Below are 59,921 nucleotides of genomic sequence, written 5' to 3'. Positions count from 1 at the left end.
TCTCGTGAGTGAAAATTCCTTTGATTGTACGTATTTTTAAGCTTCAAGTGCATTTTTCTGTTTCAAGTCCAAAATAATTTTTTTGAGCGCACACATTGTTTTAAAGCTTTACACTCAAAACAGCGAGTGTGGCGCTTGGAATAATAATAATAATGCTCGTGCTCCACGGATTTTCCTCCTTCCTTTTCAAAACAAACCAAGCAAACAGAATCGGTTTGGATTCCATGAAGAGAGCGTGTAATTTTCTCCGCTCCTGTCGGCCCGTCTGCTCCGGCGGCGGCCACAGTGGGGTTTGCTCTCAAATGTGACAGATTTGGGCCGGCGGGTCGACGGCGCTCTCTGGCCAACAAGGGCGTTTGGTGTAAAGGGATGAGCTATGGAGGACTCAATGAAGCACAGAGCAGAGGCCTTAATGGGAACAGTGAAGGGAGTGTTCCCTGGTTCAGGGGTCACTGCCCACATCAAAGAGCTGCCAGAAATATGGATGGGTTGGAGCGCAGGCCTGGAAGCTCATCCAACATGAAAGAGGCGAAGAAAGAAGGAGCAGGAGGGGGGGGCTCTGGTTGACCCTTCCATATCTTCTTTTTATATTATTACAAAACTTTACACAGACAGTTGCTAATCTTCACGCTGTAGTGGAACACAGAGGGACAAAACTGCCAAAAATAAAAAGTATTTCTCATCCAAAAGGCATAAATATTATAAAAGACAAACTTTTTTTCTTTTAACAGATACATTCATATGAAATAATACTTTACTACTACAAAAAATAAATAGGTCATCTAAAACGTTTTGTGAGTCTTTCCTCCGATGGGATGCCGTTTTTTGTTTTTGTGTCTCTCTCACATCCCCGGTCTCTGTGGCCGTGGCCGTATCACACAGTGTCTCTGACGCCAAATCCTCTCGAGGGGTTCAGGCCTCCCGTGGGCCGGGCTGGATCAGCTCCCCCGCCGCCAGACCGCTGCCGGAGATCCAGACGGGCTTCACGTCACAGTCCAAGTCTGGCAGGCCCAGGCTCTCCCAGCACACCACCGGCCCCTCCACGTCCACGCACTCGGGCTCGTCCGCTGCTGAGGGGACAGGACCCAGTCAGGAACCCCCCAAAAAAACAAAATCAACATTTAATAAATGAACCTATACATGAAAAAAAAAAAAACTATTGGGAGCAACAACAATGGCAACTATTTGCTGCAGTTTAGACCGGTCCAGGCTATTCACTGGACCGTCACGGTGCATGTGGGGTGAAGCAAACAACAACAATGGAGGTCATCCAGTCCCTCATTTGTTTCACTTGACTTTTGGTTCTTCATATCAACAAGAGAGGAATACAGCTCATTTCTTCAGTCAAAGTGACCTTGAGCCAATCAAGAGGTATCAACAGTTGCTCCGCCCTAACCAGTTCTTTCCATTCTACTATGGACCTCCAACTAAAGGAGGGCCTAAGAATGGTATGGTACAGTCCAACTTAATGGGTCTATTTTATAATGGAAACAAGTCAAAATACTGGATCGGACCGTCTGTGGAAACACGGCTTTAGGGCGATTTAATGCCCTCTACAGTCATTTTATGTTTTGTTTGATATTGTTTTTATTTAAAAACCAGTTGTATTTTTTTAATGTTTGCCATTTTTTGTTTGTCATATTGATTTTATGCAAATGGTCCATTCATAAATCCAAATTTAATTATCTTTCCCCTCATTTCTCTATCTTGGTTTATGAGGTCAAACAACACATGACCACAATTAAAAATTGGGACAATAGGAAAGCGTAACATGTATGTATGTATGTAACAAGTATTAATAACTGTATTAATAACTGTTAATTTTTGTTTGTTTTTTTACTTAATGTTCTTTTCTTGTTATTGTATTGCACTGCATTGTATTGGATCGTTGTGATTAATAAAGTTCTTGAAAACAAATCTGATTTTCTTAGTAATGAAGTTTATCCTCATAAATAGGGAAGGTTATATTTATGAATAAAACTATTAAACCTTTTTCAACTTGCATGCTTGTTCCTCTACGCAGTCGAGCAGTCTTGTTCATAAATTTGAGGACAATCTATACGCTTCAGAGGTCATTTTACATGGAAGCTTTAAAAAAAGAGATAATAAATGGTGTGCACCACGTCGTTTCTCACCCGAGCCGTCGCTCGTCGTGTCCTCAGTGTTAGGACAGCAGGAATGCTGCGAGGGCGGGGACTCCCCGTGGTTACCGCCTCCTTCGTCGTGCTCGTGGTCAGGGCCGTGGCGCGGTGGCAAAGCCTGACCCAGAGGAACCATCTCCAGCCCGTCCTGCTGGCAGGGCGCGGCGCGGTGCATCAGAGGCAGAGTGCCGCTGGGGAAAGTGCCGTTGGTCTTGTTGTAGCATCTACTGGGAAAGCAAACAGAATTGGACTTTTTCTAAAGTCTCTCTATCTGCACACGACTAGATTGTGCCGGCGCCGCCTGTTTTTCCCAGCAGCCGGAGGTAAATAAACACAGGGCTCATTAGGTTTGCTGGCTGGGTGAACACTGAGTAAACTGTGATGCTTAAGTACATAAACAGTGGTAGCAGGACAGCAGATCTTTGAGAGCGTTTGGACCAAAACAAAAACGCTTCCAAGCTTTTCGTTTTTTCTGCGTCTTCTGAAATATTGATTAAAAAAACCCAGATCCTTCTCCTGCCTGTTTTCTTACCTGTTGTTGTTGCAGAGGTTCTGGCAGCTCATGCAGTCCGAAGACTCCGCCTGAGAAAGAGCGGTGTACACGCCCCCACCCTGAGGAGACAACACCAGCGTCAGGCGCGTGTAAAACCAACCCCGACCTGCAGGAGGAGCCGCCGCTCTCACGTTTAAGAGGTGGTGGGGGTGCGAATGCGCACAGTCTCGAGCGCCGTCGTGTCCGTGCGGAAGGCCTGGAGAGAACAAGCCGCCGGAGCCGTTGAGCAGTGCCAGGCCGTCGGGGAGCTTGTGGTGGAGGTGGTGGCACCCCTGGGGCAGCATCTGTCCGTAGCCGCCGTGGATGCCGCCGTTGATGTGGGCAGCATCTGGCGTCAGAGCGGTGTACTCCAGAACGTGGCCGTTCATGTCTGACGTCTGGTACATGCTGGGGGGGTAACTGGAGGGGTCGTACTCTGCATCACCAAAGACAGAAACCAGAAATCAGACTCAGTTTGTTTGAAAAGTTAAGTTTAGAGCAAAAAAAAAAACATCGCTATGAGCTAAAATGTGTCTACAATTTTTAGCACTCTTCTACGGAGACGTAGAAGACAACAGGAAATAACATGTTCTCCAAAATACTCTTTGAACATTTACGCAATAACGTAATTTCAAGTCATTCTGAAGCTGAGAAAAGCAACTTTCAACTTTCAACTGTTAAGTGTTATATAGCGGCGTCAAGCCGCTTTTCTCAATTTCAGAATCAGTTGGTATACGTAAATGTGGTAAGTAGTTTTAAACTATAAACATTCAATGTATGTGCTCTTTATGACTGTAAAGTGCATTGTGGTCTATATTTACCAATCTAGTGAGCATCAATGGACACTGGTTTTTCGCAGAGAATTCTGGGAAATTTATAGGTCATCGGATTTTGGAATTGTAGACTCGGACAGCGCTACAAAATGGCGAACGCACTATATCATTCACTGTGTAGTGAGTAGTGAAGGAATTCGGACGTAGCCTACAATTCCAAACAATCGAGTGCTCTAGAAATTTCCCAGAAGTCTGCGAAAAACCAGTGTGTATCAATGCTCACTAGATCAGCAAATGAGACCACAATGCATTGCATCTGAAACTATTTTTTACAAAGAAAATGCATTTAAATGTATTTTTACAATAAAATATCAACATTTTCATCCTCAGAACACAGTGGGCTTATAAATGATCGTCGCAAAAGGCTGTAAAAAGTAGTGAGCACTACACAGCTGTTTCATAGTTAGGGGTTCTACAGAGTGCACTATATAGCTTCTTAGTAGATAGGGATTCTACAGAGTGCATTGTATAGTGCGTTTGCCGTTTCGAAGTGATGTCTGAATCTACAATTCTTCAGGGAGCAGGTGTCATGAGGGACACTCACTGTGCATGCTGTTCTGCTGCCGGTTCCTCCACAGACACATGGCGATGAAAGCCAGCAGGATGAGCACCATCACTCCCAGGACGCAGCCCACGATCAAGTACAGCAGTCCTCCCGGGGGGCTCGGGGGCTCCGGCAGGTGTGGGTCTGGGGGGGTGACGGGGTGCTGGCTGGGTGACCCCGGCGTCTGACGCGCTGCAGAGCGGAGAAGCGATCAGGCACGGAGGGCGGACGCCTCACGGCGGCTGAGTTGCGGTGAACTCACTCACCTCTGGTCTCGCAGATCATGACGTTGCTGTACTCGCTCTGCCCGCCGTCGTTGAAGCACTGCATCTTGATGTCGTAGGAGGTCTCCGGTTGCAGGTGCCCGATCATGTGCCAGTTCTTTGCACCTGAAGGGGCAGAATAGGAGGAGATTGAGGTCACGCCCTGAGGCCCCTACCACGCCGCTATTGCCACTTCTACCCTCAACCCCCGCCCCCAGCCCTTTCTGTCAGCTCCACAAAGACCCAGACAGCTGCATTACTGCAGCGCCATATATGGCAGCTTCATGTTTGCTCTGGCTTCCTTCCAGGGTTCCCACTACACACACATAAACACACAACTTCCAACAATCTACATTTCCAACAAACACCACTGACATGTTGTTGTGTTTCTCGGCGGGAGGGGGAGGAGTGTTGCACAGAATGCACAGACGTTATCGGAGAGGCCGAAGCTCGAGTGTCGCGTTTTAACAAAAAAAAAAAAAAAAAGCGCCACACACTCCTTATGGAGAATGATTGCCAGAGTCCAGACCTTTGAATCCTCCTCCCACTCCTGCGAGCTGTCTGACTCATCGGGACATAAAACACAGCTTTCTCGTCTGAATTGAAAAAAAAAAGTCGTGGGAGTCTTGAAAAGAAGCGGCACAAACTATTGTGAAGCGGAATGACAGGTACATTAAAGCTATGACATCACCACAGGCGCAGCTGTGGAAAAAAACAGCCTTTTCGGAGAGGCAGGCGAAGGGGGGGTCGGTTGAGTTCAGATCAAACACCATTTCAAAGTTAAAGCCTCTGACTTCACCTACATTCATTTGGTCGTATCTCCTCTGACTGGAGTCAAGCAGGTTTTGGCAGAAAAAAGAAGAAGCTTCTTGTATGGAGCGCGCAAACTTAGCATATCACAGAGTGTGTTTGTGCATGTTTTAGCACAAAGTCTGACACTAAAAAACTTTTTTAACCTAAGTTTACGTTTGTCAAGTATAACAAAAAAAAACCAAAACCTTCAACAATAAAAGGCAAAGGTTGTGTCCAAATTCCTTCACCACTCTGCGTTCCAAAATTAAGTGCCCGAGAAATTTCTCACAAGTCTCTGCGACAAACCAGAGAGCACCGATACTCACTAGACTGGTGAATATAGACCACAATGCATTGCATTTAAACATTTTTTGTCAAAAAATGTATTTTCAATAATTTAATTATTCATAAACATCCACATTTTCATCATCAGAACACAGTGGATTAATAAATCATCTTTGTAAAATGCTCCTAGTTACGAGGTATTTACTTTGTGAAATCTGTGATGTCATATTTGCCGTTTAAAAAAAATTAGTGAGCAAATCCAGGACATAAGGTACTCCCACACAATGTAGCTTTTTTAGTAATTAGGGAATAGGAAGGAGAGTCGGACATTGCTAAAGTGTATTAGCAATGCTAATGCTAGCTATATTCCAGGAAGTTTTGCAAAACCATAGAAGAAGAAAAAGAATATGGCGGAACAGACACAAAGAACACGAAAAATTGAATTAATTTTTTAATGAAAGATTCTAGTAGATTTTAGTAAAAGCAACAGTGGAGTACAAGAAAATATATAAAATTTTAAAGCTTTTATATCTACTAAAATTAAAAAAAATTACTTTAAGGCTTCGAGGCATCGGTCTAAGAATGTACATGGACGTTTTAGTGACCAAACAAAGCCACACATATAAAATCTGCTGATGTTTGGGTTGTACTTTTATTTATTTAAAACAAATGTATACGCTTGACACTAAAAGCGTGAACATTTGTCAAAACAATAATAAAAAAAATAAATCTAAAAACGAAACTTTTAGATACATTATTCTACTTTTATCTTCGCGATTATTTCCTAAAATCCCATCCAACAGTTTGTCATTTATACATTTGTAACAACTTAAATTTGATAGTCTGAATTTGATTCCATGTTGTATATCTTTGTAAAAACTGCTTTGTGTTTGAAAACTTGTATTTTTGTTCATTCATTTGTCTTTTTTGATCAAAATTCGGGGGAAGAATCCATCTTTTTTGGTTTTGTTTACAAAATCTTGTTTTATTGTTCACTCTTTTCACAAATCTTCCAAAAATAAACCGGTTAATTGATATTTTAATCAGCTTTTTGCATTTAAATGTGTTTTCTTTTTACTAATTTTAGAAATAAATTTGGATTTGATTTCAGTTTGTGTTCAAAATGCTGTGTTTTTGTTAACTTATTTTTATATCTTTCAGAATACATTTAATTTTTGATATTTCAATCCTCTTTTTGTGTCTAAATGAGGCCATTTTAAAATCATATTTGAAAAAGAAAACCCCTTTTTGTTTTCAGTTTGTGTATGCTATATTGTATTTTTGTTCACTTAGTTCATATTTCATCCAGAATAAAGCTGCTAATTAATCTTTAAATCAGCTTTTTGCATTTAAATGAAGCCATTTTCAGGCAACAAAAGAATTTCTTTTTGGTTTGACGTTTTCAGCCGCCTCCAACCTTTGCATCTTTCTAAGTGTAACCGGGACGGCCTTTATCTTATTTTATAATTACATAAACTTCCAGTTTTTTCAAGTTTTTCTGGGGGTAGCATTTCACATTTGCCCCCCCCCCCCGGTGCTGAGGAGCCAAACGTTCCGATGCGGAAGAGTTATGCTGGTTGAACGGGTGCCCCTCTTTCCCTTCCTGCAACAAGCTCAACTGTTAGCATTCCACCAGGCTACCCGAGCCCCCCCCCCGCCTCTGCCTCGCCTCACGTTACATCTCCAAACCATTAGCTTATGAAAAACAGATTTAAGAAACCCCTCTGCCCGGGCAGAGCACCCTCCATAAATCAAAGGGCAGAAGTGCCCCCTCTTCACCACTCCCCTCTTAACCCCGGAGTATCCGTTACACTGCAGGCTCCCTGCCAATCTGCACGCCACAGGCGTGGAGTCACAGCGGGACCGGGCCGTCCGCACTCTGAACCCGCTCTGCAAGCACCAAACATGCCTCTGCGTTACCTTCCACCACGTCCCGCTTGTAGTCGCTGTCGTTGTCGCTGTCTGTGGGCCGGTAGTAGATGTAGAAGCCCTGGATGGGGGTGTTGTTGTTACTGGAGGGGCTATACTGGAATGCGGATGGAAAAAAACAGATTGTTAAACTCCAGCAGTCTGGAGAGCAATTACTGTATAAAGAGAGGAAATTATTCCAGCGGCTAATGGCGGGCCTTGTTATCAGCAGATGTACAAAAACTGCAGACCTGATCCTTGATTGCCGTGTCTGTCTGAAGCCGGCGAGTAATGAGGCTGTCTGAGGTTGAGCACAGTAAATGTGGGGAACTATCTGCAGCCATCTGCAGCTCCAACGGCTGTGGGGCAGAGAGACTCTTTCACCGCTTTTGGCTGGGCTGTGTCGGCCTTTTACTTTGGGGGTTTACTGTCAGACAGGCTGCAGGTGAAGCCGACAATTTACACGGAAATTAATCCACCAGCTGCTTTTGGCTAAAAACTAAGCTGTTTTCACTCTAAACTGGGTTGAAAAAGTCAATTCATTTAGGAAAATGCAGCAAAACTAAAGAAATTATTATATTTTGGGGCAACTTCTAGTCCTTTTTAGAGCAAAAACCACTACCTGTTAGTTTTGATGTAAAATAAATCACAACCTTACAGTTTAAATCACCAGTTAAAGACCCACACTGATGAAAATGGAGTTTTTGGTGTTTTTAACAGGAACCTGTGGCATTTTTCTGATGATGGAGGACATGTGTAAAAAAAATTAAGACTAAAATTGTATTATTGTGAATCAGGAACAGATGAAAAAAATGCAGTTTAACAAAGATCAATGTTTGTGACGTAGAAAATACGCTACAATCTCCCAGTACCTCTAGAAATAATCTTTAATAATTGATCTACTAGCTTTCTATTTTTCATTTTTCTTCATTCTTCTTCTTCTTCTTATTATTATTATAGTTAAAGTCAGTGTTCTTGCGAAGTTGTTCTTGAGAAGGTCCATATTCTGCCAATTATCCAAAGTTGGTTTTCCTTTTTCTGCTGTCTGATTGACAGCCATCCTTCTGGTTTGAACAGAGTTTAAAACGCTCTCTGGGCTGTAATGTCTGTAGACAGTGTTGGTCAGGGTCCTTTTCCTCCTGAAAGCTGTTATCACTGCTGAATAAGCCGAGGTCCAGTTGTCTCCAGGTCAGAACTCTCTGTTAAAATTCAGGGTTACAGACGACTTTTATAGAAACCCGCCGCCAGGATTTTCTTCAAATTTTGTTTTACTCTTCTATCTGTGATCAAACGGCCAACAAAGTCTTCCATATTGTTGACAACCAGAACCTTTGACCGGTCCGGTGGTCTGGTCTGTGTAGGTTCTCACCCAGGTGTTATTTTTTTTTCCTGATTCTTTAGAATCCGCACTGTATTGGCAAATTTGGCAATCCCTCTGGTCAGTCAGATCCTTTCATATGTTTTCTTTGCTTCATCAGAGGTAGTTTGTGTTTTCGATTCACTAACCAGAAGACGATTGCTGGTTTATCCGTCTCCTTTCTCCTGGGGAGCGGGTGGCAGGTCACCATGCTGTTTAAATCCAGGGAAATCCCTTGAAAAAAAGCTTCAACCTGTTGGTCCATAGAGCTGCCGTCCTGCTCAGAGTCTGAAACACTGTTAGCATTAGCCCTGTTAGCTTTGACTGGAGTTTGATCCGTGATCCAGAAATGATCACGTTGTTCGTTTTGGACTGATGTTCTAAGACGTCTACTCTTTTCTCCAGTACATGGATCCTGTTGTCTTGTTGTTCATTCTGGGCTCAGAGTTTCCGGATCTCTTTAGCTAGCTCCAGAAGCTGAGCTAGTTCAGATGTCGTGACTGTAACAGACAACGCGTCATTGTCCCCTGTTCCTTGGTGTTTCGTCAGGGCTACGGTCAGCTCTCTTTTTGCAGTAATTTTGGATTAGGTTGTGTTTTAAGATGTTTTGAGACGGCAGCAACTGCAGAGTGTGACCGCTGTGCGTCCATTGTTTTGACCCGGATCAATGTTCGACTTAGTTTTCCTCGTCTGAGCGGCATCCGGCTCAAAACCGTACGGCTGTAAAGCTCAGATTTGGCTCGCCATTTTGGTGTAAGGTTGGGGATGTGAGGGGCTGTAAGCAAGCAGCAGAGAGTGCGAACAGAGAGCTCTCAGCAAGGATTGCTCCACGGCAACAATCTCTCCCACAAGTCAGAGTTTCTAATGAACTACTGCTGTTCCACAGAAACTATGTCCTTGAAGATGTCACGTTTTTTTATATTTCGGCTAAAAATGGCATAAACAGAATGAAATGACAACTGGGAACGCTTTCACAATAGAGCAAAGGATGATCAAAGTGGGACTTTAAGGTACAAAGTTGTGTGTAGCCGTGTGTCTGCGAACTCACTTTCCAGCGCAGCATGATTTGCGTGTCGCTGATGGCGTCCGTGGACGAGATGTGAGGTCCGACTACGGGCCGCTCGGACAGGCGGGGACTGGAGTGCGGCACCTGGTACGGCTTGGAGAGGATGCTGTGGGGACTCTCGCCATACGTGTTGATGGCCACCACCCGAAACTTGTAGATGGAGCCTAAAGTAAGACGGCAGGAAAGAGAAAAGTTCTTCAGAAGTTAGAATAATCCTAAAAAAACGCTTTTAACTGCACTAAACCACAAAGACAGACTCCAAGTAAAATGGAAAATGGATTTTCTTTTTTTTTTTTCACTTAAAGTCTGGAAGTTAAAGTTTGAAGTCTTTGAGGACAAAGTCAGTTTAGAAATTTTTGTCTATTCCTGACTCACACGTCTTGTTACCTTTAGCAAAAATCTAACTTTTGAGAAGCTTTCCGATGGGCGAGAAAACTCACCCGGCTCCAGATTCCGGATTTCCACCGACAGCTTCAGAGGGGAGATATTATCTGCCGCCACCAGCCACTCCGCACTGCGGCCGCGCCTGTACTCCACGCGAAAAGCCGTGATCGGAGACCCGCCGTTTGCCCGCGGGATCCAGGTGACGTACGCGGAACTCTCTGTCGCCATGGAGATGGTGGGCCGGTCCGGAGCCTCCGGCACTGGAAACAGACACAAATCAGGGAGGTTCGTATCCGGTCCTGCGCTTTTACCAGTTTTCTTCAGGCTCAAACATGCGAAACGTGGTGCTTAATGGAGACTGAGGAATCAAACACGTGACCGTGAAGTGGATACTCACTGCTCAGGCTCTGAGGCACAAAGTCAGAGACAGCGGGAGACACAGACAGAGAGGAGAGGGTTAGTGGAAACACGAGTCTCAGAAAAGGCGGCTAGTAAAGTGAGTGAACCGCGCCGACACGTGACCCCCGATCTGTGCGCCGCCGTCTGCTTACAGCATTTTTCTTCCCATGAGTCATCACAGGGTGTCACCTACGCTCTGACTGTTTGTGCTCGGAAACAAAGCAGGCCTCAAAACACACCGAGCTGTCGGCTCACGGACCACACCGGGACGGTTTACGTCCCAGGGGGTTGCGCGACTTCGTCACAGAGTGGCGTCCAGCAGCAGCCGGGCTCTGCGGGGGGTCCATGCCCACCTCTGTTGTGTGGGTGGACCAGCACCACTCCGAAGTGCGTGTTGACGGTTCTGTCCTCCGGAGCTTTGGGTGGCATGGAGACGACAGGAGGCTTGGAGGGGTTCTTGCTGGAGGAGGTGCTTTTTTCTAAAACCAACACAGAGCAGAAAAGAAAACCAACAGAGCAGGTTCAGATTTGAGCAAAAATTAGTTCTTTCTTAATCCAGACATGAAACAGGAACAAGTTTGACTAGAAACTGCAGAAAAATATCTAAAACTTTGACTTTCAGTGTCTAAAAGTCCTTTCTTGTCTGATACTGGATAATCATCTCTTTGTTAAAATGTAATAACCATGTTAACAATTTTTGTGTGGATTTTTGTGAACCTAAAACCATTTTTTTATGTTAGAAATCTTTCTGAATTGATGACTGTAGGTAGAATGGATGGAATTTAATGTACTCCTGAACAGGAAAAGTTTCTTTTATGTCCCTAAAAATGTGGAAACCTCAGCCAGAGTCACTTGGAGTAACTGATATAGCATTGGCCTTCCATGAAGGTCAGAGGTCACACCCACCAGGGAACCTTTTCCCCTCCAAGTTTTAATGAGAGAAACATGTATGCAGATATTTTGTGACAAAAAGGCAAAAACCAACGTTCTTTACAGGAAGTGTGGTCTTAACCTTTTGTTGTAAAGTATTAGACTGTGGCTCATTTGAAGGGCGTTTAGTCGCACCAAACCGGGTTCCTCTGGAATCTCAGGTGAGTTTACCTGCATTTCAGAAGTCTCTAGAAAATCCAATGTGCTCTCCACATGGGAGCTTTTCTTTCTTGATTATCTGAATGTTTTCCCTGAATTCTGGATTTCCTCTAAATCAGAGGAACCGCCGACAAATCTTGGCATTTACTGTTGATGTTCCAACCAGCTGAGGATTTCTGCTGGAAACACTGATGCTTCCTGAACAGTTTAGAATCTTACAGAAAAACAGAAAAAACGAGAGGAGGCGAGTGGAATTCAAGCTGCTTGTTGCACTGACCCTTTCCGGTGCGGAACGTCAGCATGGCCGGCTGGCCTTCGCCTGCCGAGTTTCGGGAGACCATCAGGACCTCGTAGAGGCTGGAGGGCTCCAGCTCAGAGAGCCGCAGGGTTTTCTCGCTGCCCGGGACGCGAACCGTTTGCCAGTTCCCCACCACCGTCCCCATCTCGTCCACCTGACACACACAGACCCAAAGTGAGAGTGATAAGGAGAGTGTGAGAGTGGGATACCTTCCAGCGCCGTTCGGGGCTTCTCCAAGGCCGCGGAAGCTGCAGCTTCAGTTTTTTACATGGTCTCATTCCGAGGCAAACTTCCTCCCTGAAAGCCCGAGAAGCTCGTCTGCACTCACTTTTCTGTATTTCACAAAGTATGCGTTGATGGCGCTGCCTCCATCCCGCCCCGCCCTCCACTCCAGGTCGTACACATCAGGTTTGTGGGTCTGCGGCGGGCTGATAATAATAGGCGCCTCCGGAGTGGGGCGGTCGTCGTCTCTGTCATCCGGCGGGTCCTCGTCGAAGCGATCGAGGCCTTCGTCGCTCTGTATCGGGTGGAGTGACGGCAAAGCCTCGGGGAGGGCGGAGACTGTCGAGCCCAGCTTTGGATCTGTCAGAAAACAGATGCTCCTTCAGGTTCTACATTCTAGAGCTCCAGGTGGACAATCTCTGTGTGTGTTAAACTGTCTAGAGCTGTGGCTCCTCACACTAACACCCTGAGGCGCAGAGCTATACATTTAGCTGACAGGCTGCAATAATCCAATAAAATAGTTTCACATTTGACAAAATTCAGGAGCCTTCAAAGACCGAAACAATGGAATATTTGGATTTTGCACTTTTTTGAAGAAGAAAGGCAAACGTGGTTTTATTCAATAAAAATGTAAGGATGATGTCATTTTGGTGAGCTGCTGGGGGCGCATTTAAACCCAGTTTTTACCCCGATGTTATCAACACTTTTTAAAAAGGTGCAAAAAGGCAGGGCATACAAGCCTGACAGGTGTTGGTTTGTTGGAGAGCTGAATATTTTGATTGCTCTTTAATGCATACAAAGCACAACTTAAATAATAATTTTTTTTTAAAAAGAAATAAAAGTGTAGATAGGGAAAACCAAGAATTTAGTGTCACAGAACATCAGAATATCAATAAAAGTTTCAGGTAGAGGCCTTAATGAGCCTGAAGGACCCAAAATGCAGAGACAGGAGGCACACGGTTCCATGGCCGGGGGTTTATTAACAGAACAGAAAGCGCCGCCGAGAAGGGAAACCAAACAAAACTCACTGTGGGCTAACCAGGTAGACAGACAAAACGGGAAATGAGGGTTTGGACCAGCACAAGAGGAAGGCAAAGAGACTTAAATACAAACAGAACTGAAAAGACACTGGTGACAACAATCAGGAGAGACTGGGACCAGGGAAGTCAGACTCAAAACCATAACATGCACCAAAACTTTCAAAATAAAACAGAAAACAGAACTCAAAAATGATAGAAAAAAATGGAGGCCTAAAACTAAGGCAGAGAAACCCAAACCATGACAAAAGTGGCTGTTTTCAGCAGAAATGTATGTTAATTTCTATGTATTTTTTACTTGGTTGGACCATTTAATGCCTCAAAGCACTGTGGCATTAACCCTTGTGCTGTCCTATAACCCCACCCTTACATTGACGTGTTCTCCCTACCATGACAAAGGTGGATAAAGGTGGAAAGATTTCATGTAATCCATGGACACCAGTGAAGATCACAAATCATTGAAGAAAAAAGGTTCAGCGCACTGTCTAGTGGGTCTATATGACCCAACTCCCAATGTTAAAGTGCCTAGGATAGCACCAGGGTTATGGCGATCTGCACGTTGCATGGGTGTAAAGAAAGAACAGGTTGGTTTGATAGCTGCCTTCAGGTCATTGTTGGATTTGGTGTGTCTTATCTCTTAGCCCAAAGAGTTTCTATTGGGTTCAGGTCAGGTGAGGTTCTCCAATCCAACACAGTAACACCGTGTTTGTTGAAGCAGCTTTTGGTACGTTTGACAGTGTGAGCAGGAGCCGAGTCCTCCTCAGAAATAAATTCAGCATAATCGTCCGTCAAACAGCAGCAGGAATTTCTTGCTGGATGGCTGTCCTGACTGTGGACTCCAGAAAAACAAAGCGGTCCGACATCGGCAGATGACCACATGTCCCAAACCATCACTGACCATGGAAACGCCACATTATCTTGGCGCATCCTTACACTTTTCTATCTTGGTTATGGCCAGACATTACGGCAACTTGTAACCACCAGGAGCAGTGTGGGGTTTAGTACCTTGCACAAGAACACTTCCACACTTCCCAAAGTCTTTTGTCCCACGAGCCATCAGACTGCACAACACACTGTCTTAGCACAAGAGAGCTTTGATAACCGCTATATTTTTTTATTTGATCGGACTGAAATGTTCTGGGAAACTTGATTTTAGGTAATTGTTCTTATTTGCTTTTCATCCTTTTATCTTTTTTTTCTATTTACTGTGTTTTTATTTGTTTAAGAATGATTGTATTATTTAGGTGTGGGCAGCTGGACACTTGAAATTTCCTTCGGGTTTAATAAAGTCTATCTATCTTTCGGGATTGTTACTATCTCTCTCTTTCTCTCTCTGCTTTACCTCTACACCTTTTGTGCCTCTCTGTTCTTTTAGTCCAGTGTTTTTCAACCTTTTCTGAGCCGCGGCACACTTTAAGCTTAAAAAAAATCTTGCGGCACACCAGCATCCAGAAATGAAAAAAAAAGGAGAAACTCATAGTCTGTATTGATCTACAGCCCCTCCACAATCTCACATGCATTTGGGTGATAATTATTGCAGAAAAAGCTGGAAACTGCAGCTGTTTTTCTAAAAGATGTAATAAAAGTTAAGTTAGAAGATTTAAAAAAAGTTTGAAGTGTGTTCGTTGTTTTCAAGACGTTTAACAACAGAACTCCTTTTACGCTGTCACTCTCACAACCCAATGCATCATGGGAGATGTAGTGCATAAAAACGGCCGGCGGAGATCGCTTTTCGGAGCTTCATGGTTTTGTTCACTTGTTCCACGGTCTGATACCGGATTCTGTGGAAAGCTACACCGCTAAAGACGAGCTTTAGCTGGTATTTTTGTTAGAACTGAGCGACTTTACGAGCTAAATCGGGACAAGGAAGTGAAGACTTTAACCACTTCTGATTGGTCAGACTGATGACATGTGATTAAGCCTTCAAGAATGATTGGTGGAGACAGGTAAAGGGGCGGGACTTTTCCTAAATACAGCCGGAGCTGCAGCTGAATCGCGGTACGGTCATTCTTATCAAAAAGTCTTTAATAAAATAAAATAAACGCAAAGAAAAAGTATTTTACGATCTTTTATATTCCTAACTCCTCAGTGTTTTATCAGGGCCTGTTTGGATGAACACAGAGCTGAAATCCTGGAGATGGGAAATGTTTTTAGATCAGTTAATGAGGGCAATTTCACACGGCACACTTGACCATCTCCCACGGCGCACTAGTGTGCCGCGGCACACTGGTTGAAAAACACTGTTTTAGTCCACACAATTTTCTCCTAAAGTCGCACTCTGATCATCTTTGGATCTTCTTTCAAAGCTTTCCCAGTGGTATTTTAATTACAATTACGCTGTTTTTAGCCTAAATAAAAAAAATTGTACGTGCAGTAATTTATTTCATTGTCGCCCACTGAGTTGTGGGCAAGACAGGTTTTGGGGAGTTAGCCTGTGCTAATTTCCCATCATCCCTTATCTAGCTTACAGCCCCTCAAAACCACGATCTAACATCTGTGGTACAACAAAAATGGTGAGCAATATTGAAGCTATCCAGCCAAACAGTTTTCAGCCTGATGCCAGTTCAGACAAGGAAAACCAAGAAGTTTCTGGATTTAGTTGGGTTTGGAGAAGAAACCTGGAGGTCTGAAGTTGCAGTCCATAATGCGTAGCTTACTTTCAACATTTCAAATGTTTGCAAAATAATCTTAATTTGAAGATGAATAGTACAGAAATTTATGTCCATCCATCAATCCATCCATCCATCCATCCATCCATTACTTTCACTCACTCACTTGGTCATATATAAGGTTGCTGGAGCCTATCCCAGCTACTCTTCGGTGAAAATGGGTTTCACCCCAGACAGGTCCCCAAGCCAGTCCATCCACAAACAACAACATACTGGGATTCACACCTAAGGGACACATTTGGGGTCAAAATTGGACCCATGAAGCCTATTTTTAAGCTGTGTGAAGAAAAACTCCCCCATGCATGAGGAGAACATGCAAACTCTACACAGAAAGGAAATAGTCAGGATTTAAACTGGGTCCTTCTCACTTAAGAGTGCTAACCACTACACCACCATGCAGAATAAAACTGTGTTTTCCTAATTATTTATCCATTGCCAATAAGCAACAATGTCAGAAAATAACGACAAACTCCCCCCATCCTGTTGTCTAGGGGTTACAGGATGAACACTGGTTGCCTAAAAATGTGTTGCTGTAACGGCCCCATAGCCGTAATATGGTCTGCAGCTGCAGGTGAATGTGGAGTCGACCCAAAAATGGTGCAGCGTCCTGCTTCACTTGGTAAAACAAACAGGCTTGATGCTGGAAACCCTAGACCCGATCCGGGGACCGCAGCCAGCGGCCGCATTCCACACACCGGCCGTTAAAATACCAGCGAGAATCAGAGAGTGGCGCTATATCCACAGCTCCAACCACAGCTAGGGTAACTGCACCCATGCAGGAAGGTAGGGGTGGGGGCACGCCAGGCCACGGCTGCCTCACCGCTCTGATTAAGGCAGTGATATATCTCCAGTAAGTGCTACTACACCTGGATGGAGATGTCCTGCCAGATTCTTCCTAGAGAAAGGTCAGTCCATTAGAGGGAGGCACCTGGGAGTAATGGCGATGGTAAATCAAAGAGGATTACAGGCGGAGACAAGCCGTCCCCCGTTTGGACAGAGCTCGGCTGATTGGACAATCTGTCACAGTCCCGACCGGCTGCCAAGTCTGGCTTCGGCGACAGACTGATCTCTGGAGGTATTTTGGATGCTGCTTGATAAATCATTTAGTCTGGAAAAGCAGTTAAATCTACGCAGAGAAGTAAAGAAATCACAAAGCGATGAGATTATTTACATAGCCAGCATCAAAGCTTTTTTATCAAACTACCAAAATAAAAGCACGAAAACTCTCGTCCTGAGGATGGAGGGAACACACCAAGCAGAAAACATCAGAGATAAAGTCTCAGGATGAGTTACAATAGACCTCACAGATCATAGACGCTGTTTACTCTGAAGGACGTTTGGTAAGATCACGTACCAGGTACCAAAAACATCAACGTTTGGCGTTTATCTCAACTGGGATCATCTGGATTATCAGCAGTTGTGTGCAAAAGTACTCAGATTCTTCTTCTGCCGTGAATCGTCCTGATTCCTCCTCCCTAACCAAAGTTCGAGCATTAATTTTCCTGCAGATACAGCCGAGGCCTTGGCGTGGAGCGGCCGGGGGAAAGGGAGGAGATCCTGAGGGAGACTGGTAGAGGAGGAGGGTTGGGATGTGTTCATAAATAAAAGGGAGTTGTGTACGATGTTGACAGCAGGGTGGTCTGGTCCTCGTCATAACCCTCCACGACTACTCCTTACATTCCAGCGTCCGGGGGCCTATCCCCGGCGGTGCGCACAAAGCTCACTCTCACGCTCAAGGCTCAGTTCAAGGCTCCGGAGGTGCAGTGTGTGTGTTGGGGGGGGGGGGGGGGGGGGGGGGGGCTTGGCCAGGCCTCATCTGTCGGCATGCAGAGAAACACACAGAAAGCAGGACGCTCTGCAGAAACTATGCATGCAGATCCCATCTGCTGAGGAAACTCAGACGCAGTGACGTGTCTTCTGACCATTTAAAAAGCAAAAAACTTTAGCAAACTGTCCCACATCTGCAAAACCGGTAAACAGAACATCTTTAGCCGCCTGTTTATGATGTTAGAGAGCAAATACCAGCAACCGTATACCGTCACTTAATGGCTTACTCTAAATTGCACCTTGTTCTCTCTTGGTTTTTTGTCCATAAAAGTACAAATATTTGAAGTCTGAAGTAGTCAGACTCACCCAACTGTGTTGTGAGTATCCCATGTGACTGAGCTGAGCCAATCCCGTTGTCCAGCAAACACTGATACATTCCCTGATCCTGAGAAGTCACGTCTGTAACAACCAGCGAGGATCCGGATATTTGGAAACGGTGCGACGGTGGAATGGGATTGGCATTAAACAGCCAGGTGATGTTTGGGGAGGGGTTTCCTTTAGCCACGCAGGTGAAATGGGCAGACGAGGCTACGGGCAGGTGCTGGTCCACCAGGTTCTCCAAGATGTGGACGGGTTCTACAGAAGAAGAGGGAATAAAACGCTGACTTCCTTATCTTCTGCAGACAGGGTAATAGAACCTACATGTGTTTTCATTACCAAGAACATTTACTGTATAGTCGGCTCCCATCACAATCCCCATCTCGGTGTCAACCCCGCAGGCGTACGTCCCTTCGTCTGCGCTCCCCAGCGCCAGAAACTCCAGGTTGTTGTGGCGCCGCCTGTGAGTTGCCTCCAGTGTGAACTCCTTGCGATTCTTGAACCATTGGACTGTGGGTGTCGGACTTCCAGACACGAGACACTCCAGCATCAGCGGCTGCGACCGCTGCACGGAAAACGTCTTTGGGGCGGTGGGGTACTCGACGCGCACCTGGGAAGATGCCGGCGAAGCTGAAGGAGTGGAGAGGCCACATTAACTACAACAGCAGCAACAACAGCTCACACCAGAACGCTCCACACTTACACTTGACTGACAGCTTTATCCCATGAGACTGGACCGTTTCCTTGGTAACAGGGTTGATGGCACCACATTTGTAAACGCCCCGGTCCTGTGCTGTGACAGAAATGATCTGCAAGCTCCCCGATGGAAGGACTAAATATTTACCTGGAACAACAAAGACCAAACATTCAGACTGGACAAATTTGGTCTGCTTAAAGTGAACCAGAGTCAGTTTCCCCCAATAATCCGGAACAAATGTTCAATCTGAATACACCCAAGCAGACTCTGGTCCGGCACCAGGAACAGGTCTTGGACTTATCGTTTGAGGTGCGTTTCGGTTTGTTTCTAATCGGACTGAGTTTCGGTTCGCTCTGAGATTCCTCAGTCTGAACAGGCTCCGTTCAGGAGCCAGGAGTTACAAGGGCTTTGCCCCGCCCTTGTAACTCCTGGCCAATGACTGAAGAGAGTATTTTTGTTTACAAGCTTTGGTTCAAAACAGGAAAATGTTTTTGACAGCAGTCTGAATGCAGATCAAACGTAAGGTTCAGGACTCGGTCCGGACCAACAGACTTCCAGTCTGAATACAACACCTGTTTACCCTTAAATGCCGGAATTGTCGCCGATAATAGGAAATAGCCCTTTTTACAGAAGTACTTTACATTGTACATATGTATAGTGTAAAGTACTTAGATTAGATTAGATTAGATTAGATTTGTTTATTAATCCCACGAATGGGAAATTTCCTTGTCACAGTAGCATGGAGTTTGGCACAAGTATGTACAGACAGTAATGACAAGTTAGACAGACACACATTTGAAAGAATATATACAAAAGTAAGAGTGTTCTGATAAATAAACAGGGAAAGAGATGTGCAGGTATATAGAGGTCATCTGTATATACTTCTGTAAAGTGTTGCATATAAATGTACTTTTCTCAGCTTAAGAATCCGTTGGAATTGCATTAATCGCGTAAATGGTCAAAGGGTTACGTCAATTCTAAGAGTGTGTTTGAAAACGTTTCTCACTTTGTGAGTGTCTAAAAAAACAAAAGTTACAAAACAAGGACATCCTTTTTGTAAAGTCTTGATGGCAGGGCGAACAAATAAGGGTCTGTCAAACACCTTTTGAGGCTTCCATCCAGTTCCCTCGAACTTTCAGTCTGGGATGGGCTGGAGGGACGCTGTGCGGTAGAGGACAGTCTAATCGGACTGTGCTGCCTTCCTGTACGGACAGCAGCTTCTGTTGGCCATCATTATATTGCAATATTTCTGCAGAAACAAAAGAAACAAACAAACAAATATAGCTTGGTTTTGAATTGCTTTCTGAGCAGAGCAGCAGATATCAAACACGTTCTGAGCCAGGAGGGAGCGTGATGGGTTCTGCTCGAGCTGAGCTGTTTGTGTTGGATCGCTGCGTTTGTTTATTGTTGCAGAGATTGATTCTGTTCATGCCTGATACTGCTGCAGATCCGAGTCAGCCTCTTAAAACAACTGCCGAGCGAGCGAGCGAGCAGCAGGAACACAGCACTCTCACACACAGGAAAGCCCAAAGCTCATTAAGGACACCAGTCAAGAGGTGTCTGGACGGCTGCCCAAGTCAAAACTCCTACCACTTCCTTCCCCGCCGCCACTCAGCAGAGGGCGACTGGGAATATGCATTCTTCGTAAGCGCTCAACACTTCCATTTCTCAAGGCCGCTTCCTGTCTTTCTTTCTTCTACGCTCTTTGTAGTGAGCTGCATGCACATAGAGGGGTGATTATCTGCATCCGTACCTGCTACGGCCACACGAGCCAGGCGGCTGACGATGGCCGGCCCGTGGTCTAAGCGTGCCACGCACTGATAGACGCCGGCGTGGCTGGCTGTGAGCGAGGAGATGATGAGAGAGCCCCGTCTGAGCTCCACACCAGGCAGCAGGTTCTGATCCAGGGGGAGGCCTTGCAAGCGCCAGGAAACGGCCGCAGATGAAGGACTAACTAGACACTTTAGACGAACAGTAGAGCCCGGACCCTGAACCAGAGAGGACGGCTCCGTGAGGAAAGACAGATACTGAGCTGTTGATAAAAACAAAAGGACAGCTTCAGAACAAGAAATCAGGGGCTGGAACAAGAAATCAGGGGCTGGGTTGAAAAGAGTACTTTCTTATGGCTTTTTTCTCCAAGAAATTGTATTTCATTCATCTATTCATTTACTCAGTTATTTAAAATGGCCATTGAAAGTGTATTTCTGTGGTACTGGTGGCAAAAGCTCTGCGAGGAGTCACAAAACCCAACTCAGCCCTTAGGTTTATGTAAGACAGAAACATGAGGTCGACACTGTTGACTGTAAATAAGACCTGGACCGAGCAGGTGTGACGTGACTCAGAGAAAATGGTTGACTTACGACTCCAAAGTCAATTCAGTCGCCATTCTTTTAGGATACGGACGCCGCTGTGTCAGAGCCAGACGTCATCAGTAAGCAGGGATGAGCCCGAGTCAAACTGAGTCAGCGTTTCTATTGGAACCACTTTCACCAATCAGGGCTAAGCTTGTCGGAAGTTCACTTGAACGTGAGCTTCACACAATCTGTCAATCAAACGGTTTGAATGTTGGATGTGGCAGCCAGCAGGCTCCACCCACTTCGATTGAGGCATCTGATTGCCCAGTTTATAACTTGAATAACATTCATTACATAAATAATATGATGAAAAAAAAATTATAAGGAACACGTAAACAAAAGGTACTACCTTTTGGAACCAATGGGTTGTACCTTTTACAGTTGTTGACACATTTCCTATAAACCAAACAACTAATTTTTTTACCTTCAAAATGCTATTTAAAATATTATTATTGACATTTATTTGTGTTATTAACTAAGATTTTAAATATATATGACCTAGCAAAAACTTAATCATTTTAACAGCAGAAAACATTGGTGGTTTCTGCTGCTAGAAGTGAAAATTGTATTAAAATAGAAAAAGTTTCAAGTAATATTTTAAGGAAAAACGAACAAGAAAACAAAACAAAATGTTCGGTTTTTTTTTTGTAGAAATCCAAAAATCATTTGTAATAAAAAGCAACAATAATTGTTTAAGTTTAGGGAAAATGTAATTAGATGGTTAACTCCACAGCATTCCAAACCTACATTCTCATGCATGACAGCAGCATTTTAAACTGTAATTCAAACTAAAATGGGTACAGGTGTATAAGGTTTTTCATTTTATTCGTTTATTATAAGCAGCCTGAGACAACTTTGTGGTTCCGTGCAGAATATTGGAAATACCCAGAAAATGATTTTTTTATTTAAAAACTTTAATATACCTAAAACTTTACGCACTTTGTCAGATTCCCTTTTTAAAATATGAAAAATATGAATAAAATGCAAATGTTTGGTTATATACCTTTATAAACACCAAAACTAGGAGTTAGTATGAAGTATGAGACGGAATATACTTTTAACTTATTCTTTGGTTAAAAGAGCAACAGTTTCGGTGAAACAAATAAAGAAAATCAATAAATTTAAAGCCATAAAGGCAAAAAAAATTGAATCCAATTGAAAAAAATAAGCTCAGTCATTGAAAAATAGGAGTAAACAGGAGCGGAGGTGATAAAACATCAAACTTACATGAGCAGCTGATGAGCAGGGTGTTGCTGAGACACAGCACAGTAGACAGGAGGACCCTCAGGCCCCTGTCCATGGTGCTTTTTGACCCCTGCCAGCAGCCGTACTGTCCGGTTCCTACGTCCTCGTCTCTCCAGAAAACCTGGAGTAAACAAACGAGATCCCAGGTTACCGTGACAACGTGGGGATGGGGATGCAAGAGGCAATCACGCTCCGAAAACAATCCCTAAAAGAGAGACGAGGTTTGTGATATAATCCTGTCCATCAGTCCCGATCTCCCAAACACATCCTCCTTTTCACACTGTTTGATCTCCCCTCCCCAGCGTGTCCTCTGACCCCTCTTCTCACCCTCTCAAGTGTCCCAGCAGCCTCCCTGCCTCCTCCTTTCCCACAACCACCTCTGCTAACTGAGGAGCAGGGCCTGCTCTCCCCCAATATCACTCTCTTGTCACAGTGTGCTGCCCTCTCTCTTAGGTTCACTGTAGCCTGAAGTGCAGGCCAGACACGCAGGAGGAAACAAGAGGAGAGGGAGAAAAGGAGTGGAGGGCACGTAATTAGGAGAATTCCTCTACCCTTTTCAACCAGACCCCCTCTGAAGGCAGCGCCTCCTCCCCCTTTTCCCTGAGAGTAATCCGGGTAAAGCTTTGATCCCCGATTCCTGGTTGGTAGCCAGAGTTGGAGCCTGAGGCGGGACGGACAATGGCCGTCCAGCTGTGACATTCAGTCCCGGCGCTTCAGTGGCTTGCAGGAGCGCCGGGACTGAAAGCGCGTTGCCTGGGTGGGATGGCAGAAGGTGAGCAGGTTTGTAACCCTCATTCTCTGGCTCAAAGGGTTGTTTCAGATGCTCAGGTCAGTTTGGTTAGCCTCCCTTTGAGGAAGAGTTACAACCAACAAATCAAACGTGCTGCACTTGGAGTGTCAAAGCAGAAAGTCTTTTCCTCGCACTGCGTTAAAATCTAAACAACCAAAACAGGCAAGGGGGCGCTAACTGCAGCGTACAGGTAAACATGTGCAGCACCTTTTGACCTCCTGGTCCTCAGCAGCTGCACGTTCACTCAGGACGGGGATTTACTATAAGTCTCCTGGAAACCTCCTGGAACATGGTAACATCTGAGCAAAAAACACGTAAACAAACCCAAAAGTTACTCTTATTGGGCAGAAACCTGTAAAGTCCCACTCTGATCATCTTTTTATCTCCATTCTAAGCATTCCTAGTTGTCTTTTAATTATGATTATGCTGTTTTTAGCCCAAATCCCAAATCAGCGGGATCAGTGGGTCGGACAACCCTGCCCCCCTTGCCCTCTCCGTTGCTGAGAGTTCTCCGTTTACATGCACTAACATTACAACAAAAATGTCCAGCAGTATTAGAGCTATCCAGCCATACAGTTCTGATCCAGATTCCAGCTCAGACAAGGAAAACAAAGATGTACATGGATCTAGTCGTCTATACGGGTGCATCAGAAAGGGGCGGAGCAAAGAGCCCAGCGTCGCAAATACAATCTTTTTCAAACAGCATACTTTTTTTTTTTTTTTTTTTTTTTAACTTGTCCTGTCCAACAGCTAGGCAGACAGATGAGAGCTGAGGGCCTCTTGGGTTGGACATATTTTACTTTAACAAGAGGGGTTATTAATCTTCAGACAAACCAAAGGTATGTCTGAATAAACCCCTTTTGTAATTGAGGCCAAACTTTATTAATTTCAAACATGTCTGAAAATCTTTGGTGTTGGACCGGACGGAAAAGGAAAGAGGGGAAGAAGAAAGAGGGACGTTAGAGAGAGGGGGGGTAGGGGGTGATAATAGGAGGGGAAGGGGGATAAGACCATGAAGCAGCATAAAGCAACAAGTTTACTGGTTGTTAATCATTATGGTAAGGTTCAAATGTAAAAAAAAACAAAAAAAAAAGGGCGGAGCCTGTCCACACACACACTCAAATGTTATAAACACACCTGTTAGTTGCAAGAATGTCCACCTGTCGACATGTACACAAAACAGATAGTGTTCACACGCATACTTATGCCTTAAAACCAACTAGTGTGAAATATTTCAGTCATTCAGTCTGTTGAGCTGACACCTGTGCTCAGGTGAGTGTTTATGTTCTTCTAAAATGGATGGTGGAACGTGAAAAGAAGGAGGGAGAGTGCCCAGCCATCCCCACCCCAAGACCCCCACCGCACCAGCAGCGGCAGCCGGATTCCCCCCAACACCACACGGGAACCGGCAGGGAACAACCGCCGCCCGGGCGACCAAGCCCGCCACCCAGGCCAGGGCCAGCAGGGCCGCCGCAAGGCCCCCAGAGCCAGAGAGCAGGGAGGCACGGAGGGAAAGAGGGCGCCGCCCCAGCCCAACCAGGAGAGCAGCCCCCCCGCCGCGCCGGGAGAACCCAACGCAGGGCCCCACCGGAGAAGGACGCCCACAGCCCCAGACGAGCACCCCACCACCACCCAGGAGTTCCGGGCATCCCCCCGCCCCAACCCCAGGTACGGGCCAGGACCCCCCAAGGGAGACCCACTCCGCACTCCAGGCAGCCATCCGCCCGGCCAACGGTTGGTCCAGGGAGGAGCGAGGCAGGGGCCCGCCGCCCCCGCCCAGGAGGGGGGAACCCCGGGGAAAAAAAACAGACCCAAACAGCATACTTTGGTCTGCTCCTGCTTTACGAAAATTTGAATAAAGAAATACTCAGAAATGAATTTTCGTAATCAAAATCTTTTCTACGTGTCTTTTATCATGAGAAACAAGCCACACGAACATTTAAAATAGGGCTGCACGATGTGAGGAAAACTTGCGATGTGCGATATTAGTGATCAATATTGCGATAACGATAAATTTGCGGTAAATAAACAAATAGAAAAATAAACAAAAACATCATTCCCATTTCATTGCAACAGTTTAAAAATTATACTCCAAATGACCCTCATCGACATGGGGGACAAACGTCAGGGTGGCTAACCCTGGTCCTCAAGAGCCTCAACCCTGTCTGTTTTCCAATTCTCCCTAGACTGCTCGATAATGATAACCAAAATCAGGTGTGTTCAGTCAATCAGGATGTGAAATCACTTGAGTCAGCCAATGAACAGCAAGCTGGTTAAGGAGAGCTGGAAAACGGGCAGGGTTGAGGCTCTTCAGGACCAGGGTTAACATAATAGGCCTCCATCTGATTGGTCAACAATGGGAAGGCGTCCATCTGATTGGTCAAACCATAAAGGGATTTATTTGATTCGTTAAATGCTTCAAGCTGCTAGAAGATTGTTTTAACACATTTTGGGTTTGCGATTTATTGCGATATTCGCCGTCTTTTGCGATATACATATTGCAGAGCTGGATATTGCGATAACGATAAATTTGCGGTATATTGTGCAGGCCTAATTTAAAAAAAACAAATTTGATCAGAATGGGTCGGATTGCTTTCATTGCGACGTGTACGAAGATGCTAGAGATGCTGGGAAGTGGAGGCGGAGGAGTTCGCTTCTCCAATCTGGGTTTAACGACAGTACAGGGAATGTCTGTGGACCTGCTCACGCTCAGCCTCTCCGTGGAGCTTTTAGGGGCATCCAAGGAGGAGGAGGAGGAGAGAAGTGGCAGGAAATAATAAACTCCTCCAGCTCCTGGCTCACGCCCCCTACTCACTCCAAGGTCGGAGGTCAGGGAGGATGGAAGGAGAGGAAGAACCCGCTCCACTGGGGTAGCAACACATTTTTACACATTATTAAACACTCGCCAGAGCTGCTGAGGTTTCGACCATGAATGAGCCCCTCGCCACTTTAGGATGAGGTCACGCCCCGTATGTCCCACTAGCATTTCGGGCTCAGGTTTAAAGGTTTGCACGCTCCATCAGGCAGATCAAATCCACCTCTCGCAGCCTGGCGTTTCTCCATGCTGCGAGTTGCAACAGGCCCCGCACGCCGCCCTCATGTCATCAGTGGAAACTATCGTTCTCACTGCCGGAATAATAATATATGATTACAATAATAACACCAGAGCTACAACGACGCGCAGCCAAGCATGGGCACTCCAGCAGATGGAACAGTGAGAAACCATCAACCTTTCTCCATCCAGTTTTTTTTTTTTTTGGGACCCGTTAGATCAAATATCTTCCTGAAGTTCCGACTGGTTGGTCTTGTGTAAACACACGCACAGCTGCCTATCGGAGCCCCCGATCTGCCACAACGAGGAAACACACGAGCATCGCTCCTGCTCCTTATCAGCTCTGCGACATCCGCCACCATGCGGCCTCCTCCCCAGTGGAGACAGACACTCTTGGTGTGTCTCGCGTCCTTCACCGCACAGACTCGCCACAATACTCCGACTGCAAAAAAGAAAAGGTTTCTTCCCTTTATGTGTGATCTGTTTGTGTGGATGAATGTTGGGTTTCTCTAAAGCTACATTCACACCGCCCTCGGAAAGACGCGTTCAAGCGGCCACTTCCAATGAAAAGTCAATGTAAAGGAAAGTGAATGCGCATTTTGGGCTTCCACGTCCAAAACTCCCACTCTCATGCGTTCCACTACCGTACAAAATGTGAGGCCGTTAAAGGCACGTCAAAAGTTAAACCAGGTCCAACTTTGACCAATCGGGTCTCTGGTAGTGACGTGCGGGTGGCTTCCTTTTTTTTTCACGGAACTGTGTCAACCGTTTGAAAATTGATCATGAAGGAGAAATTACGAATTGCCGTTTGTGCCTGGCTGGAATCACACCAAGTCTTGCATATATCGGAACAGAGCTATAAAAGAAAAAGTCTGGCGTAAGTTTCACCAGATTTGCACCGCTTTGCCATCTTGCACCAAGCCTCTTCCAGCTGTGGTGGCGGACGTGTGCTAGTAAACAGTAGGAAAAGCAAAAGAAGAAGAAGCACTTCCCTCCTCATCCAGTGTGAACGCCACAGGCCTGTCACATGTGAAAGTAGGTTGAGGGCAGTGTTCTTTTTCCTCTCACTTGATTCGACACACATCTCAATACATGGTCCACAAAGCAACGCAGAGAAGATTAAACCAACTTTGTGGCGATTTTTACATAGATGGATACAATCTAGATATTTACGAAACATCTGGCGTTTAAAACTGTACATGAAAATGCTTTTTGGGACTTTTTATGTTAAGCAATAAGGCAGCACCATATGAGGAAAACTTGCAATATCAGTGATCAATATTGTGATGACGACATTAGTTGCAATACATGAAAAAATAGAGAAATAATCAAAAACATACAATGGTTTACATCAAATGAGCGTCAACAAAACTTAAATTATGCTCCAAATGACCCTGGTCTACATAGGAGGCGAGCATCTAACATAAAAGAGCTGCATCTGATTGGTCAAGTGCATAAAGGTATTTATTCGATTTGTTAAATAATTAAAGCTGCCATAAGATTGTTTTAGCACTTTTAAGGTAACCATTTATTGCAATTTTCGCTATCTTTTGCGATACGCGTATTGCACAGCTTGATATTGCAATAACGATAAACCTGCGATTTTTTGTGCAGTTCTGTTGAGCAACAATAAAACCTGGCATTCTGGGTCTTTTAGACCGTGGTTAAAATAAAGTGTGTCATATCAATTTATTCAGGTGTTGGTTGACGTTCTGTGGGGAAAAAAAAAAGAAGAGCTATCATTGTACACGCAACACACATCCCTCCCTCTGTGGTTCATCTTCAGCCAATTGTAATTGAGATTTGATCATGTGATCACTGACTGTATGTGAGAACTGGATTGACTCGGCGTGACAGAAAATGGCTCACTTGAGGCACAGACGAAGTGTCGGGCGGCATTTTTTCGTAGACCCAGTAATCGTCCGTGGACTGTGATTGGTCCAAGTCGGTCATGGTTTCCACGGCAACCACTCTCAATCCGGAGTGAGCTTGTTTGTTAGGGCTACACGAAACCTGTCAATCAAACATTTGGAACATTCAACGTGAGACCACCTACTTTTATTGAGGCATCTGATTGGTCAGTGTATAACTTAAATAATTTGCACTGCAGGAAAATAAAAAGGGAAATAAATTAGGATTAGCAAGAACATGTAAAAAAAAGGTAGCAGAGCAATAATATTTATTCTGACACATTTATTTCACTATGGAAGTCTTTGGGAGTTTTGGCCTTAGGGAGGCAGCAGGTACTTCCTGTTTGGTAACCGAGGGGGGGGGGGTCACTCAGTCCAGTTCTCATAGGCAATCGATGGATCGAAACTATTTTTGCTTTTTAAACCAATCTGTATCCTCTACATCCCTAGTTTCTGTGAAGATGACAGACCAAACGAGCATTTCAGGGAGTGTAGGAGCAAAGACCCGGTGGCTGGTCGACCTGCTTGGGGAAACGCTTGGCTGACACCACTTGGCTTAAGGGTGTAAAAATGAGAAAAACATCTGTTTTCTTAACCCCTTTTTTGTAACCTTTATGTATCCATGCCGTCAAAAATTCAAAACTCAACACAGGAAGGGAGCGATCCGAAGAACATGGGGGGATCCCTGGCGATGACACGGAGGAAAACAAACACGCTGACAAGCTAACCCTCAGGAAACAGAAAAGGGATCTGGGAGGACGGTGGGGGGGTTCGCACCTGCACTTTCGTCTCCGGCCTCCTCTCTGCAGGAGCTACTTTAAGCCCGTCTTCCCCCATGCGGGGAAGGCCCATATCCCCCCCGTCGCATTCAGTAAACAGGGACAAAAGCAGCCGGGCGAAGCATCAAAGACCTGGAGGGTGGAGGAGGAACAGGTCGCGACTAGTGCCTCAGAAACCTTCCAGCTTCCCCAGACAAGCACAGCCCCCGAATCTGAAACCAGTGATCTGATCATCCAAAGAAAGAGACGTCAAGGGGGGTGAGAGGATCAGCGAGGTGTAAGAAGAGACTCTGGTACAATAGTCTGATGTGACCTGTGCTCTGAAGCCGGCGCGTTACCCCGAACCTGTCTGCACTCGCCCCGCATCCCTCTGACAGAGGATCTGCACACATTCCTCACATCTACACACTCAGAGAACCACGGACACAAAGACCAGAGACTCTCAACAGAAAGAGATGGGAGATAAATCCAAACTGAGTGATGGGAGGCAATTGGGGGAAAGGCAAAAAAAAAAAAAAAGGAGATGGGGGTATGAACGCTGCCAAGCTCCAAATCCTCTCTCCTCCCCTTCTCATTTGGTTTAGAGATAGAAGGCCGCTGATAATACCATCCATGGCTGCCAAGGAGCTCCTCCAGAGAGAACGGACTCTAAGGAACCATTATGTTCTGCTGGTCGGGTCAACCAATGCAGCCCAGGGGACATCCAATGAATGGAAACACCAGTTTGCTGGGGTGGCCTAACTGCACTGTTACGGGAAAGGGAGGAGGGGTGGTAAAATGGGTACCGAAACTCACTGCCAAGTTGGTCCCGGTACCGACGTTGGCGTAGTACAAGCACCGCATGGAAACACGGGTTTCAGTGCTTCATTTAAAACATGTTAGTCGCTTGTATTCTATTCGGTTTTGCAGCACAAAATGATTCAGGCCAATCATTTTATCTTTCCAGCGATTGTGGGCGGGCTCATTTAAGAGTGGGCGTGGCTGTAGGGTGGGCGGAGCTTGATTTGTCGAAGCGAGCGAAGTAAAAGACTAATTTAGCGACCTGATGTATAAGAGTGGCGTTTGCTGTCAGACACAAGGTGCTTAACAAAAGACGTATATAAACGTTAGTGAAAAAAAAAATTAAAAACGTCAAAAGACCCATTAGATTAAAAGCAAATAAAAGAATAGACATAAAAATTAAGGAAAAGTAGAAAAAGGTCAAGTATGGCACTAAAGTAAACCAGCTGTTTATGAGAAACAAGCAAAAAGCCATTACAAGAGTCTGACCTAAACTTTCCTGCCAGAGTGGAAAAAACGCCGCGCCTCAGCGCACACGGAGACAGCTCCTCCCGTTAGTCTGGGAGGTGATGAAGAGGCCAGAGCGGTCCCAGAGCGGTCTGACGCCGGGGGCATCGCCGTGGTGTGGGATCAGAGCGCAGCAGAAATGAAAAAAGGGAGGCCCTGGGGCATCAGACAGTCACATCCCACAAAAGGCCTGTTTACCAAGGACACACACCCCCACCTCCTCCCAACAATGCGTCCGTTCACCACAACCCCGACCCTCAAAAGTGCCAGGGCCGGGACCTGGGAGACAGAGCTAATTCCAGCCTAAGGCCTGTTGGCCGAGGACACAAACGGAGAGCTAGAGTGGGGGGGGGGGACTGAATGGTACAGTATGTAAGAACCATCTTAATTGGCGATTGTTCTGAAATGTCTTGTTTTTCCTGGGAATTTGTGAGGAGGGAGGCGACGGAGGGTTTCCCAAGGTCCTGAACAGTGGGATTAAGCGACGGGACGAAACTCAATAGCGGCCTCGGACACTGGAAACAGATCCACGGGTATCGCCGCCACACAAGGCCACCTTGAGACCTTTTGGGAAGCCCATGTAACTAACAACCCTCTGCTTTTGTCTAGGCACTCCAGGCCCTTCCAGCTGATTTCACAGGCCTTTCAGCCCCGGAGGGGAACACGAACTCAGACGAAAAGGTAATTCTGATGGAGAGGTGGAATGCACAAGGCAGCCTTCTTGCCTGCAGGGTGTGTTAAAGCACTGAGAATGTGCCAAGAGCCGGATTCATCCCGGGAAGGGAAGGGAAGGCTGGGTCTGTGGCACAGGAAGCCACATTCCTACATATCACTCTTGATTAGTGAGCTGATGGGAAAACTTGCTCGCGTGGTGCAGGCGAGGCTTCGGGCCTCGGCAAGGTCCGTCGGGATGACGTCTGTTTTTCTATTCTGTTGTGTGGGCATACGGTGATGTGATCCAGCTGCACCCCTTTCTCCGTTTCTCGTCCCGCCCCAGCTCTCCTGGATTCCATCACCGCTCGCGTCTCCACGGCAACGGGCGGCCGAGACGCAGGCAAGAGTCTCTGCTCAGCCTCCTCCAGATAAGTCTCTGGCTCCAGACCAAAAGGTACTTTCAAACTAAAACACGCATTAAATATTGAGATTTTTTTAAACAAGCGCAGCGAAAACAAAATGACAAGGTGTCCAAACAGATATTAGCAAGAGTTTTACCGAGTCTGTGCGGGAAAAACAATTTTTTGAGAGGCGTGAGAAAGGAAAGCACAGAAGAGCAGAGTTTTCATTTGTCAGGGAGATGAATGTAGTCCGAGCATAGGATGAATCGGTGGCCGTAGATCCGTGGAGGGGAGGATTTATGTGACAGAAGCCCTCAACCCCACAACCAGCTGGCTGAAGCAAAACAAATACACGAAAAAGCGCTTCCAATATCATTAGTCTTCTCCGCCAATTCCACAAATCTCTTGCAAACAAACCGGCTGCCTCACGCGTCCTCGAGACGAATTCCCAAACAGATGAGGAACAGAGTGAATTCTTTAATTGGTTTGTCTAAATGTTTACTCTTCTCTCCTTGTAGCACTCCCGGCTTGTTGGTGGCGACGCATCAGATCGCTCCTGGCCCTTCAAATAAAGCAGAAAGTCATCTAAAACCTTGGAGAGGAACGACTTGTATTCTGTCATAACTTTCTAGTTAGGTTTTTATCCCTGATCACGGTAGAAACTGATCTGACTGACTAACCAGCAGCTATGTCTTTGAAAAAAGGGGTTCCTGTGCTCGCTGTAAGGCCACATGTTGGAGAAGGGAAGGCTTAAAACGGCACCACGACCACAGGCAGCAGCGGCAGTCGGATGAAACAGCCCTTCAAACAAGAAGCCTGTTTGTCAGCTGAAGCGGAGGGCCGGCCTCGCCTTCACACAGTCCGCCGCTGAAACAGCGCCTGCGTTTTGGCGAGCAGAAAACCCGCCCAAGATGGGCTTTACTGGTAGGAACTGCGGTTGGGGATGACTGGCGGGGCAGAGGGTCACGAGCAGGAAGGGGAGAAGCAGGAGTTCAAATCACAAACAGGAAGGGAAAAAAAGGCGGCATGGGTTCGGTTCACTGGTTCACTCCCTGAGGATGTCTGAGGAACGACTGGGGAAGAAACCAGCCGGCAAGACTTCATCGCGTCTGCCGGCTTATAACCACAGGAGTCAAATATAGCAGCCAAGCCGGCCCAGCGGCACTCCCTGCAACAAGAACCATCGAGGACAACAGAAATCACAGAATGGCCCAAATTCTGCAGAGAAACAGAACAAAGTGCATTCAGCTTTGGAACACCCATGCATGTGGCTTTGGGTCATTATACTACTCAGAACGAAGACTATATATATTCAGTGGAGGCCGGCCGTTCCTCTGCAGACAGCAAAGCAGATGATGCAGTCGGGGCCCAGTTCTGCAGGAAAACAGAACCAAAAAAGTGTGCTCCGCTTCTGAGCAGCCATGCGTGTGGCTTTGGTTCCTTATCACACTAAGAACTCAGACATTTGTATTTAGTGAACCCCTGCAGTTCCATGACGTGAACTGAGAGCAAAGCAAAGGATGCAGTCCAGCACGAGTTCTGAAGAGAAACAGAACCAAAAAAAGGGCCCTCCGCCTCTGAGCAGCCATCCGTGTGGTTCCTTATCATACTCAGGCGAGCACAGGCGTCTATATATGTTTAGTGGAGGCCTGCAGTTTCATGGCTTGAGCAGAGCAAAGCGTCCTGAGAGAAGCTGAGCTCGTGGCCCAAAAACGCCTCCCTGCACCGCAGCAGCAGCCTCCAACATCTGTTTTTGCTGCTCCCAAAAAAAAAAGAAGAAAAAGGCAGTTTGTTTGTCTTTACAATTACACCCCGATGTTTCTCATTTCATCTCTTGAGTCTCTCGAAAGCCATCATCGAGTTTCAGGTTCCGAATCTTTCTAGAAACACGATCGGAGCCTCAGCTGAAAGGCGGCGTGCACGTCAGCCCAGCTCACCTTTGACATTTCCGAGAAGAGGAAGCTCGGCGCCTATCTGGAACCTCCTGGAGGTGTTTGGATCAGCTGTCAGGGAAAGCGGCTACGGTGTGTGTGTGTGTGGGGGGGGGATAATGAGCTCAGGGCAGATAAGAGGCGCTGCTAACAACAGACTAACATAAACAGGAGCCGCACGTCCCGCTACCGCTCTCCCCGTCTGTCCGTTCACCTGCCGTTTTCTCTGTTTGAGCCTCTGAAGGCAGAAAGTAAAGACAGCGGGGCTCAACTCGGACATTTTTCCCAGCAACCCTCCTGCTCGGGGCTGCTGGGCGTTGTCAATCAGCACCCCCTGGATCTCTGGCACACTGCCCAAAAGCCTCCTCTGTCCATCTAAAGGGGGTTTGAGGCTGAGAACTTTCCCTGACGAATGGGAGCTGGAGCACCAAACAAGTCAGGATGGAGATCAAACATTCATGTTTGGGAAACTTGTAGCTGATGAAAAGTAAATAGGAGAATCAAAAACTTTCCTCTAAAATTAAAAAATGGGGAGATTCTTCAGAAAAAAAGGATTCCTTAGAGTTACACCTTAGAATATGTGCCGCCAAAATAAAAGTATGCGAGGTAAGTGAAGAATTTTTGGACACTCTCCCAATAAAATTATTCGACATCTTCGGGTTTGATGTAAAAATATCTTTGCGTCTTCATTTTGTTTACTTTTCCACTGCACTCTTAAAACGTCCCAATCTTCTGGCACACTGGTTCTGTAACCGTCTCAATCAAACAGCTGCTCGCATAGTTCAATGACTGACCAATCAGTCAGTCATTGAACTATGCGCCTTCAGCTCGTTACTAAATCACCTTTAGCAACAATTTAGGCTTTTTTCCCAAAATATAGGGCCTTTTTTTTTCCTTTTTCTGATCAGAACTTTCACATTTAAAGCAAACTCAAAAGTACAAAATGTTGCAGGTCCTCAAGCAACCACTGGGGGCTGGTCTCCATCAAAGCTTTTTCCCATTGATTTCAATGTTAAAACTTGTTTTTTTCTTCACACTGCGCTCTTAAGGGTGGACCAAACCAGCTTAAAAGTACACCAATTTATATCTGCTACCTTTTTAACTCAAAAGAGGAAGAAAAAAAGGAAACCAACGAGTCCTTTAACCATCATATGTGCCATCAGCTTGTCAATAAACGATGTTTACCAACAAAACATTAACTTTCTTGAGATTTCTGCAACTTAGAATTCTGATTTTGACTTTTTTCTGCTCAGAACTATTTTTCTGCTTCCACATTTGAAGCAAACCCAAAGGTACTAAATGTTGCAGTTCCTTAAACGTCCACTAGAGGCTGGTTTTAAAAGAATATCCCATTGACAACCATTTGAAAAATTCAAACATTAGAGCAAACTTAGAACTGAAGTTTTTTGTAATTTTTTTTCTGTACTTGTGAGGACTGTGAGGAGTTATTTGTTGTTGTCAAATGAGCCGTTTCGATTTTCTTAGCACCCTGTTTTAATGGTCCGGTGGGTGGACCCATGGGTGGACTCAACAGAACTCTGACTTTGCTTTGTCCCACCCGATCCCCCATTTGTCTTTATGACAGAGTTGGGTGCAGTAGACTTTGGCCGTCCAACTTTAGGCTTCGTTTAATGACGTTTCCAGGCAGTTTGGTCCTCTCTCAAGGGTGCAGTGTAACAGCAAACCAAACCACGTGAAGGTATGAAATATAGTGACATTCCCCTCAATTTGACGTTGTCTTCTGGACCATCGCGGTGTGAAGACACCCTTCACTCGCCGTGGTCACCTTTACTGACAATACACGTCCACATCTGAGTTCGGGGAAGCTTTCGCACCTTTTAGCGAGCTCCTAAACCTCGCAGAGATTTTTTGCTTTTCGGTATAAGAAACGTCAACATTGTTTCTCATTTCTGACCTCATTTCCTGCCCGCACCCTCTCTACAGCTTCACCTCAGCTGTTCTGCGACTCATTTGTCACATTTGCAAATATAATACAGCTGCAGAAAAAGAAAAAATCAAGAGGACCATTATGAGAGCAGGGGCCTGGTATCATTACACATGCTCGCATTCAAATTGCCCACTTAACATAGTTTTCCTACAGCAACATGTGTTTAGCATTAACGAGTGCCCTAATGGCTCAAACATTACTCAAACGGCCTTAATGGCAGAGCTGTGCTTTGTGCGGTTCTGTCCGATAAGCGCCAGGTCACTAATGGTTTATTCATTTCATCCAAAACACGCTGAGAAAACGGGAATACCAAAATGACCCTCTCCTCCTCTGGAACAGGGATCACGCTGCAAACACAAGATGTTGTGTTTGGGTGGAAATCAAGTGGCGTTGCTTCAATTTGGTTGGTTTTCCTTAAAAACAGGGAACCTTTTGCTTTCTGGGACAAACTTTCAGTTCTGTGAACCAAAAGGAAACAACAAACAAGAATCCCATCCAGAAGAAAGAATTAGGAAACAAGCAAACTGAAACAACAACAAAAGGTGATTTCTGAGGGAAGTTAGAGGCCCTCAGAGGATCAGAAAGCCATCGGAAGTGTCTCCTTGTCCCCAACAATGCAGGAGCCACTGTTTGAACTTGAAAGTGTTTTATCTGAGAGCAGCCAAGTGTGACTCGCTGACTGCAAAGTCACGCATTCGATACTTTGTTCCAGCAAAACTTTGTGTCCTGAGGCTCCAGATTCAGAAAAGTCTCAGAAATGCTGCAAAAAATGTCATTTTTGGACTTTTTCTTTGTATTTCTGCTTGGAATAATAACTCACGTTTAAGGCTCTTCCATGCATCCATTACCGCGATTTTTCTGTCCAAAAAGTAAAGAAACCTAAACTTTTGGCGCAAAAAGCATCTTTAAGTTGTTAAAGTGCTTCATATTTACCTTGTGTTACTCGGATATTCCAACGCAACTTCAAGCAGGTAGACTTTTAGAGCCGACCCTGCATTTTGGAGTCTCTAGTCCAAAACAATCAAAGCTTCTTCTGTGGAGAAAAGAGCTGAACCTCCAGATCCAACAAACAACGACCGAGTGGGCAGAAAAGCAGCTTTTATTTTCCTCCTTTATTCGGTTTTATTCTATCCAGGAAGACAAAAAGGCCGCGTGTCTGCCGTGGAGGTGTGAGTGCGGCTGTTCACCAAAGCAAAGTTTGGCTTTTCTGTCTTTCGGTCACCTAAAAGTGAGCAAATGTTGGAGTGGAGGTTCGAAGAGGTTTAGGGAGGTGTGGGGCCGTGCGCGCCCGCGTCCCCGCGCCAGCAGCGCAGACTTGGAGCGGACGCATCAAACTGCGGCGCTCCGGCGGCTTTTTTGTTGCTCGCAGCCCCGCCGGCCTGCTGCGCCTCCGCGGACGCCCGTGCCGCGCCTCCCGTGCGCAACTCCCCTTACCTCTCTCGCAGGAGCGCAGCCGCGGAGAACCGTCGGGACTCTTAGCGGCCAGACGCATTATTCTGCTGGGAAATCCGAACGGGCCCCTCCATGAGAGCCGGGCTCAAAGTGCGAGGGGACGGCAGGAACGTGGGAGGCGGTGGGGGGGAGACTTCTCTCAGAAGGTGCGACTCCTACCACCCCCCCTCCAGGTCTCCTCGGCGTTCTCCCGGGGGTCCGCGCGCGCTAGACGGCGCCGTAAACTTAGTGTCGCTCCGGTGGCTGTGGCGCTCCGTGTCCGCGCTGCCTCCTCCACGCACGCATCTTTGAAGCCGAGCTGGAGCTGCTCAGCAAATCATGGCAGCGGCGAGGCTCTTCGTCAGACCAGGAATGTCCCAGCCCCGCAGTGCAGCGCGGCTCCTGGAGAGGGAGGGGGGAGGCGGGGAGGGGGGTCGGGGCGGAGGGGGGGGGGGGGGTGGTTTACACACCGAGTCCCGACCAGCCTCCCGACCCCAGAGGAGGACCTCCTCCTCTTTCCTCCTGGACGCATAAATCCACCTGAACCTCACGGAAAGGCGATTCAACTCACTTTGCGCCGAATTGCAACCGAAAGGACTTCAAAGGGAGCGAGACTCTGGCCTGTGCTGACCTTATCCAGTCCAGATTATTCACATAAACCCCAAATATTCCAAACTGTATCTCAATAACAGCACAAACCATCATGGATTGAAGGTGCTGAAAGTCAAAGTTTACATTTACGCACAAACTTCTCACCAATGTTATAAGTTGCTTTGTTCTTTCAGGCTCAACTCTTCATTTATTTAAAAAAGAAACCCGTGTTTTACAGCAAATTTACTCTTGAAACGCGTTAACCCCTTTATTTTTTTGGTTTGATTTATATTTTTAAAGACCAACTCAGACATAATTGTGTTCTTAACATGTTCTCGAGGCATTTTTCTAAATAGTTTATGAAGTTTAATTTCAAATTTATATAAACATTTATACGGCTCAACTGTAACACAATTTTTTTCTGGCTGGGACTTATATAAATGTCAATGAGAAATGTTTTATCTAAAAAACTTTTCCTTTTTATGTTTGACACGAAATTTGAGCATAAAGGGGCGTGGCCTTTTGACTGACATGCAATTGTTGAATCTTTGGTTCCAGAATGGATTCACTTAATGTCTTCCAGTGAATGTCATGCTTTGTTTTTTCAATAACTGAGTCCGCTGTCTGTTTTTTCCCCAAAGAACCTTGTACGTATGGAGTGGCATAACTTGAAACGTTTTTCTTACTTTTGAAATATTCTTGTTTGTTCTTTTTAAAAATGGTGATACTGACAGTTCTAGAGTTCGCTTCGATAATGTGGGAATAAATGCTGTGGTCACATGGACCAGCGGCCGGCCCAATGCTAAGTCAATGGAAACACGTTGAGTTGCTAACGTGGTGAGATTCACGAGTGGCAGAAAGTTTTCGGCGGTGTGGCGAAAAATACGCAGCTTGATGCCAATTTTTGAGTCATGTCAAACAATCAGGAAATCCTCTTTGGCAGTGATGTTTCGATGATTGTCAGTGGATGGAGTCCAAAACCAAAGAGGAGGAAAGGTTCATTGTTGTGTCATACCGCTTTGTAGAACTCTCCAAAATAAGTCAACCCAAGCTACCTCCAACATCTCCCACATCTTCCATATCAATAAAGCTTTAAAGTTAAATCTTTAACACCTTCAGCTCCAGTGTTTACATTCTTTAGACCAGGGGTCGGGAACCTTTTTGGCAGAGAGAGCCACAAACACCAAATATTTATAAGTGTAAGTTCTCACAGATGGGAGCGCGCATCTGCCGGGACGGCAATTCGTAAGTTTCAGGCCGTTACAAACTGGCATTGCATCGCGCCTGAGAAGGACTGGTCTAATGAAACCTTTTTTTTTTTTATAATTAAAGATTTGTCTGCAAACCAGATGTGGCCATCAAAAGAGCCAGATATGACCCGCGAGGCATGGGTTCCCGGCCCCTGCTTTAGACGAAAACAACTGTTCAACCATTTATGCGATTACCACAGTTCTGGGTGGATTCTGAAGCAGAGAAAAACAGCTTTGCACTGTTATTTAACGCTTGATCAACGCATATGAGTGCAAAGCTGATCTAAAAGCCGCTTTTCTCAGCGGCAGAATCAGCGGAGTCCTGTTGATGGCGTTGGCGGTTGAAGAGTTCTGAGGTGTCAAAGATTGTGTGTCATGTAGGCATCGCCGGTGACATCTCAGATGTTAAAGGTTTAAGGTCGGAGGTAAATCCTCCCGCATGGAAATTCGCCTGATGCCAATTCCCGTGTGGTCTACAAAGGCGACTCTTTTGGACACACAAATAGAAGTGAATTTGCCCCGTGTCCAAACAGAAGCGGTGAGCGATCTCCATTTATACTCCACAAGGAAGAGCCGGCGGTTGTCTTGGTTACACATCAGTTCCATGTTTTATCTTTTGTGTTTTGTTTATGAATCTGCAGATGAATAACTGTCAAATATATCAGATAAAAGCATTTTGGGAACAAATCTTCTGCTGCTCTTCCATGTTTTTTATGATCGGATAACTGCCGTCATCAGAGGATGAACAATGTCACTTGCAATTTCTGATGTCTCAATCGGATTTTGATGTGTGAACAGCTTGTCAGTACCATCGCCTCCTGATACCTGGAGGTTTCCCCCTCAGACATTTTTCTTGTTTTGAGACTATAATTTTGCAGGTAGACCAGTTTTCGGGTTCCGAAACGAGTTCAGATGAGCAGACCATCATCAAGAAACAAACTTTAGTCTGGACCAAACACACAAATGTAGACAAGGACTTCTGTGATCTGCGAGCACTTCTTTTTATTTGGTATGGGATTTGTTTGTTGGTAGTTTCAGACTCAGGTGGAATTCAGTTTAATTCCTGGTAAGTTCCAGCTTTTGACACAAAACCGGCTCAGAACTGAAGCTGTTCTGAGTCTGGTGGGCCCGGCTCTCTCACTGAAGCCTTTGAGTGGAATTTGGAGCACAGACGCTCTGAATCGGGACCAGGTGAGGCGCCGTCTGAGAGTGAAAGAAACAACTGTTGTGCCAGTGGGCTGGAGTAAACAGCCTAATTATCACAGAGGCAGCAATTACTCTGGCGTTGGCTGGGCGGTGGCACAGCAGGTGCAGCTCATCGTTTACAGACGGTGTGATCCATTTTGATCCAAGCCCAGCTTTTGAGAACTTTTCTGTTTTTTCCCAGTAGCCTTCTTATCCTAATACTTTGGGAATTTACTGGTTTTGTGATGTGTTTCCAGCATGTCTGATCTGTTTTCTTCAGGGTTCTTTTTCTCCATCTCAGAGCTGGTTTCTCTGAATTCAGAGAAGGCCAGAGGGCCGGGTGATTGGACACAGTCACATGTGAAAGGCCAGCGAGCGGCGAGTCCACAGGGATCACGGTCCACACAAAACAGGCACCACAGAGGGGCTCTGCGGGGGCGGGAGAGGCGGCCGGAGGAGAAAGGGCACGCTGGGAACCAAAGCTGACAGCGCAGACACTTATCATTCAGCAGAGGGCCCGGCTGTCTCTGGCCCCCTGGGGCATTTATGTGCCACAGTTAGCTGCAGAAACATAAAGCGCACAAAGCAGCAGCGGCCTCTGACCCACATATAACCGATACAAGAGTTTCCACCAACCTGGATCAAGAAGATTACAACACCTTTAGGAAATAAGAGATTAGTCGTAGATGGGAATGCAGCGGACGTTTATACTCGACACACCAAAAACAGACTCTCCTCGCATGAGTGAGTTCAGACCAGAGCAGAGATGTCCTGCTAACGAGGGATTTGTGCTTAGAGTCTGTGAGCTGTTTGAAGTGGGGACACTGAGCTTGCTGTCCTTCAGTGTGAGGATAATAAGCCCCTGACCACTATCACCAGAGTGTTTATGACCTGCAAAGCAGCACTTGGTTTTGTTGACTCTGTCAGCAGGAGCCCGAGCAACGCTCGACTCCCAGAACTATTAAAAGGCACTTTCAGATAAGGTCCGGCCCTCAAAGGGAAGGGATCGGTCACTGCGACAGCCTGCTGTTTTAGGGAACTGAATGTCAAGGCTTTGCAAAAAAAATGTCCTAAGAAAATAGATCCTTAGGGCCATTCTAACATTGGCCTGTTTGGTTTACACCAGAAATTTATTTACTTCTCATTTGAGGGACTGAGCAAATACTTTTCACTTGCAAGTGAACTCTGGTACGGTTAGCGACAGTGTGAAGGCAGAAGTTTTAATTAAAGACCCACTCCTATAAAAATTATGTTTTTGGTGTTTTCAATATGATTTTGTGGTGTTTTGCTGTTGATGGAGAGCATATATAACGAAAATTGAGCTTAAATCTGCATTTTTGAGTACTACTTTAATCAAATTGTTATCAATCAGGAGAAGACAAAAAAAATGTCATTGGAAATAGAGTTTATTTGTGACATTGAAAATATGCTGGGCGAACCACAAGCTCCCTGCTCTGCTACATCCACTTTTAGACGACTAATTCCATGTAAGTCTTTGTTTTCCTTTTCTGAGCAGGAATCTGGATGCTGCACCGCTAATGTCAGGTCGGAGGTATGAGGGGCTTTTAGCTAGCAGGAGAGTGTGTAAACAGATGGATGTCGGGATGTGTGGGTGGGCTTACTCTGCGCCAACAGTCCTGATTTTCTATTAACAATTTTCTATTAACTAGTGTCGCTCTGCAGATACTATGTTCTAGAAAACCACACAGGTTTTTAAAACTTTGGCTAAAATCAGCATAATCCTGATCAGAAAACCCTGGAAGCACACTGACAATAGATCAGAAGATGATCAGAATGGGTCTTTCAGGAACTAGCAGCTGTGAAGCTGCTGGGTGTGGGTTCAGCACCACCAAGTATGAAGTGATGGTTCCACTCCAGAGGTAGATAGTTTGCTCTCTTCGGGTGGGTGGACAGCTCCCGTCCCAGGTGAAGGAGTTGAGGGATCTTGGGATCTTGCAAGGAAGATATTTATACTGTCAAGGTATAAAGGTACCTGAGCTAAAAATCTAAGCTTTCAAATCTTCATCCTGATATGAAACTACAGTCATCGGCTCTGGGTCATGACCCAAAGAACGAGGTCCTGAATACAAACAGTTAAACAATCAGCTTCCTCAGCAGAGTGGCTGGATGCTCCCTTAGAGATGAGGTGAGAAGCTTGTTCACCTGCAGGAAGCTGCTCCTTCACATCGAAAGGAAACCATTGAGGTGGCACTGGATGCCTTTGCTTAAACTGCAACACGGCCTCAAGTGAACAGGAGAACCTGGATGGATGGATAATTTAGGAACCAAAAAGAAGATATCCACAGGAGATGATTGCAGATATAAGCAAGTTAGGAAATATGGAGGGAAAAAAAGAAAATTACAGAAAGCACCAACTTAAATGAAGCAGGTCAGGTTCTGAGGACGATAAACATATTTACGTAAGGAGGTGCTTCTGAACACAAACGTTAGAGAACTGTGTTCTTTACAGTTCTTGTATTTGTTTTTGGAAAAACACGTTTTTTTTTTTTTACCTTCATGATTATTCTAGGTGAACAGAACCTAATGAACAGAACCTGTGCAGAACCTAATGAAGACGTTCTCGTTTTCTGTTTTCCTCACACATCTGACGTCTTTTTCTGCCAAGAAAAACAAACCACAGAGAAAAAAAAAATATTATTAACAGTCTAAACAAACTATTCCTCTGAGGGGCATTTATCCTGAGTGGTTTGTGAGTAAATTGTGTCTCCATTTGTGTCAAAAACGTCAAGGGTGAAGGAGAGAGGAAACTTGCTCCATCTGTTTTCTGCATCAATCTGGAAGAATCACATTATCTGCTGCAGGCTCTCTGGGAAATCATTTGCCTGTTACATCTCATTTATTCACGCATCCTCTGTGTGCAATGATCCAGAAGTCCCTCGGACTTTCACGTCTCAGCTGATGTAGTTCCTCTGTGACAATCAAACTGGACATAAACTACAGTTTACACACCGTTTTTCGACAAAAGTCCCACAGCCGAACAAAATACAGCTGTTTCTTCTCTCAAAAACAGACTCACACTCGCTGCTAATGGCAAAAAACGTTTATTTTTGGACTTAGTGTTTTTATATGAAGACGTTTCATTTTATTCTTTTTTTCTCCCCTGCACCAGAACAAAATCAAAATCAAAAAGCAGTTCAACTTCGGTAAGGGATAACATGATGACCCACTAATCAAGGATGGAGTGTGAAGAGGAGCAGCCATGGCAACCCTCCCCAGTTACAGAAAACATGAAGGGGAGAAATTCCTACGACCCTCCTCAGAGACAGAGAACGTGAATATGTGAGCAGTCTGGGCACTAACCTCAAAAACTGGGAACTTGAAGAGGAGCAGTCCCTGTTACTCTCCTCAGGGAGAAGACAAATGAGGAGGAGCGCCCCTGGCAACTCTTCTCAAGGGCAAGAAACATGAAGAGGAGCGGCCCTGGCAACTCTTCTCAAAGGCAAGAAACATGGAGAGGAGCGGCCCTGGCAACTCTTCTCAAAGGCAAGAAACATGGAGAGGAGCGACCCTGGCAACCTTTCTTAGGGACAAGACACATGAAGAGGAGCGCCCCTGGCAACTCTTCTCAAGGGCAAGAAACAGGGAGAGGAGCGACCCTGGCAACTCTTCTCAAGGGCAAGAAACAGGGAGAGGAGCGACCCTGGCAACTCTTCTCAAGGGCAAGAAACACGGAGAGGAGCGACCCTGGCAACTCTTCTCAAGGGCAAGAAACATGGAGAGGAGCGCCCCTGGCAACTCTTCTCAGGGCAAGAAACAGGGAGAGGAGCGACCCTGGCAACTCTTCTCAAGGGCAAGAAACACGGAGAGGAGCGACCCTGGCAACTCTTCTCAGGGCAAGAAACAGGGAGAGGAGCGACCCTGGCAACTCTTCTCTAGGGCAAGAAACATTCAATTTTTTCAATTCAATTCAATTTTATTTGTATAGCCCAAAATCACAACAACAGTCGTCTCGATGGGCTTCGAAGTAAAACATGAAATCAAAAGGATCACGAATACAAAGAGTTCAATAGAAAAATACTAAAATGAACTAACAAACTGACTAAGCTATACTGGCATCCCTGCCCTTAGACCCCCCTTCGCGGTAAGGAAAAACTCCCAAAAAAAACCGGATTCCGGAAAAAACGAAGAAACCTCAGGGGTGCCCACATGAAGGAGGGATCCTCCCCCAGGACGGACAGGCGATTTACCAGAAATCTTAGGGAAGAATTAACTTATCTAAATCTACAACTACATATATAAAAGTCCAGCAGACGAGCTTCATCCAGCCGTGGTTGTGGGGACAGTCAAAGGCGCGAGTCGAGCCGGAGACAGGAACCACAGCCAGGTGTAGGAGCAGGAGCAGAGACGAGGTACTCGGTCAGGTACAGAGCAGAGACGAGCCAGAGATGAGCCAGAGGCAGGATCCACAGCCAGGTGTAGGAGCAGGAGCAAAGGCGAGGTAAACGGTCAGGAACTGGAGCACGGATGAGCCAACTGGAGTCTGGAAGCACTCCCACTCCCCAGGAGGGGAGAGGAAAAGAGGGACAATACATGAATCGCACTGCACCAAACAGAGGCATGGAGAACTAAATGATAAATTATGATCAAGAATAGAGGAGAGGAAGGGTAGAAGTAAAAAAGGAAAGAGGACAGAACCCCAGTGCACCATAGTTACCCCAGCTTCAACTTCTAGCAGCCTTTTAAAAGAAATAGTTATTATTAAGTTTAATTTAAACAAACTAACATTAAGTTAAATAATCTCTGAATACTAGCTAGTCTGACAATAAGCCTGTCCAAAGAGGAATGTTTTCAGTCTAGCTTTGAATGTAGAAACTGAGTCGGCCTCTCTTACATGAGCTGGGAGTTTATTCCATAAGACAGGGGCTTGGTGGCTAAACGCTCTACCTCCAACCGTACTTTTACTAATTCTAGGAACCACAAGCAGTCCTGCCTTTTGCGAGCGAAGTGTTCTGATTGGTTGGTAAGGGACTATGAGGTCCTTAATATAGGACGGGGCCATTCCATGTAAGGCTTTATAGGTTAACAGGAGGATCTTGAACTTGATTCTGGAATCAACTGGGAGCCAATGGAGCGAAAACATGGAGAGGAGCGCCCCTGGCAACTCTTCTCAGGGCAAGAAACAGGGAGAGGAGCGACCCTGGCAACTCTTCTCAGGGCAAGAAACAGGGAGAGGAGCGACCCTGGCAACTCTTCTCAAGGGCAAGAAACAGGGAGAGGAATGCCCCTGGCAACTCTTCTCAAGGGCAAGACACATAAAGAGGAGCGACCCTGGCAACTCTTCTCAAGGGCAAGAAAACATGGAGAGGAGCGCCCCTGGCAACTCTTCTCAGGGCAAGAAACAGGGAGAGGAGCGCCCCTGGCAACTCTTCTCAGGGCAAGAAACAGGGAGAGGAGCGACCCTGGCAACTCTTCTCAAGGGCAAGAAACAGGGAGAGGAATGCCCCTGGCAACTCTTCTCAAGGGCAAGACACATAAAGAGGAGCGACCCTGGCAACTCTTCTCAAGGGCAAGAAAACATGGAGAGGAGCGCCCCTGGCAACTCTTCTCAGGGCAAGAAACAGGGAGAGGAGCGCCCCTGGCAACTCTTCTCAAAGGCAAGAAACATGGAGAGGAGCGACCCTGGCAACTCTTCTCAGGGCAAGAAACAGGGAGAGGAGCGACCCTGGCAACTCTTCTCAAGGGCAAGAAACACGGAGAGGAGCGCCCCTGGCAACTCTTCTCAAGGGCAAGAAACATGAAGTGGAGCGCCCCTGGCAACTCTTCTCAAGGGCAAGAAACATGGAGAAGAGCGCCCCTGGCAACTCTTCTCAAGGGCAAGAAACAGGGAGAGGAGCGACCCTGGCAACTCTTCTCAAGGGCAAGAAACATGGAGAGGAATGCCCCTGGCAACTCTTCTCAAGGGCAAGACACATAAAGAGGAGCGCCCCTGGCAACTCTTCTCAGGGGCAAGAAACATGGAGAAGAGCGGTCCTGGCAACTCTTTTCAAGGGCAAGACACATGAAGAGGTGTGACCCCAGCAATCTCACTAAGCAATGAGTAAGAGCATAGTATGACATGACTTCAGCACAGTTGCAGGAAAACCCTCTGGTGTGGCGTGGACTTCAGCAGGAGAACTGCCACAGCTGCAAAGATTCTCCAGTTGGGTTCAGGTTGGTCAGATTGTTCTATCAGGAACTGGCATAACGGATCCAAAATGAGGCAGACCAGGCTTGGCATTGTTAAACTTGATAAACTTAAATGTGGCAAAACCTTGAACAACAGGAGCAACAAAGGTGTGACAAAGGAGATCAGCTACAACGATGAACTGAAAACTGGAATATTTAGAAATTGATAAACAGTGATTGTGACAGACAGAAACAGAACACTTCAGAAACCAATCCAAACACAGAATTACAACTTAAATATATTTGGGGACAAATGTCAGAACTTTTCTGGGTCTAACACTGCCAATCACTTCTTTCAAGTTTGGTCAAACTTTTGTGGCAGTGAAATAAGAGTCATTACTGGAATTTTAACTCGGATTTTCACTAATTACACTCAAATTTGTGTAGTAACCCTTGTCCTATCCTAGGCACTTTAACGTTGGGAGTTGGGTCATCTAGACCCACTAGACCAGGGGTCGGGAACCTATGGCTCGCGAGCCATATATGGCTCTTTTGATGGTCACATGTGGCTCGCAGAGAAATCTTTAATTATACTTTTTTTTTTCATTAGACCAGTCCTTCTCGGGCGCGATGCAATGCCAGAGGCGCGCAGTAGTAGCGGTGCTTGGAGAACAAAATCTGCGCCAGCTCTATCACTTAACTATGATCTATTATTTCACAGAGTTTGTACCACCCGGAAACCTGTGAATTGCCTTGCCTAAAACTGCGCGCTCCCGTCTCTGAGAAAGAGCGCGCAGTTGCGGGGACGGGATGTGTGAGGAAGAAAGCAGAGGGTGGGGGTGAGGGGTTGTGGGGACCGGCAGCAGGTGAATCGCGCAGGGATTGTAAAAACGTAAAACCAGCTGCCCGTCACTCACTGCAGCGTGTGAGTGTGTGTTTGGCTCCCCGTCTGCATGTGAGCAGTCTTTGTCACATCTAAAGAACAGTCAGACCAACCTAAGATCACGTTTAGAGTCTCAACGCCTGCGTGAAGCTGAAACTCACCACGGATCAACCAGACTAGACCATCAGCAAAACTACCACGAGAAATACTCATCATTTATCACCAACAGCATAACGATGTTATTAAAAAGAATCCACAGACTTATTGTACTTTAAAAATGTTGAAATTACATCAAATGCACACATTCACTTGTATATTTAGTTTTAAACATATGATCGTGGACTGACTTGGACTGGATGGCTGTTGGGTCGCATTAAAAGTTCTGGAGTTCATTAAACGTATCAAGCAGAGATCTGATTGGCCCTCAGTTCTGTCGCTCAGCCTGTTGTTAGGTAATTTGGACCAATGGGGTTCAGCTATGGGCCGAATAAGGGAAATGGGAGGGCTGGAGCGGGAGCAGGTGAATATAAAGTAGGGAGAAGCGCTCTTGTCTCGGCGGGAGAGATTCAGGAGTTGCTGAATTAATTGTACGGCGTTCGTTGCGGACTGCAGTAACCAGAATAAAGAACCTTAAAAAAGGTTAAATCTTTCCACCTTTATCCACCTTTGTCATGGTAGGGAGAACACGTCAATGTAAGGGTGGGGTCATCTAAGATAGCACAAGGGTTTAAGTTGTGGCAAGCTTCATAAGATCCACTCTTTACATGAAATCTGGGTTTAACTAACTAATCTTTTTAATCAATACAAACTAAAGTCAAACGTGTAAACAAATTTCATCCAAAATCCCTAAAACAAAATGAAAAAAGTCCTTTTCAGTATCTTTAGTCTCTCTTCCAGTGTCCAAAAATATAAATCCACAAAGGAATGCAAATCCAAAAACAAACAAAAAAGAATGATTTCACCAAAATGTGTGTGTTTCCCGTTAATCTGGATTTCTTGGGTTCTCCTTTTACCTGTCTTTCCGGGGTTTCTCATAGCCTTCCCCAGGCTTTTCTAAATATTTCCTCCTTTGACAGCTGCCGACCCCTGAAACTTTTCTCCTTTTTTTTCCTTGTTGGTGACTCCGCCCTCTTCCTCCAGAATGATCCGACATAGAATTCTAAACAAGATTTATATAAGAAAAATGTTACAAAGTTCTAATTTAGAGTTAACAACGTTTAGCTATGCATCTTGTGTCAAATTTGAAAGAGTTAATCTTCACATTAATCTTACTCCTACATGAGCTGAAAAAGATGTCACACCCTGATGGGTTGAAACTGACAGGTCATGAATTTTCCAACTCAATAATCTTAACAAAAATGTTTAAAAATCTATTATCTTAATGTTGGGTTAAAACAACCCAGCAACATCACAATAACAATATAAGAAAAGAAAGACAACAGAGCAAAGGTACCTTTTTACGAGGAGAAACGAACAGAGAATATACCCAGCAACAATCTCTCTCCGCTCTGGCGCATATTCTGTCGCCTCCACTTTTATTAAGTCTGTTGGCTTTTCCCTAAATTACACATGCGCTGAGTTCTAAGAAGGGGAAACAGATAGAAACACAGCTGCAGCGCTATCAGAAAACATTAATTGCAACATGACCGTCTTTTCACAGTCTTCCCACATCATCTTTGGACCTGCAAAGTCTTTTCTCACGGATAACTGACACAAAGAGGCCCTCGATTCCAGTCTTGACACAGATAACACATAGCCTTCCTGCTGATGCTGGGAAGACGCTAAGATAGTCGGTCTCCTCCCAAGAGTTTCACCTTCACCTTCCCGTGAAACAAACTTGGACACAGACACTTCTGCATGCATGCTCATGTTATCTATATAGCTAGGTTAATGCATAAAAACAAATATAAGATAACTTATATACATTTTTCCAGCACTTAACATATTAATTCATCCATAAACTTCCCTTTCTTTGAGGTAATCTAAAGTACAGCCTGGACATAACAGCACTCTGACTAAATGCATGATGTCAATGAAAACCAAATGAATGAAACACAAAATTCTCCTTTGGTGTGAGAGGTTTTGCTCTGAGACCTGGTAAGCACCTCCTTGGTCCTTCAACCATCCATCATTTTGACAGATTAGTACACAGGGACAAAATACCGCAACATTATGCAGGCCAGAGTCCCAACAATACTGGGGATAGCCGAACACGGACCACCCGTACTGGACCCTCTGTCCAGACGAAGCCAACTGAAGGTCCTATTAATTAGCTCTCGCTTGGGTCTCCATGGATTTCATCCCTGACCTGGTTTGGCCCAAACCCATCAGTGGATCTCATCTCTGGAAAGGGTCGGCTGATTGCTACTGTTTCATTTGTATTTCTGAATTTCACAAAAAGCTGTGTTGTTCATATTTGTCCATCTAGCCGTGGCAAGTCTTTGGAAGTTGCGCTACACATTTATGTCTTTTGTGTCTTTGCTTCGGCGCGTGAACGCAAAAGAGGCACAATCGTTGTGCTGAACGCTGTTTTTTCTTTCTTTTTGCTGAATTCATTCCAAACAACATGAAGTGATGTAGAATATAAGCAAGATAAGGATGATTGTAACCTGAGCCTGCAAGCGCTTATCATCTCCTGCAGCGCTGGAGTGTAGCCATGGTAACAGGAAGTGAGAGACAAGCTTCCAAGATGGCCAGCAGCTTGTGAATGGGCGCATTCCTCAACGGCAGGGTGTCTGCTGCCGGGAGGAGGGGCAGCGAGTGTGTTCACTCCAAAAAGGGACTATATAAATAGTAACTACTGCTGTTTTAAGGACTTCCTGTGTCTTGGTATTCCATATAAGAGTTGTTAAATAAACAATCACTTTCCCATTGGGAGCTGCCCCGTCCAAAGTGAAGTATGGGGTCTGCAGTGGGTTCAATCAAGGATCCCAGTGTGTGGATTTTAAAGCCCCAGACCGGAGTCATGGAGCTGTTACAGGTCACCACACTCTCTTTTACTCGCCCCCCCACCTGGCTGCATAACCTTCACAGCCTCCAGCTCGGCCTGAACGCCGCATTCAGCGCCTCTTTTCTCCTCCATGCCTGAGGAGCAGCGACCACTCCTCAACGATTGTCCCGGGGAGCTGTGCATATGCCGCTCTTACAGGATTCACATGATTATCCTGATGTCGCGAGTCATTTTGGAGAAAACGATAGTCATGGAAAGGAGGCGCCCCAACTCTGACCATGATACCCCAAATGCCTATGTTTCATTTTCATTTTAATCATCTTTAGATCTATTTTCAAAGCGGTCCCAGTGGCCTCTTCACTGCAATTACGCCGTTCTTAGCCGAAATTGTAAAAACTTGTATCGTTTTCTATGACATGGTTTCTGCAGAGCTGCAGGAGTTCATTAGAAATCAAGCAGCAACCCCACTCCCCTTTCCCCTCCTTGTTGCTGGAAACTGGCAGCAGGGAGCTTGTGGCCCGTTCTGCGTCACAAATACAATCTTTTTCAAACAGCATTTTTTCATTTGCTCCTATTTCACAACGAATTTGGTAAAGAAATATTCAAAGAATCAGTTTAAAGCTTAATTTTCTTCATAGTTGTTCTCCAAAAACTACTAGAACGTGTTAAAACACCAAAAAACACCATTTTCATCGAAATGATTTACTAAGATTCATGTAATTTTTTAATGAATCATTACAAATTTGCTCATTGGAGCTCTTAAATTAAATGAAATAGCCTTGTCTAACCATTTTACCACTTTTAGTAACTGTATATTGTTGTTTTTAGGTTCATTTAGCTGCAAATAATTTTTTATATTTCCTTGTTTCCAAAGACCAAATGATGGACCTTTGATTTAATTTTCAGTTTTACATTTTATCACAGTAAAATATTATTTCAATGAATGAATTATGTGCTGACCAAATAGCAATTTTAAAATTTGGTTGTATTTGAGACAAATAAAGTAATACTTACTATATACATGTATGCATTCTGGAGGAAATTTGATTTACCCAGTAATCTGATGTCAACAATAGTGTAAAAACATTTTACAAAGTTTTTCAGGGGCATCTTAGCCATAAAGCCATAAATCTAACATGAAGTCAACGTCACAATCATTTAGTTTTTCTCAGCCAAAGGGCCACAATGGAAGGCTAAAGGAGCCACAAGTTGCTCTAGAGCCTTCGCTTTCAGACAACATTCACACCCGATAATCGTCCTTTGGTGTCTAAACATCTACATATACTGTATGTGTGTGTGACTGCACAGGAATTCATAAGATTAGACAAACATCTAGCAGCTGCCACCGTCGAGAAGGACCCCATCCATCACCCCGACTCTGTTCTGGACGAGGCCGTGAAGCTGTCAGCGTGCATTCCTCACAGCACATTCTGCGGAGCGCATTTGTCCATTTGGTGATGCCCCAAACGTCTGGACATCTGGACGTCTTTTTTTTTTTTTTGTTTAAGTATTTTCCTCAGGTGGGAAATGATCTCGCATCTCTTTGATATCACCAAACGCCTGGAGTGCTGGTGTTTTAGCCCGCTGCGGTGCTTGTTTGTTTTTGGGGGGATCTGAGCCGAGATAAAGAGGCTAGTGTTTAACAAACAGAGGGGAGGACAGGATGTCAGGTTGTGATTGAGCGTCCGCTGCCTTCTCTCTTTTATTTTCTGCTGGGGTCCTCAGACACGGGCGGTACCGTCAACTTTCTTTTTGTTTGAGCTGATCAAACGCCCCGACCCGCAGCATCTATCACTCTCCCTGGTGCCTGGCATCCCTCAGTTGGGACCAGGCGCACAATCGCAGTCGAGTATCACTAGATAATCACCACGGAGCCACAAGGAAGTCTTTACTGCACATGTCTGTTTGGTTTTACACCAGGCCGTATAGATATTTTATCTTTCGTACTGCTCCACAGGGATCACTGCTGTCTAAACACTGACCTGGAGAGGTGGCATGCCAGGTTTTAGGGCCTCCCTTGAGCTCTTCGCTGGTTTTATGTCAGGACTCATGTGGAGACACTGATGTCTTCATAGCAATCTCCGGTTTTCTCCTTCAGATTTGCCCAACTCTTTGTGGGGTTGTTTCTTCTCCCCCTTCATGCCAGAGAGACGAACTAGATCCGTGGAGAATCCGCTCCATCCTTCAGGCTCCTCTTCCTCCCTCCGTCCCATAAATCGCAGCTCCCCAGAGTCAGATAGAGTTGTCTGAAAATGTTCCTGTTTCATATTTGCTGAACACGAGTGCCCATCGCGGGCTCACAAGCGCGGTCATCGCACTGAACCAAATGAAAACAAAGGCCCTCTTGTTTTGGTCAAATGAAAAACGATTGATCACGCAATCCCCGACAAAACTTGATATTCGGGGGGAAAATGAGCAGCGGTACAAGTTGGCGAAAAGAGTGACGGAGCAGGTGGAACTCCAGCTCTTTGGACGGACCGATGGCACATCGAGGGGCTCTTTTCTGTGGTTCTGGATGCTTTTTGGAGAGGGAAAAAAAGCCAATGTGGAAACCAGAATGAGATGTCATCTCTGCTTCTGGAGGTTAAAGTAAAAAAATATCTTGAGTGAGTTTGAGGTGAAAAATTCCAAACAAAAAAACACATTTGTGGCTTTCTTCCTGTAAAATCTCTGTCAACTCATGTTTGATAAACGTCCTGTAACTTTCCAGTAAAAATGAGTTCAAATACATCAGAGGGTTTTTTACATGTGCGTTTTTATTTCTTGTCTTCATGCACAGTTAGTTCAATCATTTAGTTCATCCTTAACACAAAACTTCCTGTAATGTTATTAGTTTACAGCAAGTATGATTTTATTGTCTAGGTTTGCAGAAGTTGCTCTCCTACCAATCCTCTGACATGACCTCTTAATTCAGAATGAGGTCAGGAAAACTCCAACAAGCCAATCAAGAGGCAGCACAGGTTGGTGATCTTTGATTTCACATAGTGCAATGCATAAGTGTGGCTGCTTTTCTGCTTAACCCTTTAACCTTTTAACACTGGAGCTTTAGCTCCAACATTTTAATTCTGTTGGCCACCATAACTCCTTAACTGTTGACGCAATTTAACGTAATTCTGGCAGATTCCGAGGCTAAGAAAAGTAGCCATGCGCTGATATGCAACACTTTACAGCAGATAAGTGCTTTCCTCATCAACACAAAACACTTCACGTTTGAAATGTGTTGCACATCGATGTGATTAAGAAAAGCCACTTTTCTGTGCGTCAGGATCAGCCGATTCATGTTGATCGTGCTGTTTGAGTGTCCCAGGCGACATCTCGGGTGTTCAGGGTTTATTATTGGAGTGTGGTGACAGAAAACAACACACACTCTTGGAACTGCCATAACCTTTTGACTGAAATTAACGCAATTCCAGCGCTTCACCACTGTAAAGTGTTGCATATCAGGGCAAAGCTGTTCTTTGCCCTTTGGAAGAGTTACAAGGACAATGGAGCCAAAGTTCTGACATTAACAGGTTAAACTAAAAGGCGCTAAACCAAAGATCCTGATCAGTCAGAGTGCTCAAGAAGCATTTCCAGTTCCAAAGTTTATTCCAGGCAACAGTGGATGCAGTTTACTTTTTTCTCAAGTAAAATGCAGCTGGAATGGCACTGTTTCCGGAAACAGGAAGTATTTCAACACACTTTGGATAATCTACTGTATCTCTGTACTGTAGATATGAAAATGAATCAAAACATTTTCTGAAGTTTTCATTCATCATTTGTGCTAAGATTCATTTGAGTTTACTTTAGTTACAAAATGCAAATTTGCAAGACCTGATCTATTGCAAAGATTAGAATAATTATAGTTCTTGAGCTCTACCATAGTTTTTTTCCATGAAATTATTTAAAATTTGTCGCTATTGTGTATTTTCTACACTTAACATGTATTTCTGCTAAAGATTTTTCATTTATAAAAACATAATACCTATTGATGCACACATTTCTGTGGTACAAAAGATCGCACACTTCCTAGTTGAAGTAGTTTCTGATAGGTGCAAACTTTTTGCGTTTTTTTGCCAATGTTTTCTTCTGTTTTACTAGTTTATTTTGTGAGTAAACGGACAAAAGTCATTTGAGTTTTCCAGAACACAGCAGGCAGCAACTCCAAATCCTCGGTGGTGCAGTCAATAGGTCTTTTGTGTCGATAAAACAGGTCCAGGGTTCAATACCTTTGTCCCAACATGAATGCTGATGCAGCTTTTAAAGGCAGAACACACTTTTTATTCCTCATGTTTTTGACCTGCTTCTAAATGGAGGATATTTATACTTACCCATGACGCACATTTATCTCTATGGAAACTAATAAACTGTGTTTTAAAGAACTGCCCTTCTGTGGAGATGACTTTACAGATTATTTGTCCCCAACTGAACATTTTATTTCTGAGGTTTCAGCTCTGATATCGATCAGATAATCTCTTCCGTTTTCTGGATGTTAAATCCAGTATCTGCAGACTCCATCACCCCCTGACCCTCCCGGTAATCCTCCTGTCCCATCAGCTCATTAAACCCGGGGACTTCACACCTCCTGCCATGTTGGGCCCAGCTGCGTTGCCCGGGCCGGTCCGCAGACGTGCAGCGGGCCAGAGCGTCTGATCCCGGCTGTAAATCACAGGGGGAAGGTGGCGCTCCAAAGTGCTCATTAAGGCGGGCAGTAATAAGGCGGCGTGATGGAAAGGCTCTTTCTACCTGTCAAAGCGAGCCGGGTAATGAGGGGAGCGAGCCGGACTTTCAGTGACGGCTGGTGATTAGGAACACGGTGGATGGAGTGTTAACAAACCTTTAACTACAGAGCAGTGGTCATAAATGCTTCAAAGGCCTCTCAGTTTGTCCTCGCTTGCAGGGAAAAGCCTCTCCTGGCTGATGTGCTGAAGGCCTCCAAGCCTTTAAGCTCCGTTCAAACTTTAGTTGTGTTTGGTTAAAACTTGTACTTGTCAAACAACTGCAGTTCTGTGTTTCTTTCTTAAACTTCTTAATTCTTAAACTTTAGAAGAAGATATTGTTAAAATAATGTCCATTGAGGGCCCGCTGTCCGCAGCAGAACTAAGCAAAATCAATGAAAATTAGCACTGAAGGGCTGTTTTGAGGTGACTGAAGAGATGGAGAAAGACTTCTGGACCAGAGGATGAAGATTTGTTGCTATTATATCTTATTGCTAAAGAAATCTAGGAAGTGCAGGATCCAGGTGGAGCCAGCACGTATGAAATATTTAAGAAATAACAATAATAATAATAATAATAATAGATTAGATTTATCTGCGCTTTTCCAGATGCTCAAAGCGCGTACAATGTGTGCATTATTCATTCACTCTTCATTCATACTTGGTGATTATAGGCTGCCAGTTGGCGCCTATGGTCCCTCTGACCATCACCGGGATTATTCATGCACATTGCTGGTAGGCAGTAGCAGTAACCCTTGTGCTATCATAGATGACCTCACCCTTACATTGGCGTGTTCTCCCTACCATGACAAAGGTGGATAAAGGTGGAAAGATTTCATGTAATCCATGGACACCAGTGAAGATAACAAATCATTGAAGAAAAAAGGTTCAGAGCACTGTCTAGTGGGTCTAGATGACCCAACTCCCAATGTTAAAGACCCTAGGATAGCCCAAGGGTTAAGGGTCTTGCCCAGCTCCACCCCACCCCCCACCCCCACCCGGGAAGAACCCTGGTTTACCCACTGCAGTTTAGACTACAAATTAATTGAAGAAAGGCTAATTGTTGGTGTGTTGGTTGCATTTTGCAAATTGTGACACAACAGAATATTTTAAAACTATTTATGAAAGTAAAGTGTGTGATTAGAGTGGATGTTGTTCCACCTTTGAAGAAATCAGTGTTTATTAGCTTAATATATCTGATGCCTGAATGGCATCAGCGAGTGTTGGGCTGTTTAGGGGCCCGCCTTTGACTGCTGCCAAAACACATTGCACAACTTTTCCCGCGATTGGTGGACCCGCGGATTTAGACCTACCCAGGGCCTGTGGGAAGGGTCTAAGGTGGAAACTCTAAGAATGTTTCCTCCCTGCAACAAAGTCTTGGAAAACAGTGGATGGATGCACAGATGGATGCATAGATGGAAGTCATCTTGGACAAAAGCAGTTCTCCCAAGCTTTTTTCATATCTTTACTGGTTGCAGCAGTTGGTGTTAGCATTCCCTCCAAAGATTTGCTACGACAGACAAGAAAACAAAAGACCACATTTATCGCAGAGGCAGAGCGACTAAAGTAAAGTTAATATTGGATCTGGGCTGTAGACTTTGGAGTAAGAGAGCTGCCTCATCACAACCTCTGCAGGGCGACGGCTTTCAACTTGGGGTCATGCAGTGTAGCTGAGGAGTGGCTCATGATGGGAAGTTTAATCAGTTTATTCATTTGCATTGTTTATTTGCCTCAGTCAGGAAGAAAAAAGAAGAAAGAGAGGAGCAGAGTAGTCTTTAGTGGATTAGAAGAGAACCTGGTTTTCCTCTGCCTGTCAGTTCTCCCCTTGACCAGGATGGATGGATGGTGACGGCCTGCCAGTTGGTTTTCATTACGTCCATTTCTCCTGCCCCCTCTCCTCTGAACACACTTCTCCCTCTGAGGAAAGGTACAAAATTGGTCCTGAAAGCTGAAAAAAAAAAAAAGAACTGCCAGAGGGAACTATTTTCAATGTATTTTTCTAATATCCTCTTCAGACTTGAAGTCTCCCCTCAAATGCATTTTTCTTTTAAGTAAAACCCTGTCATGTGCCTCGTGGGGGCTACGCTGGAATGCTGTTTTATTATGAGATCTGTACCTTTGCGTTCTCTGCAGAGCACGTCTGCATATGTGCACATGGATCTCCACATGGGGGGAGAGGAGGGGATATGGGAACAAGGTGGACCTGGGCTTTGTTTGTTGCCCTCTGTGCATACCGCCTTAAAATTGAACAGCAACAAAATAAGGCACAGATGTGCGTTACTGGCTCCGACTTCAATTGTCCGCAAGCAGGGTGGAGGCCCTGGTCTCACGAGGGTGGATGGTCCGAATTTCTACTCTCGCCTCCCAAAGGCTTGTCGTCTCTCCAACACGCCGTGCTGCTTGGCGGCGCTCGGTGATAACCACAAACAGTACATCTCTGCTCTTAGGTATCTTGGGCCTGATCAGCTCAAGTCGTGCCACGCCGCATCAACACGAGCGCCGGCCTTCAACAAAAAGCAGGCGTACGCACATCAGAGCCGCGGCAGGCTGACTCTCATCGGACGGGACAACTCAAGTCTGGTTTTTGAGAAGCGCTGCCCTTTGACCCCCTTCGCTTTAATCCTGGCAGTGATTTCAGTCGGCCCAGAATTCCTTCCTGTGAGCGCCTCCTGCTTTAAATCACTCTGCGTCAGCTTCATTGCTTGGAACTAACAAGCAGCAAAATGTGGTGGAAAAGTTCAGATACTAAACTCCAAGTGAGGAAAAAAAAAACTACAGAAATATCCCGCTAACTCTTAAGTTTGACACTAGAAGCAGCTCCGATAGCAGGTTTGCTCCCAAAGCTCGATTTCTTAGTCACAGAGAAATTCACAAAGTGCTGTAAAAAAGTGTTGGACTTTTTCCTGACTGAACAATAAAAGTAGAAAATACTACATGCAGATTTTAGTCCCCGATCTTTATCAATTCCTGAATCACGAGTAAATTTGACATCTAAAGACATTTAAACACTTATGAAAAACAAACGTTATCATTTTTTAGAACCAATTATGCGGTCGCTGTTTCTGTCCGTTGTGGTGAAGAGAGAGCTGAGCCAAAAAGCAAAGCTCTCAATTTACCGGTCGATCTTCGTTCCAATACTCACCTATGGTCATGAGCTCTGGGTCATGACCCAAAGAACGAGGTCCCGAATACAAGCGGCTGAAATGAGCTTCCTCCGTAGGGGGGCTGGACGCTCCCTTAGAGATAGGGGGAGAAGCTCGGTCACCCGCGGAGAGCCCGGAGTAGAACCGCTTCTCCTCCAGATCAACAGGAGCCAGTTGAGGTGGCTCAGGCATCTAGTCCAGATGCCTCCTGGACGCCTCCTTGGAGAGGTGTTCTGGGCATTTCCCACTGGGCGGAGGCCCCGGGGAAGATCCAGGACACGGTGGAGAGACTACGTCTCTGCTGGCCTGGGAACGCCTCGGGGACCCCCCAGAGGAGCTGGAGGACGTGGCCGGGGAGAAGAAAGTCTGGGCATTTTTGCTTAGACTGCTGCCCCTGCAACCCGATCCTGGATAAGCGGAGGAAGATGGATGGATGGATGGATGGATGGATGGATGGATGGAGAATCAACGTCTAAAAAAGAGCAAACTGGACTAGTTCGCTTCTGTCTAAAGCCAGAAGCGTCCAGTTTCAATGTTAGGTCAATGTACGGACCCAAACAGATGTCATCAGTGTCTGCCATGCATTGTGGATGAAATATACAGTAAATTTTTCCATGCAGCCATTAGAAAGACTGGAAAACTAACTGCTTTTTATGATCTATGTGGTTTTAATAATGTTTGTTTTTATGTATTTTTTGTATTGAAATGTGCTGCCCCTTGGCCAGGACTCACTTGGAAAAGAGGTTTTTAATCTCAATGGGACTTTCCTGGTTAAAGAAAGGTTAAATTAAAAAATAACAAAAATGTGGCCAAAAAACTATGGACAGGACCTCTTTCTACACGCATCTGTCCAGTTTATGAACTCATTTTTGGGCAAGCATCGAGCAGCAAATATGACATGAGTTGAGCCATAAGGTCAGAGTTCATCATTCAAAAATAGATTTTTTTAACAAAAGCGAATTAATTGAAGTGAGACTGCTAAGTGAAAAGATTGACTCGCTTCACATTTGAACTTCTGGACTAATATTCTGTGGACTGGCAGGACAATAGAGACGTTTCTGGAAGGTGTTCAAGTGCAGACAAACATAAAACAGTATTTTCTGAAAAGAAACATGTAACACGGAGGTGGTAGCATGATGTTCTGGGCCGGCTTTAAGCTTCAGGATGTGGACATTGAGACATTGGACATGAGTCCATTCTGGCCACTTGTGGGCGAAGGCAGGGGACACCCAGGACAGGTTGCCTGTCTGTTGCAGGTCCACACACGTAGGCACAATTGAAAATAACCAATGAAGCTTGTTTTGGGACGGTGGGAGGAAGCCAGAGTCCCCAGAGAAAACCCATGCATGCACGGGGAATACATGCATGCAGAAGGGAGAACATGCAAACTCCACATGATTCTGTGTCCCACTGGGCTTGAACCGGGGCCTTCTTGCTATAGAGCAAGAGCAAGTCCCACATTTCAAAATCAGTGGGATTAAAATCCTCGAGGAAATTGTCCAGCCATTTATACACCATTTCATCTTCAGGGGCGAAGACCATCAGGTCTGCTTTCATCATCTCCAGCCCTGGTCCGCAGGGCACTCTGCATGTCTTCTGAGCTCAAACACACCTGATTCAGCTCATCATCAACCTCCACAGACTTTATAATGACAGTCATGAACACCAGGTGTGTAAAAGCAGGGGAACACGTAGAACCGTCTGGTCCCAGGACCAGGGTTATCACACTGATGGAAGGTGTGGAGTCCATGTCAAAGCATGGGCCTCAGTTTGGCTTGAAACCCGTCCACAGAGTCTAAACAGAAGCAACAAAAGAGAAAATAAATCATCCTAAAGTTAAACTTTTTTTTTCTAAAATTGCAAAAAATAAAAGGCAAAAGGGAGAGCTTCTCCAGGCTGCAAGTCTGCATCCCGAGACCTCCGTGTCCGTGCGGGACTCCTGTGTGCTGCAGCAAAAGAGGCAGAGATAGGGATCAAGAGCTTCTGAGATGGGAAACAGGATCACTCCAACGCGGCGCACTAATCACACTAATTAGTTCCCTCAAAGTGAGGTTAGGTCAGAGTGTTTGCCTTGAGACATCGTCTTCCTTTCATCTCTAGCCGTTTCTGAAAACCTAAATGGAGGAAACCAATTTTTGAACAATAAATTCTTCCTCTCCTTAAATTTACAGTGGAAAAATAATCAATCTTAATAGCTTTTGAAGAATGATGTTGCAGCAGCATAACACAAACACTCCTTTGATCACTGAAATGAAAAAACATTTTTGGGTGCGTTTGCGGCGTTTGGCTTTGGCCTCTGCGCTGCAGGTCGCACAGGAAACTCAGGGAATCATGAAAGTCGGAGCAGAGGTCCAGGATGGATGGAGGCACCTGTTGCAGCAGCTGTGGAAGGAAGCGAGAGTGGAGCAGAGGAAAGCGTCTACAAGGCCCCCACATTGACTTTCTCCACCTGCTTTGTTCCGTCTGCGCAGTTGGAAGGACGGCACACCTGTGTTGTGTTTTTTACTCAATTTTTCTTTTTTTATTCTGACATTTTTGTCAATTTAGTATATTATAACGCCGCGCCACTCTAATTTTAAAAACATTTGTGTGATCAAACATGAATATTTAGATGTGTTTCACCCTGGATCGAGTGAGTGTAACCATAGAAACTG

The 59,921-nt window shown here is 45.3% G+C and overlaps 1 protein-coding gene across 5 annotated transcripts; it reads right to left on the bottom strand.

Annotated features, from left to right (window-relative positions):
- Positions 1-538: 538 nt before the first annotated feature.
- cdon (cell adhesion associated, oncogene regulated) lies at positions 539-36,830 on the bottom strand. 5 transcript variants are annotated; one of them, XM_023961498.1, is made up of 20 exons: positions 36,447-36,830; positions 22,243-22,381; positions 20,415-20,693; positions 19,764-19,910; positions 18,668-18,808; positions 18,304-18,594; positions 17,953-18,222; positions 12,220-12,473; positions 11,871-12,045; positions 10,858-10,983; positions 10,162-10,365; positions 9,704-9,885; positions 7,550-7,657; positions 7,311-7,416; positions 4,317-4,439; positions 4,051-4,242; positions 2,826-3,109; positions 2,674-2,753; positions 2,136-2,368; positions 539-1,070 (listed from the first exon to the last, which is right to left on the bottom strand). In XM_023961498.1, the coding sequence occupies exons 2-20, from the start codon at positions 22,313-22,315 to the stop codon at positions 913-915; spliced, it is 3,426 nt and encodes a 1,141-aa protein (XP_023817266.1). In that variant the 5' UTR covers positions 22,316-22,381; positions 36,447-36,830; the 3' UTR covers positions 539-912. The 5 variants fall into 5 exon arrangements, with proteins under 5 accessions (XP_023817266.1, XP_023817267.1, XP_023817268.1 ...); XM_023961499.1 differs by having other exon boundaries at positions 539-1,067; XM_023961500.1 differs by having other exon boundaries at positions 2,136-2,365.
- Between the last annotated feature and the right edge of the window lie 23,091 nt (positions 36,831-59,921).

Source organism: Oryzias latipes, chromosome 13 (genome assembly GCF_002234675.1).
Source record: "Oryzias latipes chromosome 13, ASM223467v1".
NCBI classification, from domain to species: Eukaryota; Metazoa; Chordata; class Actinopteri; order Beloniformes; family Adrianichthyidae; genus Oryzias; species Oryzias latipes.
This window is presented reverse-complemented; position numbering and strand designations above follow the sequence as displayed.

Bases quoted from the DNA above. Each gene is read 5' to 3' on its own strand.
- cdon (XM_023961498.1), bottom strand. From the start codon at position 22,315: ATGGACAGGGGCCTGAGGGTCCTCCTGTCTACTGTGCTGTGTCTCAGC. The intron at 12,046-12,219 runs GTGAGTGCAGAC...TGTGTGTGTCAG, and splicing joins ACTTTGTGAAATACAGAAAA to GTGGACGAGATGGGGACGGT. The intron at 4,243-4,316 runs GTGAGTGAGTTC...TCCGCTCTGCAG, and splicing joins CATGATCTGCGAGACCAGAG to CGCGTCAGACGCCGGGGTCA.